Source organism: Heptranchias perlo, chromosome 7, assembly GCF_035084215.1.
Source record: "Heptranchias perlo isolate sHepPer1 chromosome 7, sHepPer1.hap1, whole genome shotgun sequence".
In the NCBI taxonomy this organism is placed as follows: Eukaryota; Metazoa; Chordata; class Chondrichthyes; order Hexanchiformes; family Hexanchidae; genus Heptranchias; species Heptranchias perlo.
In genome coordinates this window covers 48,895,027-48,965,186 of record NC_090331.1, presented here as the reverse complement: position 1 = coordinate 48,965,186, position 70,160 = coordinate 48,895,027, and the positions used below count along the sequence as shown (strand labels likewise).

Sequence of the window (70,160 nt, the reverse complement as noted above, 5' to 3'; positions counted from 1 at the left end):
ATCAAAGGTATTAAGGGATATGGGCCAAAGGCGGGTATATGGAGTTAGATCACAGATCAGCCATGATCTTGTGCCTGCTCCGCCATTTGATGAGGGGCTGAATGGCCTACTCCTGTTCCTATGTTCCTATGACCAGTGCCAACTCCAATCTCCCCTCCCCTGCACAAAACAGTCCTGCAACTACATATACATCCACTGTAAAGTGACCCATTGGGTGGCATCAAGTGTCGCTGTTCATGGTGAAGCACATGAAAGGGCGCTATCACAAAAGCCAGTCAAGAATGGGCAAGATGTGGCCGTAGTGGTGAGAATGATAACATTTAATGTGACTTTAACAGAAACCAAATATAAATGAAAAACATGACAGAGACATCACATTGGACCAGGAGTGGGGTGAGTGGTAGTGGTGGGGTCACAAATGGGGAGGTGAGGACTTGCTCAGGATGTACAGGTAAGTTAAGGATGAGCCTTAAGTGGGTGTGAGGAGTGATGTGATGGAGTAGTCTTGGCAGTGCAGAATGAGTTGGTGGGGGGGGGGGGGGGGAGTGTGATGTGCACCACGGAATGCAGGAGAATCAGTAAGTGTACTCACTTTTGCTGACCTAGTTAGGTCATTGAAACGCTTCCTGCACTGGACCCAAATGCGGAATATGTTGCTCCTGCTCGTGACCTCCTCTGCCACCTTGAGCCAGGCCTTCTGGGTGGCAGAGGCAGGGCGCTTCCTCCTGTTAACCGGGTAAAATAGTTCCCTCCTCCTTCTCACTCCGGCCAGTAGCAGTTGAAGTGAGGCATCACTGAATCTTGGAGCAGCCTTGCCCTTGTGCTGCTCCAGTGAGTCTTCTTGCTGTTTGCTCCAGCAAAATCCATTGGAGCAATGGCCCTTTAAATCCAGACACTCCAGGCAAACCCGGAAACAAGATTAATGGCCTCCAATTAAGTCGCGATCGCGTGGGGAACGATAAGTTTTTATTATTCGGGTTTGCCGCGTGCCCATTGACCCACCCCCCCCCCCCACCCTTCGCTGCCATCCCACCGTCCTTTTAAAATCGAGCCCATTGGGTCAGAATTTGCTGTCAAAATAACAGTAAGGCTAATGGCGCTCGCCATTATTTATGCGCAAATGCTACAGCAACTTCAGGCGAGGGCAAATAAGCAGTTAAAAGCGGATATCCAAAAGTTGCTGCCGAAGATGCGTTGCTCCGCTGTTAGCTTCCCAAAAACGGCATCTCGCTGTCTGCCTCACCATTGAAATGTATTGAACGGCGTGAAGTTCCTGTATTTGTGCCGTAGATACGAATTAGACTTGCCACAGAAAGTTTGTCCATGTCAGTCTAAGGACCCTTTTAACGACATGATAAGTGTTAATTACTTCCTTCAACCTCTCTGGCACTGAAAATTAACTATTACAAGTGTGGGATCTCATTCGTTCAGGTTTTAATTGTTGTTAAAAATGTCAATTTTTTTTTGCTTTTCCTTTCTGCCTCTTTTTTTCTCTATCTTAATCCAAACTTTCCTTCCCTCTCTTTCTGTACCTGATTTGACATTGAATTCACCCATTTTAACTTACACTTCTTTCTCAGTCCTTGCGCTGTTAATTTCACAATCTTTCAATCTGATTGGTTAAGGAGATACCCAGTTGCTTGTCCTGTTCACTCAGGTCCCAGATGCCCTGTTTCCCTCGCTACGACGTTATTGGCTTGCACTTTCAGTAACTTGCCGCGCAAAATATTTAAAAACCTAAATATGCGAGGGCATGTCTAATTAACGGCAGACGCCTGCAAATTATGGCCTATTGTATTTTCAGCACATTTGAATGAATGTCAAAACTATCAGTAGTATTTTTAAGGAAATTCAGGCCAGCACTGTTAGAAGCAGCAAAGTAATGTGCATAAACACTTTGTTTTGTTAAATTGTGTACCTGCCACACATGAAAACTCATCATCATATTTAAGAGTCTCTGAACAAAGCTATTGAAGAATCTGCTATACCTGTAGAATTTCCATTTGCCTAATACACTCTGTATTGGGCGAATGGATTGTATTGGGCACACTGTCTCTCCACTGGACCTATCCCACTTATCTAAGTCTAGAGAGTTTGAGCACAGGTTGGCAGAGCCAAGGTTTAGTGATCTTCAAATGTGAATAGGTAGTGCTGCTGTTATACCAGCTAAAGCCTCGCAGCTTACTAATTAAAAAGCACTGGTGAGCTTTATATTGCTTAAACAGCTAGCGCCATCCTACCTTTTAGGACATTGGCTTGCAGAGTTATCTGGAGCCAAGTGGGAAGAATCCCTGCCACCAGTAGCAAGTCTACCTCTGCAAGTTCCATTAGTGACCCAGATAGCTGGTCAATCATCCATAGTCTGCCATAGAAGGTTGACAGCATTGAATATTGACTGCCAGGCGAGTCATCTTGGAGGCTCTTTGACTACTGAAATAAAAAAGATGTGCATACTGGTTTGCCATATCTTTAGAAAGAGAAAATAATTTTTATTTTATTTTTAATAGATCTGTAAATGCCCTAATCTTTTAAATATTATGATCATATCATTTTACCAGACCATAAAGTAATGGCATATTAAGATTTGTTTTATTGATTATGAATAGGCATGTATATCCATTATACTTTGTTTATTTTATATTCTACATGTGATCACCTCAAAGATTTCTGTAATTACAAAGTTACCGCACTTCCCCCATTAGTTCTGTCTGATAGTTACAAAACTTCTCAACTCTCTGACACCCTCTTATTTATAATGATTATCAGCACTGATACCATTCTCTGTCAATTTTTGAAGCCCTTGTACAGGTAGACATTTTTTTAAAAAGTTATTTCCTTACTGAATTCAAACAATTCCGTACCCAAGGTAACAGTGGGCAGCAGGCTTGCCATATTCCGTTCAATAATTCTATTTGTTAAAAAGTAATCCTCAAATAGTAGCTTATACATGTAGGCTGTACTGTTCAAATAGTTCAACAAAAGTATTGAAAAGATTGTGGCAGACTTGCTTGCTATCGTTTTTGATGGCGGTGTTGCTATTGGTAACAGCTTAGGTTCCCCAGTGAGATCACAATGACCCTTTTCAGGACCATCTTAGATTAAACCCAATTTTGAAAGGAACACTCCAGGAAGCCTGTCGTGTAATTAGGTGACAATCACTAAAGCTATTATTGAGTTATTTTGACTTTCATAGACCAACATGACCACTGCTTTATCAACCTTTGTTCAAAGGAAGAAAATAACACTGATGGATTGTAAAGGACAAAAAGCCATGTTTTCAATTTAATTTTACTTTATTTTAGCCAGAGTCCACATTCTAGAAAATACAAAGAAAACTACAAGATACATATTTGTGATTAAAAACATATTCCACATTGCAACCAAAGTGGATTTGTTGTTAACTACAGTTACTGACATTTTGACTTCAGGGATAAATTCTTTACGGCTTGCCCGCCAACTGAGTTACTGGTATTGCTAAATTGTGTTTCTGATCATTTTAGGTCTGCTGAGAAAAGGGCCAAAATTCATATATTTTTTTTAAAAATGAAAAATGGGCGAGAGCTCTTTTTTATCAAAATGAACAAAGTGTGAATACATATATGTTGTATGTATTTATTATAGTAAATTTTCCATGGCTTTACTCATGGTGAGTTGAAGATTACACTGTTTTGTGTTATGTAATGCATAATAAATTATCAAGGCCAATGATTTTTGGTGATTACAAAGAGTTATGGGAATGTTAGTGGTACTTTCTGGTTCAAATATTGTGATTATGTGTACATCTTTATGGAAGTTGTAAATTAGTAGCTTTGATTATATGTTTGTATAGGTAGGTTCTTAATTTTATGTCTTACCTTTTTAAGTTCAGATTGAAAGGAAGATGGTAGGGAAGATGCTTCAGATTTAAATTTGGTAAGAGGTATGTTGAGGTACTGAGGGGGTGATGTGGATTTTGTAGCATTAGGAGGGTGATCAAAGATGTGAGAGTAGTAGAGGGATGTTGGTGTGTAGAAGTATTAGGGAAGGGATTCTGTGGGTATTGGAATGGTGGGGTGGGGGTTCCAGGTTTTTGGATTACTGGAGTAGTGCATTGAGAATGTGAAACAGATGGAAGGGGATGTTGTGGTGGGAGGATGGTCTTAGGGTATTAGAACACTGGGATGGTGGGAATGGAGTGTTGGAACAATGGGGAGAAAGGTTTCTTGCTCTAGAAGGTGGAACCTGGTCGGTGAGAACATTGTTTTTCCTCCTCTCTTCAGGATATCCTCCATGTCCATTTCTGGCACGCTGAGTGGATCTATGAACTGCTCCGAAGCCTGTGCCTATGGTTATACATTAAAATATTCTCCATGTCAAGCCTATTAAGCAGGTTTGAGTTGCAATAAAATACTTTTTGATTTGAGTGTACAGCACTTTGGGACATTTCTAAGAGATGTGATCAAGCGCTATATAAACACAAGTTATTTTTTTTAGCGCCTTAACAAGTAAAAGTCAGCTCTTTGTAAAACAAATTTTTTCACTAATGTTTATGAACCATCTTTAGAACAATGCTAAACACAGATGACAAGTCCTTTAGTGCTTTTTATTTTACATGAAAATAGTTTTTCTACTCACATCTATTTTTTTGCTAAAATTTGTGAAAGTAAGAATTCCAACCCCAAGTTAATTTAAAATTTGTACCTTTTGGATGAGAGTGAGATAGTAAACTGCACCTGTTCTGGAGCTTGGGTTTGACTCCTGTTCACAAGTATGGACAAAGTATCTTTTCTCTGCTGGTTGTAAATGTCTTACACAAAACTTTGGGTCAGTTGCAATCACGCTCTCAAGAGTTCCACTGCACAAGGCACAAATCTGGCAATCTGACTCGTATAGATTAATAAAAATGTGTAGGAAATGGGAAATTCATAATTGGTGCATTAGGGATGCCCTTATAAGATTGATGTTGTTACATTGTTACTTTACTCTGATTCTGAACCAAACTACCCAGTTCTGTCAACGTATCTTTCTTTTTCAGATGCTGATTGTCCTGCAGTTTCTACTTTTATTTCATATCTTCCACATTTGTTTTTATTTGTGTTACATCCAACAATGCTCGATCCTGATACTAGTAGCCAGAACTACAATCCCTCACCTTGATATGCTCAAAAATGGGATGGAAATTGGTTTAGCTCACTTGAAATTGGGCCTCTGGACTCATCAGCATATTATTGGTGAACTGCGAATTGCAATCGGGCGCCCAGGGGCCGCTTGCAATGACGAGGATGTAGTTGGGCCAGCTGCCTTGCTAGCAGTGGCCATAAGGTAATTCCTGGGAGGGGATGGGGAGGGGCAAGAGAATGGCAGGGGGGCAATCGTGGAGCTTTCAGGAGTGCTGTGGAGCCGGGAGAAGCACTTCTGCTCCCCGCGGCTCCACATAAAGGTTAGTTTAAAAAAATGTACTCACCTTGAGGCTGGATTAGGAACCAAGCAACTGTGCAGCGCATGGCGGAAGTTTGTTCCGCTCAGCGCCAACCAATTTAACTGAAAGGTGCTTAAACAGATGTTAGGCCCCTCATTAACATATTCAAGGAGTATGCCTGTTTACGGTAGCCACCTGAACCGCCTGAATATTGTCCAAGGCCAATGTATTTCAGATATTCTTGGGTTGCAGGACATAGCCCTTCGAAATTGGTCCATTTTGCCTGTGTTTTCTGCCGGGAAAATGGGTGCAACAAGGACCGATTTCTGCTCCAATATGTTTAAGGCTTGCCAATGGCCATGAGTTTATCAAATGAGTAGTTGAGCCAGACAGACCAGGAAGGTCCCAGATTCAATTTCCCCAGTCTGCGTTCAATTATTTGATCTGAGCCAGGTGACATTAGAGCGGTATAGTTGGCCTCAGTCCCTTGGTTATGGAGAGGAAAATTGGCCAGTCTTCCCCACTCCTGGTTAGTATCCAGCACCCATTGCTGGGAGTATGCATTTATGGACACAGAATGAGGACAGGATAAGATTCTCCTTCCCCACTCCCCCTCTTTGTCCCCCCCGGTGGCAAATAGCCTGCTGACACTCAGTCAAAACTCAACAAATGAATGATGGTTAACAGAGTGAGGTAGCAGAGGGCATCCGCTGTAGAACTTTAACATCTTCCAGGTGAGGAGGGAAGAAAAATATTTCAAACCTCTACCTAGTAAATTGTAAAGTTGTTAAGATAGAAGTTTGATGATTTAATTTTTTTTTAATCAATCAATAATTTGCTTTTTGGCCACTTTGCTGTGCAACCTCTTCACAGACTGCCATGAATAATTTTTTGTTTTCAGCACTCTCAATGCAAAGTTTCACATGCCAGGAGCATATATTAGGAATTCAGTCAGGTGCCTCCAGTTACTGTCTGTGCATAATGGATGCAAAATTATGGGAGGCACACACCCTCAATTCCCATTATGCATTCTCAACTTGTGAAATTCTGGATTGGGAGTATGAAGATAAAAAATTTACCTCATAAAGTAGTGATGAAGCAACAGAGTAGATTCTGCCCAATACAGATAAAAAGAAAAAACTTCTGGGAAGCAGAAGTTAAAACTTAACACTAATTTAACATATCCTTACTCTTTTCAGATGCTGTTAGATATGTCCAATGTTAGACTTAGGAAGTCTTCAACATTTAAACCATTCACATGTAGGTTAAAAAGGACAGAAACCAGCCCCATCTCATATCATTTACAACTTGAAAATACAGGTACCAAACCCCCATCAAATGTAACCAAAATGATTTTTTTTTCATAAATCTAACCAGGAAAAGTCTAAGCATAAATGTTCAAGTAGTAAATGGTTTTGTGAGGTCAAATTGCTTTCTAATTTCTGAAAGACGTGACAAGAACTAAAGAGTTATATTGTAAATTGAAATCCACTTCTTTTAGGAAAAAATACTGTGTTGTGTACTTAACTCCTTTCCAAAACTGAACTAGAACTCAGAAGTATTAAATAAATTACACCAGTGAAAGGGAAAAGATAGAATTTGATAACAAAATTAAAAAAATGTTCACACAGTTGAGAGATAACTCCTGCAAAAGTAATTGGACAAGAATTGTTCATGCTTGAAAGTCTATCTACAACTTAAAAATAAATTAGCTGGTACAACTAAAGCCTCAATGGATTTAGGCAAATAATGCATGTTAAAAAGCAAGGGCAAAAACCCCAGGAGTCTGCCATCTGTAAACTTAAACGTTCACTTGTCAGTCCATCTGGACCCATTCCCCTGGGAATTAACAGTTGGTAGACTGAAAACAAAACCATAAACTTCAGTCACTGTTACACTGCTGCGAGATAAATCACAAAAGCAAATCACTGCTGGACACCCAAGAGATTTCTTTGCACTTGTTCCTTGGAACATTGCCAAGTAGTGATTTGTAATACACTGCCCACTGATCGCAGATTGCATCTTCACCAACAGCCCGGCCATCATGAGTGAATAGCTGCTCATTTGAAGCCATTAGAAAATTGACTTTGTTCCAGAATTTCTTTGAATCCTCTTTCTGTTATAGCATTTGCAGTCAGTTATTTCTCATCGGGCAAGTAAAATGCTAGGCTGCATTAGTCCAGAATTTTCAGGAGAACAGCGTCCACGACACCACGCAACCCTGCCACGGTAACCTCTGCAAGACATGCCAGATCATCGACACAGATACCACCATCACACGAGAGGACACCACCCACCAGGTGCATGGTTCATACTCCTGTGACTCGGCCAACGTTGTCTACCTCATACGTTGCAGGAAAGGATGCCCCAAAGCATGGTACATTGGCGAGACCATGCAGACGCTGCGACAACGGATGAACGGACACCGCGCAACAATCGCCAGAAAGGAGGGTTCCCTCCCAGTCGGGGAACACTTCAGCAGTCAAGGACATTCAGCCACTGACCTTCGGGTAAGCGTACTCCAAGGCGGCCTTCAAGACACACGACAACGCAAAATCGTCGAGCAGAAATTGATAGCCAAGTGCCGCACCCATGAGGACGGCCTCAACCGGGATCTTGGGTTCATGTCATGCTACACGTAACCCCACCAGCGAACAAAAGTTAACTGTTTTTAATATAACGGGTCAATTGCTGTCTTTTCCTTCCGGATGTTTCTATGTTTCTGCCTCTCTCTGTTTTTTTTTGTTCTGGCTATTTGTATATTCGGTGGCCCTGTAGGTAACACCTATCTGTCTGAACACTTTGGTTGCCTTGGCAACGGGCAGTTGAAAAGACTATCTGTAATCACCAGGTATTGTTCTGTGATTTATAAATGCGAGAGGTTCGAGAATTTCTTGACATTCACCTGAGGAAGGAGGAAGCCTCCGAAAGCTTGTGAATTTTAAAATAAAATTGTTGGACTATAACTTGGCGTTGTAAAATTGTTTACAATTGTCAACTCCAGTCCATCACCGGCATCTCCACATCATTAGTCCAGAACAGCAGCCCTTAAATGTTTTTACTCCGTTTCCCACCCGGCAGCCGGTCAGATTTAGAGGCTGGCCAGCTGCCGGGTGGGAAAGCTTGAGGAACAAGGCAGCAGGCGGGGACTCCTGTGGACGGTCTCGGCAATTGAGAAGATCATGGATTGGTAGGGTGGGGCCTTGTGGAGGGGAGGGGAGTGAGGAGTAAGGGGCAGTGCATGGGAGGAGGAGGGAGGGGGGGGGGGGCCGCGGGTGAGGTTGGGAAGGAGGGGGGGCCGCGCGTGAGGTTGGGAAGGAGGGGGGCCGTGCAGGGGTGGGGGAGGAGGGAGGAAGCGGGGGGCCGCGTGCGGGGTGGGGGAGGAGGGAGGAAGCGGGGGGCCGCGTGCGGGGTGGGGGAGGAGGGAGGAAGCGGGGGGCCGCGTGCGGGGTGGGGGAGGAGGAGGGAAGCCCCGCGCGGAGGTGGCCGTGCGCGGTGGGGGGGGGGGGGGGAGGGAAGAGGGAGGAGGGGGGGGGCCGTGCGTGGTGGGGGGGCGGGAGGAGGGGGTGGGAAGGAGGGGGGGAAAGGGGGGCCACCGCAAGGGTGGGTGAGGGAGGGAGGTAGGAGGGGGGCCGCCGCGAGGGTGGAAGAGGGAGTGAGGGAGGAGGGGGGGCCGCACGCATTGGATGGGAGTTAGGGAGGGGCTGCATGCATGTGGGAGGAGGGGGGCCGCGCTTGAAGGTGGGAGGAGGGCAGCCCCACATAGGGTGAGAGGAAGGTGAGGACGAGTGGGACTACGCACGGGCGTGGGAGGCTGGGAGAGTATTTGGGAGGTCATGCGGGCGGGGTGGGGGAGGGGAGTACGAGGAGGGCCGCGTGTGGGCGTATGAAGCGGGGGGGGGGGAAGTTCGAGGGGGACCGCATGCAAGAGGGGGACGAAGGGGAGTACGAGGGGAGCTGTGCACGGGCGTGGGAGGCGGGGGGGGGGGGGGGGAAGTAAGTGGGGGATCGTGCGCAGACGTTGGAGATGGGGGTTGTGAACGCGCCCGGCGGAGCTCCGGGGGGGGAGGGGGAAGGAGAAGGGAGGTCGTAGGGACAGGGAGGAGGGGGGATCGCGCGTAAGGGGCAGGGAGGAGGGTCGTCGGGGCAGGGGAAAGTATGAGGGGGGGGTCGCGCGCTGCCATGAGAGGCATGAGGGGGAGGGGGGGAGCACCAGGGGGGCCGTGCCCGGTGGAGCACCAGGGTGGTCACGGGGGGGGGGGGGGGGGGAGCGAGGGAGTAGGGGGAAGCCACATGGCTTGGAGGGGGGAGGTAGGGGAGGGGAAGGAGAAGGGAGGTCATAGGGGCAGGGAGGAGGGTGATCGCGCACGAGGAGTAGGGAGGAAGGTTGTCGGGGGCGACCAAGCGGGGTGGGGAGGGGGTGGTCAGGGGGGCCAGCAGATCGCAAGGGCTGGGCTGTCAGACTGTGGGGGGTGATGGTGGCAGATCACAGCGGCTGGGCCGGCAGATTATGGATAGGGGATGGAGGGCAGCGACAGGTGATAGGCTGGGGAGGTGGCTGATCTTTGTCGGGGGGGGGGGGGGGGCAGATCTTAGGGGAATGGGGCAGCAGATTGCAGGGGGTTCGGCCGATTACGCGGGGTTGGGCGGCAGATCTTGGGGGTGTAGGTGCCAGCAGATCATTGTGGGTGTGGGCCAGCAGGTCATGGGAGGGAACCGTCTAATCGCTCTGGGAAACCCGGCCCGCAGCCATTAAATTCAAATGGCTGCAAAATTCTGGGAACGCAGCCTCATTAACATATAATGACTGACTCGCCTCTCCAAAGCACGTTAATTTGCCACCCCCTACCCACCATGGTAAAACCGGAAGTAGGCGTGTTTCATATTTTTAACAATGTAACCCCCCCAACCCCCGATCTACTACCGTCCGTCGTAGGGGATTAAAATCCACCCCCCGCCATGTCTTTGCTCATCTTAATTCGAGTTCTTTTTTCAATCAAAAACAAATGAGATAAATTTTTAAACTCAAATTATTACCTGTGTTTTGTTGATTGATAGTAATTAGAATATTCTTTTTTTTGCAGCGGAGAAAGCGAAAGAGAAAGGAGACAAAAAGATCCAGACAGATACATCTCCAGTGACCAATCACAAAATTCAAATTCAATATTTATAGAGCTCCCTTATAAAGTCAGAAATCAGTGCTCTCAGACATGAGACACCCCTATCCAGTGCTATTAGGCCCATGCCCTGTCCATTCCCTCCTTGCTGACAGATGCGTTCTACTTAGCCCTGGGACTCCGATCCCAGTTCTATTAAATTCCAGGACCATTCCTTAATGTTATCAAAGCCCAGGCCACTTCCAAGTGCAGCTAAACTCCCGTTACCTTTTAAATACTGCAAAATATCAGATATCTACCTCCATTTGGTGTATTGTACATAACATCTTGCTGTGTATTCTCAACTTTAAAAATGGTTAAGAGTTAAAAATTAACAGTTTTCACAGAATAATAAACAGAGTTGTTAAATTCAATCCCAAACCACCAAAGATCCTAGAATACCATCTCTCCAGATTCATCAGCCGCACTCACAAGAATGTCACCCGAGCACAACGCAACGCCATCAACGCTCTCAAGACCAACCGCAACATAGTCATCAAACCAGCGGACAAAGGAGGAGCCATCGTCATACAGAACAGAACGGACTATTGCAGAGAAGCATACCAACAACTGGACAACCAGGAACACTACAGACGGTTACCCACAGATTTGACCAAAGAACACACCCACCAGCTCAACAAACTGATCAAGACCTTCGATCCAGACCTTCAAAACATCCTACGCACTCTCATCCCACGTACTCCCCGCGTGGGAGACTTCTACTGCCTCCCAAAGATACACAAAGCCAACACACCCGGACGTCATATCGTATCAGGCAACGGAACCCTGTGTGAGAACCTCTCTGGATACGTCGAGGGCATCCTGAAACCCATCGTACAGGGAACCCCCAGCTTCTGTCGTGACATTACAAACTTCCTACAAAAACTCAGTACCCACGGATCAGTTGAACCAGGAACACTTCTCACCACGATGGACGTCTCGGCACTCTACACCAGTATCCCCCACGATGACGGCATCGCTGCGACAGCATCAATACTCAACACCAACAACAGCCAATCTCCAGACGCCATCCTACAACTCATCCGCTTCATCCTGGATCACAATGTCTTCACCTTCGATAACCAGTTCTTTATCCAAACACACGGAACAGCCATGGGGACCAAATTCGCACCCCAATACGCCAACATTTTCATGCACAAGTTCGAGCAGGACTTCTTCACTGCACAGGACCTCCAACCAACGCTATACACCAGATACATCGACGACATTTTCTTTCTATGGACCCACGGCGAAGAATCACTAAAGAGACTACACGATAACATCAACAAGTTCCATCCCACCATCAAGCTCACCATGGACTACTCCTCAGAATCAGTTTCTTTCTTGGACACACGAATCTCCATCAAAGACGGGCACCTCAGCACCTCACTCTACCGCAAGCCCACGGACAACCTCACGATGCTCCACTTTTCCAGCTTCCACCCTAACCACGTCAAAGAGGCCATCCCCTATGGACAGGCCCTGCGAATACACAGGATCTGCTCAGACGAGGAGGAACGCGATGGACACCTACAGACGCTGAAAGACGCCCTCGTAAGAACGGGATATGACGCTCGACTCGTCGATCGACAGTTCCGACAGGCCACAGCGAAAAATCGCATAAACCTCCTCAGAAGACTAACACGGGACGCAACCAACAGAGTACCCTTCGTCGTCCAGTACTTCCCCGGAGCGGAGAAACTACACCATGTTCGCCGCAGCCTTCAACATGTCATCGATGACGACGAACACCTCGATAAGGCCATCCCCACACCTCCACTACTCGCCTTCAAACAGCCACCCAACCTCAAACAGACCATTGTTCGCAGCAAATTTCCCCAGCTTTCAGGAGGACAGCGTCCACGACACCACACAACCCTGCCATGGCAACCTCTGCAAGACATGCCAGATCATCGACACAGATACCACCATCACACGAGAGGACACCACCCACCAGGTACATGGTTCATACTCCTGTGACTCGGCCAACATTGTCTACCTCATACGTTGCAGGAAAGGATGCCCCGGAGCACGGTACATTGGCGAGACCATGCAGACACTGCGACAACGGATGAACGGACACCGCGCAACAATCGCCAGACAGGAGGGTTCCCTCCCAGTCGGGGAACACTTCAGCATTCAAGGACATTCAGCCACCGATCTTCGGGTAAGCGTACTCCAAGGCGGCCTTCGAGACACACGACAACGCAAAATCGTCGAGCAGAAATTGATAGCCAAGTTCCACACCCATGAGGATGGCCTCAACCGGGATCTTGGGTTCATGTCACGCTACACGTAACCCCACCAGCGAATAAAAGTTATCTGTTTTTAATACAGCGGGTCATCTTCTGTCTTTCTCTTCCTTTTGGATGTTTCTCCCTCTCTCTCTCTGTTTTGTGTTCTGGCCGTTTGTATATTCGGTGGTCCTGTAGGTAACACCTCTCTGTCTGAACACTTTGATTGCCTTGACAACGGGCAGTTGGAAAGATTATCTGTAATCACCAGGTATTGTTCTCTGAATATAAATGCGAAACGTTCAAGGATTTCCTGACATTCACCTGATGAAGGAGGAAGCCTCCGAAAGCTTGTGATTTTTAAATAAAATTGTTGGACTATAATCTGGTGTTGTAAGATTGTTTACAACCATCTTAATAAACATGGAATTTGACTTATTCAGACACTGTAAGCAGATGTTGGGGGAAAAATTCGATAAGGGTCCATTTTGGGCAGTGGTAATGCGATGCGCTACTACCCCGCGTCCGACGCACCCTGCGCAGGCAAGACGCAAGTTTGGACCCATGGGAGCACTTACCTGCAATCGGCATTCCTTTCCAGACCTTGCACGTGGAATCAATGCAATTTGCACTTTCCACCACCAGAGGGAGCTCCATCTCTTAAATGGAGGATGTTTCTTTGAAATCTCTTAAAGGTAGCTGGTACCTGTCATTTGCTGACAATAACAGTCTACTATCTGCATGGAGTCTGAACAGAGATCAGACATCGCACACGTAAAATACAGATGCAGATCCCATCCCTATATTTACACACTGATGAGTTATGTTAAAACATTGAAAAAGGTTGCGCACTACTAAATCCCACATCCTCCGATCTGCACCCCAGACCTCACCAATCTGCCGATCTGAGTTGGTACCAGGCCTGCGAGAGTGCATGCACCAAGGTTCTCTGCTGATGCACTAGAGACCTTGGTGCAAGAGGTGGACAGAAGGAGGGACATCCTATATCCGCAGGGTGGGCAAGAGGCCCTTCAGACATATACTCAAAAGACAGTGGGAAGCAGCGGGGGATGAAGTCAGTGCCAGACATACAGCATCATGAACATGGATGCAGTGCAGGAAGAAGTTCAATGCTTTGACATGAGTGGTCAAGGTGAGTGAGGTGAACTGTCAAGTGGTGTCTCCTACCAACTACACCACACATTACACCCCCCATCACCCACATACCAATAAACTCTTTCCATCAGTACTCAACTCTTCCAGTCAGATGCTTCCTCTCAACCTTACACATTACCACTGTTTCAAGCCGCCCACCCACAACTGACTGGCCACACACACTGGTGGCTATTCAACCATGACAGGCACATCACCCAGACACATGTCCCGCTTTCTAGCAGAAGAAGGTGGCGCATATTAAGAGGCAGCAAGTGGCAGTGGCATTTAGCCCCTCGAGCCTGTTTCACCATTCAATGAAATCATGGTGGACCTGTGACCCTAACTCCATATACCCGTCTTAGCCCCATATCCCTTAATAGCCTTGGTTCACAGAAATCTATCAATCTCAGATTTAACATTCACAAGTGAGCTAGCAACAACTGCCGTCTGCAGAAAAGCATTCCGAACGTCTCCCACCCTTTGTGTGTAGAAGCATTTCCTCACTTCACTCCTGCATGTCCTGGCTCTAAATGTTAGGCTATGTCCCCACATCCTTGTATTGAAGTCTAGGAGACCTCCAGAAACAGTTACAAATGTCTCAGCAGCCAGAAGCAATAATCCAGCCACTAACCTGTAAATGCTGCATGGTCCTTTTAAATAGTACCGGAGGGGGGTCCTCCAGGCACTCTAAGACACGTTCAGATGGTCAGGGTTAAGACTGTGCGTTGAGTTGAGCGTTAAGTCACAAAATGGTGTCTATCACTTTAAATCAGCATTGCACACTGATTGAAGCCATTTTCTCCCTACTTTACATGATTCCAGCGTTCGTTATATGTGCTTATGCTAACTCCTATACCAAGATGGCGTCTGGCACACGTTAAGCAGGAAACGTGCGTGCATATCCAAGATGCGATCTTAGATGTCGGAGAGGCCGTGTAGCGCTGAAACAACGGGCGCTACACAGCCCAATTTAGTGCTTGTTGTCTCTTACATGGCGTGAACACACTCCAAGGTTACAAAATAATGAATCTTTTCACTCAACGTGAGCAATACCATGAGAGATCTACTAGTATATATTAAATATATATATATATATATAAAATATATTTACATATACATGTATGCATAGACACGCAAAATGTATTTTATTTTACTATAATATTTAGAGACCCTATGAGAGGCATATGGAATAGTAGACAAATTAAATGCAAAATTTTATGAATTAATTTAAAGTGAAGATGGAATGATTTATAGTTTTTCAAACAGTAAATGGAAAATAAACCATAAGCTTTTATATTTGAAATGGATTAATAAAAATTGTGAACTTCGTTTTTTATGGATGTACATAGAAGAAAACAAATGTCAAAAGATAAAAATAAAGAAAATAGAAACTTGTTCCAAGAAACAGTACTTTCTCTTGTTCCCTCTGTTCTTTTTTTGTATTTTCACTTATGACATGGACCTTTAATACGCTCCACTTTTCCGCCTTGTAATAGAAGAAAACTGAAATTACCATACTGCTGTAGTGCTAAGTCATGCAGATCCAAAGATCCCAAGCTCATTTCCCAATCTGCTGAATTAGCTGGCACTGGAATTGGGATGCTACAATTGGGAGCAGTGGCATATATTTAATATCAACGTGCACAAATTCAAAATGCTCTTGACAAGCTTGATCAATGAGTAGAGAAATGGCAGATGCAATTTAATAGATGTAAGGTTATGAGATTTGGCAGAGGGAAGGTTGATATGGACTATGTGCTATATGGGAATGTACTTGAGGTTTGAAGCAGGAGAGAGATCTTGGTGTATTAGTGGTCAGGTCAATAAAACCATCAGCACAATTGTTCCCAGACTGTTAAAAAAGCAAACAGAAAGTTGTGATGCATAGAAAGGAGAATAACATATAAACCCAGAGAAGTCATTTTAAAACTATATTTGGCTCTGGTGAAACCCACATCTGAAGTACTGCGTGTAGTTTTGGTCTCCTGATGCAAAAAGGATATTCAGTTATTGGAGGGGCTGCACGGTTGAACCCTGAACATAAGGGAATGACATGAGTAAAGATTGACTACCCTGGGATCTTTTCTCTCTTGAAAAGAGAAGACTGACAGAGGATATGATAGAAGTGTTTAAAATTATGGAAGGTTTGGACAAAATGAGTTGAAGTAAGCTTTTCTGCCATGTACAGAATTTAAGCACAAGGTGTCATATATTTACAAATTAAGGACAACAAAAGAAAATAGGACAAACACAGAATACTACATGACCCTGAGCTTCCGACAACTTGCCATTTTAATTCTCCGTCCCACTCCTACTCTGACCTCTCTGTCCTCGGCCTCGTACACTGTTCCAATGAAGCTCAACGGAAGCTCAAGGAACAGCACCTCATCTTTCGATTAGGCACTTTACAACCTTCCAGACTCAATAATGCTTTCAATAACTCCAGATCATAACCACCGCTCCCATTTTCTCGGACAGCAGGTACTGGTAATGGTTGTGTCGTTGTCATTTACACCTCCTCTAGGTCCATCTTTTGTTTCTTTACTTGTCCCATTATCACCCCCTTTTGCCTTGCACCATCATCCTTTTGTCACTTAATCACTCCTGCCCTCCACCCTTTTGTTCTTTCCTTTCCTCCCCCCACCTTTCCCTAGCTCTATACATGATTAATAACTATTAAATCTCAAACTTCCACCAGTTTTGACGAAAGGTCATCGACCTGAAACGTTTCTCTCTCCATAGATGCTGCCTGACTTGCTGTGTATTCCCAGCATTTTCTGTTTTCATTAAAAATAATTATAGGAAATGCAGGAGGAACTTTTTTACTAAAAGGTGGTAAGTATGTGGAATAGATTACTGGCACGGGTGCCAGAACAAGAAACCTTGATGGGGTTTCAAGCAGGAATTAGACTGGTTCTTGTCAACAAATGGGCTTCAGGGTTATAAGAAATGCCCCAAGGGAACATTGTGAATAGGTTGGCTTGATGAACTGAATATCTTCTCCTGCCTGAAACTATTATTATATTACAAGGGGATAAAATGCAACTTCAGCAGGGGTACAAAACAGGCAGTAGCAGATTGACTGCCTGTTATAGGCCAAGCCTGATTATCCTTTCTATTGAATTTGATCCCCTATATTATCCTTCCTAAAGTAGGATGCCCAAAACTGGACAACATATTCTAACTGCAGACTAACCATTCATTTGTATAGGTTTAGCATTAATCCTTTCCTTTTGTACTCTGTGCTTCTAGTTATAAAAATCATATGCTTTTTTAAAAACAAATAAAGCTTTATCAACTAGTACTCCAATTTTTAAAGGTTTGTGCATCTCAACCCCAAAGTCTCTCTGCTCTTCCACTCCTTTTAAAGTTCTACCATTTTTTTTTATTCATTCATGGAATGTGGGCGTCGCTGGCGAGGCCAGCATTTATTGCCCATCTCTAATTGCCCTTGAGAAGGTGGTGGTGACCCGCCTTCTTGAACCGCTGCAGTCCGTGTGGTGAAGGTTCTCCCACAGTGCTGTTAGGAAGGGAGTTCCAGGATTTTGACCCAGCATCGATGAAGGAATGGCGATATATTTCCAAGTCGGGATGGCGTGTGACTTGGAGGGGAACGTGCAGGTGGTGTTGTTCCCACGTGCCTGCTGCTCTCGTCCTTGTAGGTGGTGTCGAAGAAGCCTTGGCGAGTTGCTGCAGTGCATCCTGTGGATGGTACACACTGCAGCCACAGTGCGCCGGTGGTGAAGGGAGTAAGTGTTTAGGGTGGTGGATGGGGTGCCAATCAAGCGGGCTGCTTTGTCCTGGATGGTGTCGAGCTTCTTGAGTGTTGTTGGAGCTGCACTCATCCAGGCAAGTGGAGAGTATTCCATCACACTCCTAACTTGTGCCTTGTAGATGGTGGAAAGGCTTTGCGAGTCAGGAGGTGAGTTGCTTGCCGCAGAATACCCAGCCTCTGACTTGCTCTTATAGCCACAGTATTTATATGGCTGGTCCAGTTAAGTTTCTGGTCAATGGTGACCCCCAGGATGTTGATGGTGGGGGATTCTTCGATGGTAATGCCATTGAATGTCAAGGGGAGGTGGTTAGACACTCTCTTTTGGAGATAGTATATTTCCTCTCCTTATTCCTCCTCCCAAAATATATCACCTCACTTTTCTCTGCATTAAATGACAGCTATCTTCCCAATCTATAAGCTGTTTATGTGCTCCTAAAATCATTTACAGTCCACTTCATTTAAACAATATTCCCCATTTTTATCTCATCTGCAAATTTTGATACTGTGACCCCTACACCTAAGTCCAGATCATTTATATATATTTATTACACGGTTTTCGTGAGACTTCACCTAGAGTACTGCATACAGTTTTGGTCTCCTTATCTAAGGAAGGATCTACTTGCCTTGGAGGCAGTGCAATGAAGGTTCACTAGATTAATTCCTCAGATGAGAGGGCTGTCCTATGAAGAGAGGTTGAGTAGAATGGACCTATACTCTGCAGTTTAGAAGAATGAGAGGTGATCTCATTGAAACATGTAAGATTATGAGGGGGCTTGACAGGGTTGATGCTGAGAGATTGTTTCCCCTGGCTAGAGAGTCTAGAACTAGGGGCATAGTCACAGGATAAGGGGTCGGCCATTCAAGACTGAGATGAGGAGGAATTTCTTCATGCAGTTGGTTGTGAATCTTTAGAATTCTCTACCCCAGAGGATGTGGATGCGGAGTCATTGAATATATTCAAAACTGAGATGGACAGATTTTTGGACTCCAGGGGAATCAAGGGATATAGGGATCGGACAGAAAAGTGGAGTTGAGGTCAAAGATCAGCCATGATCTGATTGAATGGCAGAGCAGGCTCGAGGGGCCAGATGGCCTACGCCTGCTCCTATTTCTTATGTTCTTATGTTCTATTTCTTTCTTCCTCACGTGCTTATCTAGCTTCCCCTTCAATGTATCTATGCTATTTGCCTCAACTACTCCTTGTGGTAGTATGTTCCACATTCTTACCACTCTTTGGGTAAAGAAGTTTCTCCTGAATTCCCTGTTGGATTTATTAGCAACTCTTTTTGTTACTTCTTCTAGTTTTAGACTCTCCCTCTCTAGTCACGTATTTAACTCCCTTATTTTACTATTCCTATATTGACGAGCACATCACCAGAAACAATCCTGAGATTACTAATCTTGAGGTCCTATCCTTTAAACTTTCTCAAAACTCCCTTTGCAGGACCTAAATCCTAGTCCTTCATTTTTCATTGGTTCCAACTTGTAGCATGATTTCTGGTAGTTCTCCTTCCTGGTCCAAAATTTTTTGCACACACCATAGAACCATAGAAAAGATACAGCACAGAAGGGGGCCATTCAGCCCATCGTGTCTGCACCGGCTCAAAGAACAACCAGGTGCCCATTCTAATCCCACCTTCCAGCACCCGGTCCATTGCCCTGCAGCTTACAGCATTTTAGGTGCAGGTCCAGGTACTTTTTTTTAAAAAAAAGAGTTGAGGATCCCTGCCTCTATCACCAATTCGGGCAGCGAATTCCATACACCCACCATCCTCAGGGTAAAAATGTTTTTCCTCATGTCCCCTCTAATCCTTCCACCAATCAACTTAAATCTACGCCCTCTAGTTCTTGAACTCTCCGCTAGTGGAAACAGGTACTTCCTGTCTACTCTATCTAGGCCCCTCTTAATTTTGTATACCTCAATCAAGTCTCCCCTCAGCCTCCTCTGCTCCAAGGAAAACAATCCCAGCCTATCCAATCTCTCCTCGTAGCTGCAATTTTCAAGCCCTGGCAACATTCTTGTAAATCTTCTCTGCGCTCTCTCCAGAGCAATTATGTCCTTCCACACAGTTACATTCCTCACCCTGGCTCTGGGAAGAATTTATGATGCTTGGTTGTAGCTACAACGTGCCTGTTTATTTCCATGACAATGGAATCCCCTATTACTACTGTGTTTCTACAATTCAGAAGCCTCCCCGCTTTGGCAACCACTTGCTCCGTGGTTGCATCCTCCAAGTTATTGTCATCACAGGTGTTCAGTACTGAATAACTGTTTGTCAATTCAACGTTCTGGGGATCCTTGCACAGCCTCCTGTCTCCTCTTTCAACTCCAATGGATGGTCACTCACTTCTCTTCCACACTAACTCACTGTTCCTGCAGACTGACCACCTCCAGCAACATATATGCCAGGAGACCTTCAGCCTCTTCTATGTAATGGAATCTCCCCAGCTACTCAAACTCAGAAAACTTGAGATAGAACAAAAACAATTTGAGAAACTTCCTGCACATGTGGTCATCCCAGACACATGAAGCATCCCAGACTTCTCACACTGCAATGGTACCATGCATCATGAGCCTCCACTGTTCTCTTCCCCCTTTTAATAAATTAAACTGTTTTCTCTGAAAAGTTTAATAAAATCAAACAACTTAGTAATTTAAACCCTCAAATATACTTAATATAAAAATATAAACATAACATATAGCAAACTACTTGCAATATAATCTTAAGCAGAAAACTAAAGCTTGTGCAAAAATGTAAATTTAAAATCTATGCAGTGACAATTGAAATTTAAATCTAAACAACTAAGTGAGGTGGAGAAAGTCTCAAATTGTCCTTTATTATACCAGATATATCAGAAACTGGTGTTCCCATATCTTAACTGTACATTACTTTGTTACATTAACTTGTAATAGAGAGAAACTATTTCCGCTGGTTGCGGAATCTAGAACTAGGGGACATAGCCTAAAAATTAGAGCCAGGACTTTCAGGAGTGAAGTTAGAAAACACTTCTACAAGCAGAGAGTGGTAGGGGTTTAGAACTCTCTTCTGCAAACGGCAGTTGATGCACCTCAATTGTTAATTTTAAATCTGAGATTGATAGATTTTTGTTAACCAAAGGTAGAGTGGGATATGGGGCTACGGCAGGTATTTGGCGTTAGGTCATAGATGTTAAAACTGGATAGCCATGTGGTGAAGGACAGAATACGAGAGCCTGGTCTTCAGTTGCTTCCAAGCCTTTATTCATATAGATTCCCCATACACACGCACCACACCCTAGATAAGCTCTCCTATAAAAAGGATACAAGAGAGTCCCCAATTGATAATGGCCACATGGGTACAATTAACACACATTGATTTAAATCATATAATTAGTAGATTCTCTTCTCTCTAAATATAAAAAATTAAACATTTTATATACAATACAAACAAAAATTTCAAAAAAATCAAAACTTTCCATCTCTTTACAACTTATACTATTCACAGCATTACATTGTGAGGTGACCCTTCTCCAGGACCCCTAATAATTCCTTTGTAAATGTACCTCTTTTAGTAAAACAATCTGACAGTTGATGACTTGATTCCACCCATTTGATTTTGAGATTTCTTTTCTCTCCATCATTTGTTTCAAGCCAGCAAGGTCAATCTGTAATCTTTTCTCACTCACATTTTTCGTAGAGTGTACATTATCCCACAATGAATGACAGTATACCCATTGAATGTTATGTAGACAACCCTCAGTACTCCCATTGTATAGGATGTCACTCAATGTATATGCCAAATAGAATCCCATATCTACTGCATCGACAAGAGCCAGTGTTTCAGCAGCCAGAGTACTTTGAACAACCCTTTTTATTTTCTTAGCTTCCCAAGCTAAAAAGGACAACATTTCAAATTCTCACCCATAAGAAACACTATGAAACCAGCTACACAAGAATACCCATCAGGAAGGGTACGGTAGCATAGTGATTATGTTACTGGACTAATAATCCAGAGTCATGAGTTCAATCCCGCCACGGCAGCTGGGGAATTTAAATGTAATTAATTAAATAAAATCAGGAATTAAAATACTAGTATCAGTAATGGCGGCCATGAAACTACCGGATTGTCATCAGCAGCAGTACAATTGTATTCCAGCACAATCTGTAACCTCATGGCCTGGCATATTCCTTACTCTACCATTACCAACAAGCCAGGGGATCAACCCTGGTTCAATGAGGAGTGTAGCAGTAGTCCCAACACTGGCCACGGTTTACATCTCTCCAGTCCAAACCAGCATCCATTAATCACTACTCAGTTTGCATGAACTAATTTCCTATATATTCTGGCACGTTCCCTTCAATATCATGCACCTTAATTTTATGAATAAGCTTCCTATGCGATATCTAATCAAACACCTTTTGGAAATTCATCTACAGAATATCCACTACATTTCCTTTATTAATAAACTCTATTATTTCCAAAAAGAACTCTATCTTTCAAACACAACTTGCCTTTTATAAATCCAGTATCCGCAGCTTTTTGTTTTTACAAATCTGTACTAGCAGTCCTTAATTAACCCATTAATCTCATATTATGGCTCTAGAAGTTTACACAGCACTTATGCTAGGCTGACTGTTCTATTGTTACTAGGTTTATCCTATTTTTCAAGAGAAAAAGGGATAAACCAGGGTAACTTTAGCAAGCCTCCAATCCTCTGGCGCAACTTTCATATCCATGGTCAGAGCCTCTGCTACTTCCCTTCACTTCCTCAACATTCCAGAATGTGTACCATCGGACCTAAGGCCTTCTCACTTTTGAGTTCCACTAACTTTTTCAGTATTACTTCATATTTATAGTTATCCTGTCTGATTGCTCCAACTCCTCCTCTTGTACCATTTCGCTCCCACTATTATGCTCTTATGTGAAAACTAGAGTGAAGAATTAATTTACTATTGTTGCCATTCCTTCATTCTTCCTGAATGACATGGAATCTACAACATAGACACAGGCTATCGATCCAACTGATCTCTCCACACGAGCCTTCATCTAACCCTATCAGCACGTCTTTCTATTCCAGGAGCAGCACCAGGCGTATCTAAATGAGGTGCCAACCTGGTGAAGCTACAACTCAGGACTACATGCATGCTAAACAGCGGAAGCAACATGCTATAGACAGAGCTAAGCGATTCCACAACCAACGGATCGGATCAAAGCTCTGCATTCCTGCCACATCCTGTCGTGAATGGTAGTGGACAATTAAACAACTAAGGGGAGGAGGAGGCGGCTCTATAAATATCCCATCCTCAATGACGGCGGAGTCTAGCACGTGAGTGCAAAAGACAAGGCTGAAGCTTTTGCAAACATCTTCAGCCAGAAGTGCCGAGTGGATGATCCATCTCGGCCTCCTCCCGATATCCCCACCATCACAGAAGCCAGTCTTCAGCCAATTCGATTCACTCCACGTGATATCAAGAAACGGCTGGGTGCACTGGATATAGCAAAGGCTATGGGCCTCGACAACATCCCAGCTGTAGTGCTGAAGACTTGTGCTCCAGAACTAGCTGCGCCTCTAGCCAAGCTGTTCCAGTACAGCTACAACACTGGCATCTCCCCGACAATGTGGAAAATTGCCCAGGGATGTCCTGTCCACAAAAAGCAGGACAAATCCAATCCGACCAATTACCGCCCCATCAGTCTACTCTCAATCATCATAAGTGGCAAGTAACATTTGCACCAGACAAGTGCCAGGCAATGACCATCTCCAACAAGACAGTCTAATTACCTCCCCTTGACATTCAACAGCATGACCATCGCTGAATCCCCCGCCATCAACATCCTGGGGGTCACCATTGACCAGAAACTTAACTGGACCAGCCATATAAATACTGTGGCTACAAGAGCAGGTCAGAGGCTGGGTATTCTGTGGCGAGTGACTCACCTCCTGACTCCCCAAAGCCTTTCCACCATCTAGAAGGCACAAGTCAGGAGTGTGATGGAATACTCTCCACTTGCCTGGATGAGTGCAGCTCCAACAACACTCAAGAAGCTCGACACCATCCAGGACAAAGCAGCCCGCTTGATTGGCACCCCATCCACCACCCTAAACATTCACTCCCTTCACCACCGGCGCACTGTGGCTGCAGTGTGTACCATCCACAGGATGCACTACAGCAACTCGCCAAGGCTTCTTCGACAGCACCTCCAAAACCCGCGACCTCTACCACCTAGAAGGACAAGAGCAGCAGGCACATGGGAACAACACCACCTGCAAGTTCCACTCCAAGTCACAGACCACCCCGACTTGGAAATATATCACCGTTCCTTCATAGTCGCTGGGTCAAAATCCTGGAATTCCCTACCTAACAGCACTGTGGGAGAACCTTCACCTTCACGCAGCGGTTCAAGAAGGCGGCTCACCACCACCTTCTCAAGGGCAATTAGAGATGGGTAATACATGCTGGCCTTGCCAGCGACGCCCACATCCCATAAACGAATAAAAAAAAGGTACAGCAGGCAATTAGGAAAGCAAATGGCATGTTGGCCTTTATTGCAAGGGGGTTGGAGTACAACAGAAAGGAAGTCTTATTACAGTTGTACAGGGCTTTAGTGAGACCTCACCTGGAGTACTGCATACAGTTTTGGTCTCCTTATCTAAGGAAGGATATACTTGCCTTAGAGGCGGTCCAACGAAGGTTCACTAGATTAATTCCTGGAATGAGAGGGTTGTCCTATGAAGAGAGGTTGAGTAGAATGGGCCTATACTCTCGAGTTTAGAAGAATGAGAGATGATCTCTTTGAAACATATAAGATTATGAGGGGGCTTGACAGGGCAGATGCTGACAGATTGTCTCCCCTGGCTGGAGAGTCTAAAACTAGGGGGCATAGTCACAGGATATGGGGTTGGCCATTCAAGATTGAGATAAAGAGGAAATTTTTCATGCTGAGGGTTGTGAATTTTAGGAATTCTCTACCCCAGAGGGCTGTGATTGCTGAGTCATTGAATATATTCAAGGCTGAGATGGATAGATTTTTGGACTCCAGGGGAATCAATGGATATGGGGATTGGGTGGGAAAGTGGAGTTGAGGTCGAAGATCAGCCATGATCTGATTGAATGAAGGAGAAGGCTCGAGGGGCCATTGGCCTACTCCTATTTCTTATGTTCTTTTGTTCTTACTTAACTCCAATATAAGAAAACTAGCATCTGGTTTAGTCGAAGTGCACAGCCAGCTCAACTGACCAATCAAGCTTTATAATTGCTCTGTGTCTTTAGATGGAACATCACCTTTCTGTGATGACCTAGTACGATTCACCGGGATGGGAGAAACACTCTCTAAATAGGACTGTTGATTTAAAGTTAGAACAGATCCACTCTGCTTGATAGCTAAACCAATATATTTTAAAAGCCCCACAGGCCTGACTCCTAATTTTAAATTCTACTCTAATCTTATTAATGACAAATGCAGTACCACCCTATAAGAAATCATCAACATGCATCATGAAGGTGCCTGAAAGTTTTCCTTTATGGTACCAATAAAACATTGCACGATCTAATTTTAGTTCAACACAACCTATTTTCAACAAAACAGATCTCACTGAAAAATACCATACCCTTGAAGTATCATTTAGGTTACAGACAACATTTGTTTAGTTTCCATAGCTTTTCTTTTGCATCTGCTGCCTCTTTAAGCGGTTTCAGAAACACTTCTCTCTGAAAAGTATCGCCCCGCAGAAATGCGGCTTTTATGTCAATTGACCTACACTCCAATGAAAATGTTGCCAAAAGAGCCAAAAAGATTTTTGAGGTTACCTTTCCAGCAGTGGGAGAATCCACTCGAACATCTGTATCACCCAGTTTCTCTTCAAAACCCCCTAGCTACCAACCTCGCTTTAGCCTCATAAGTCCCATCTGCAAGGACTTTTTCAGTACAAATCCATCTATGCGACAAGGCTGGTTGACCCTTATCTGTTACCTCAGAATAAACTCCAAAATCTTTCCAACTATCTAACTCCCTTTGTTTTGCTTCTCTTTCTTGTTTATCCTCAAGTTTATTGGCAGCTACCAAAACTTCACGTTCATGAGGACTTCTGCTCCTAGTTCTGTTACATGGCTGTTCTGTGGTCTTTGTTTCATTATCTGACCGAGTCAATCTACGTCCTCTACTTCCACTTCTATGTCTGTAGGGACTGCGAGATCTCCCTCCTTCATCTCTAATTCATGATTGTTTTCTGACCTGAGATTCACTTCCAGACTCCCTATCACTACTCAGACTCCGCTTTCATACTCTCCACTCTTTTACTCCACAGACCTCACTTCATGGCCATCATTCTGAACATTCAACCAAAATTTAAACCTACTAGTAGCTTTGCCTGCACATCCCAAAATTGTTGCATCCCTCCATTCATTAGTCCCTTCTGGAACATATGTCACTCGTGTACCTACTTTGGGTAATTGTTTTTTGGATGTGATAGTTCTGTCATGTGTTTCTCGATCCAGTGTCCAACCCTTGACTTACCTCAGTCTGTACCTCAGGAACCTCATCAAAAAAATCATGAACATCGAAGGCACAGGGTGCCTCGTTTACTTCTATCAAGTGCTCAGAGTCCGAGATTTTACAGTTAATTCCAATTAATCGTGAGGAATGAACCTTAACAGTTTGATTGCCGTGTTGGACAGTTACTGTCTTACCATCACGATCTATTACCTTTCCATTCCCAATGACCCTCTCTTTTACAGTACACCAAATCTCCTCAATTGAACTCTGTCTCAGATGGTCTAATACGATGCCTCAGTGTTCTATGAATTTTCTCTGATACCTCAGCCTTGATAGAAGCCTGTCTCCCTGCATGCATAGCATTTAAATGCTCAGAAAAAATGGCACTAATTGTAGTACCTTCTGGAGCAGGAGGCTTATCACAAAGAACAGAAGGTAATTTGGGATTGCGCCCATAGACTAGTTGGTAAGGATTATATCCTTCAACCATCTGAAGAGAATTCTTTGCATGAACTGCCTATGCTAGGGCAGTTAACAATTTACACTCTGTTCGAACAGCCAAAATTTTATGCACCATGCTATAAATCACAGCATGATTCTTGTCACAAAGACCATTACTAAAAGGGCTCTCAGCTGCTGTATTCATGACAATTATAGTCATATTCTCACACATATCTCTGAACGCCATGTCAGCGAATTCACTGCCATTAACGGACAAAAACTTTGCTGGTGTCCCAAGTCCAGTCGCAATCCATTTTTCCATAATTTTATCTATAATAACCTTCTTCTCCTTACTACATATTAGTGTAGAAATACTAAATCTCGTAGCCTGGTCAATAAAATGTAAGATGAAAATATTTCTGTCTTTGTACCATACCTTTAGATCCATGGCAACTACTTCATTAAAGTCATGTGCTAATGGAACACTTACAATTGGACGTGGGGGCGTCCATCTATACTTCTTACAGATTTCACTAATCTCTTCTATGAGCCTTGTATATTCTTCATCAATTACACCTGCAACTTTTAGCAGGATCTTTAAATGTTTACAAGTAGGGTGGGCAAATTGTCTATGTAACTTTAAGACAATTTGTTGTTTTTTCTCTGTTATCCTTATCGCCAGATGTCATTAATAATTGCCTAACACGCTGATGAGAAACATCAGGTTTTATTAAGGGGATACAATAATGAACTGACTGGGTAAACTGCAAACCACCTGATTTTCCAAAAATGTTTGCCTCATCGTGTTCCATGTCAAGTTTTGCCTTTTTCGCGGAAAGTTACCCGAAAGCACAGGGCATCTCACTGGAGACTACATCTGTATTTATAAAATGGCTTATTCCAGCTATCTTACATGGAATTAACACTCTCTTGAGTGATCTCAAGATGTTGTCATCTCCAAACCTAAAACATGTAGTACTTTTGTATCCCTTAACCTTGCTGGAATTCATTCATCCATTATTACTGTCCCAATTTTGTCTTCTGTTGATATAACTGGATTTGCTGTACCTGCCTTCATCACCAATCTGGCTGTCTTTGATCCTTCCATCATATTGATGCCTGCCTCCGGTCTCTTGAAAATTTTGAAACCTGGACTGGCGCCTGTGTTTAATACCTGGAACATTTCGAAACCTGGTAACTATCGAATCTTCCATTCTTTGTGTTACAGAATAAGACCCCATTTGTTCCATGAAAGCTGAAAGGTATGACTGTTTCCCCAGGAATTTCTTTAAGGCAGCAGACATTTGATCCAACAGAGTCTCCTTTTCAGAGAACTGGACACCAGTTAGGACCAGTTACCTGTCCATATGAGACACCTTAGCACAATCCAGTAATTTAATCGCTAGTACTGATCATGGGATTCCCATTTTGAACTGTCAACCTTTTGTACAATTTGTTAAAGTCCATGATATACTCTTCCATTGAATGACCGTCTGTTTTCCGAAATCTATCAAATGCTGACCAAGCCTCATAAGCACTTAACAAGTCATCTTTCTTGTAAATTTGATCCAGAAATTCCATTAGAAAGGTAAAACCTTCATCATTATCCAAAAGATCTGCATCCATCTCAGAAAATACCTTACTTATGATTTTACTTTGTTCAGGAAGCGACAACACCTTGTTTTCTCATTGGCAGAATAGTGTCCCATGTCTACATATCAACCTCATTCTTCCACTGGACAAACGGTTCAAACTCTGAGAACATCGGAGGGAAATCGTACCTCATCGATTGAAACTTGCTTTCTGCCATTTTCCACAATAGGCTTTCAAGTTTTGCTTTGTATGTCCAAAAAAAAAATCAGTTTCCAACCTCCACCTTTAGGCAACCATTCTCTGCTACCATGTTAAAACTGGATAGGCATGTGGTGAAGGATAGAATACCAGAGCCTGGTATTTAGTTGCTTCCAAGCCTTTATTCACAGAGATTCCCCTTACACACACACCACACCCTAGATAAGCTCTCCTATAAAAAGGATACAATTGCTAACCACCACCTGGACACAATTAACACTTATTGATTTAAATCATACAATTAACAGATCAGCCATGATCTCACTGAATGGCGGAAAAGGCTTGAGGAGCTAAATGGCCTACTCCTGTTCCTATGTTACATTACAGTTACTTTTACAGGTGCTAAGTTGCAATTGTTCAACACCTCCACCCAACACCAATCCTTTGCTCTCCATATGCTGCATCATTTTCATCTGTGATAAGTCTGCCTCATTTTTACTCCTATTTTCACCTTATATTATGAACTAAAATTACTTATTTGTATTTATTTCTGTTTATAATTATGATATATAGGAAAACACTGATGACTTATTGGATAGGATAACAAAGAAACAAATAAATAAATAAAGTAACAAAACAATGAGAATATACAGAAATTATAGAAACAGTGACTCAGTGAATAGGAAGGACTTGCATTTTGGAACCCTTCACCAATTACTTTTGGAAAAAGCAGTAGCTAATTTTTGCACAGCAAGATCCCACAAACAGCAATTAAATGACCACTTAGTCTTTTTTTGGTGGTGTTGGTTGAGGACACAGATTGAACTCTCTGGTTTTCTTTGGCAGAAGTGCCATGGGATCCTTTAGGTCCACCCGAACAGTGGTCAGGGCCTTAGTTTAACATCTCTTCTGAAAGATGACAAATCCAAAATGCAGCACTTCCTCAGAACTGAAGTGTTGACCTAGATTATGTGCTCAAGTCCTGGAGTGGGGTTGGAACCCGCAAATTTCTGACTCAGAGGTGACGGTACTACCACTGAGCCAAGTTAGCCCTTTTAAAGGAGAATAAATGAGAAATCGTCAAAAATAAAATTGTTCTTTTTTCCCTTTATGTACATGAGATGGAAGATACAGGGACGAAGCAGAAAAATACTTGAACAAGATCACGCACAAAGTTTGTATTTAAATTGAGTGGCTTGTCTCCGTCCCCAAAAACCTGTTGTCAGCAAACTAACTGGTTGTTGCAACAATGTATTGAGTTAGGCTAGGATAGGATTTTTGTGAGTGAAGCTGGCTTTTAACCACTTATGTACTGTGGCAGAATTAAAAAGAACAATACCAAGCTAACTCTAAATGCTTCATTTTCATCACAGCAAGGTAATTAAATCTGCAAGTAACAAGCTAGGTGGCAGCTGGGGAGAAAATCTCTAGATTGGGGAAGACGTTTCAAGAAGGCTTGAATCTGGGCTAAACCTTTCAGCAAGAAGAAATGCAAAATACTGCTTATTAAAAGTAAGAATAGGGGGCATGACCATCAGTGGAAAGAGACATAGGGCTGTTACTTGATTCATCACTCTGACAGTGTGAGGCAACAATAAACAATGCAAATAGCTGGTTGTATTACCAAATTAGTTGAGTTCAAATACCCAGATGTCACGCTGAAACTGTCGAGTGCCATAGTAAGGGTGCATCTAGACATATGGGATCCATCCAGAAAAACAATGAGGCTAATCCTCAATGTTAAAAGGATAGACTATGAGGAACAACTTGATAAGCATCATTCATCCCATGATGTACCTGGACCTCAAGAAACCCTTGCTAAAGTCTCATAAAGACATCTACACAAATTAAGATAATTAAGTGGGTCTTTTGTTGCAGTAGGCCAGGGGAATTGTTAATAGACTGTTAGCTCAGACTAAAAATTACTCATTTGTATTTATTAAGCGGTAAGATTAAACAGAAGAACAATTCAGCAGATTAGATTACCATACTGCAAATAAAAAAAACTTGCATTATTATAGCACCTTTGATTAATTGTGCCAACACACTTCACAAATAGAAATATGATGTGGAGATGCCGGTGATGGACTGGGGTTGACAATTGTAAACAATTTTACAACACCAAGTTATAGTCCAACAATTTTATTTGAAATTCACAAGCTTTCGGAGGCTTCCTCCTCTCCACAACATTCACCTGAAGAAGGAGGAAGCCTCCGAAAGCTTGTGAATTTCAAATAAAATTGTTGGACTATAACTTGGTGTTGTAAAATTGTTTACAAATAGAAATAGATAGAGAACTGAACCATGCAGAGTAACCAAAGGCTTGGTCACAAAGATCATTTTCAGAAGCTTTTTAAAGGTAGAGAGAGAAATGGAGAGGTGAGGGGATTTATGTAAAAATACAGAGAATTTACAACAAAGAAACGGGCCATTTGGCCCAAACAGACCGTGTTGGCATTTACCCTTCATGCAGGTTTAGGTAGGGAGTTCCAGAGAAAAGGGCCAGGGTGACTGAAGGCTCTGCTCCCAATGGTGCAATGGAGAGGGTGGGGGGTGGGGAGATAAGGGAATGAACAATAGACTAGAGACAAAGCAAAGGGTGTAGGAGGGGATATAAGGATAGTGGAAGCTACAGACATAGAATGAGGTGAGGGGCTAGGGAGCAATCTAAAGATTAGGACAAAGATTTTAAATGTAATGCTTTGGGAGACTCAAACTGTGTAGGTCAGCAAGGCCGGGGGTGATGGCTGGCTAAACTTAGTGAGAGACAGAACAGGGAGGCTGAGTTCTGGAAGGTGGACGATGGGAGGCTGGCAAGCAGGACATTAGAATAATCAAGTCTAGAGATGACAAAAACATAAATAAGGATTTTAACAGCAAAAGGGCTGAGGTGGGCATTATTGCAACGGTGGAAATAATCTTGGTGATGGATAGGAGGTGGGTTTGGACCTCAGTTTTAGATCAAACAAGGTGCCTAAGTTTCATGTGGCTTGTTTCAGCCTGAGCATGTGGCCGGGAAAGGAATAGTCAGTGGCAAAAGAGAATAGAGTTGATGGTGATAATCAAAACAATGGCTTCAGTCTTCCTGATGTTCATTTGAAGGTATTTCTGACTTTTCCATGACTTGATGACAGCACAAAGTGCTGGATGAGAACGAGAACGGTGCCGGAGAGCTGGAGTTTGGCATCCCGGTATATTATGCTAGCTCACCCAGTGCATTTAGATGATAACTCTGAGCGTTAGCATGTAGAAGAGGAAGAGGAGCTGGCCAATGATAGATCTTTGGGGGATAATATGCCAATGGAGTGGGGGTGGGAAGAGCAGCCATTGCAGAAATTGTGCTGGTTGCATTTGATTGAGTAGGAGTTGACCTACCCAAGGGTATTCCCACTAAGGTGAACTTGCAGTATTTTTTTTATTTGTTCATGGAATGTGGGTATCACTGGCAAGGCCAGCATTTATTGCCCATCCCTAATTGGGCTGCCAATCAAGTGGGCTGCTTTGTCCTGGATGGCGTCGAGCTTCTTGAGAGTTGTTGGAGCTGCACTCATCTAGGCAAGTGGAGAGAATTCCATCACACTCCTGACTTGTGCCTTGTAGTTGGTGGAAAGGCATCTGTTCCAGAGTCCCAAAGCCCTACCTTCCTGTGACTTGGATTGCGGGAACAAGTTTTACATAGAATCGAATACTCAAACATTCAAATTGCCCCAAGTCATAAGTGAGACAGCAAAGTAGGAAAATATTGAAAAATAAAGGTTAGCAGCCTATGGTGACATGCCTCACTTCCTTTTAGCATCCAACTTAGTACAAAAGATAGAACAAAAGTATCGTCATAATTAATTAAAACTATGAAAAAAAATAGATTTGAAAAGTGTGAGGGTCACATCTCAGAATCTGGAATCCAGCAATTCATATTTTTTCAGGTAAAGTAAAACTGTCACAATGGATGCGTTTTGCTTGCAGGATTTCTGATGGGATAATCATTTTGGAGGGCAAAAGTAATAGCAAATACAACAGACTGCAAGTATGGACTATCAATAGCCTGGTGATAATACTAAACTGTTTCTATCACCTGAGTGTTTTTTGTAATCTCTAGCAACTGTTTAGCAATCAATATAAACTAAGGTCAGACATCTCCCCTCTGAAACATGCATCAACAATGTTAGACAGGAATGCAGATTCTTCGCCTTTCTTCCAAAAGAGAAATAAAAACAGCATGAAATCTTCCTGGAAGGAAGTCACAGAAGATATTTTAAAATTGTTACAATACTGGCATTGTTGCATTTTCCTACAAAGTATGTAATATAGAGATTCTTAGGACCTGAATGAGACTGGATCCTTTGGGTCTGTCACAAAAACAATTTCAGAACGGATATCAGAAAGCACTTCTTCACACAAAGAATGACTAATTCATGGAATGGTTGTCAGGGTAGGATAGTGGAGGCAAAGATTCTGGAATCAATCAAGAGGCAGCTGGATAATGTAATTGGGGATAGGAAGGCTATAGGTTTATATGGAATGGAGCAAGATGGGCCAAAAGGTCATCATCTGTACTTATCTTTGTGAAGTTAGGGTATTGCAACCTCAAAAACAGACATCTCAGTGGCTCAAGTACAGACAATACTTAAAAGGATAAAATAAACCTGAAACATTACTTTCAGATTCATAAGGGCACTTATGAAGGACAAATTTGGAACATATGTCAGGAAACATTTCTTTATAAAACTGGAATGGGTTACTAAGAAGGGTATTTGAGGTGAGGGTACTCACCTCATTTAAGAAAATAGCTTGATGCTGTAATGGGTAGATATGATGTGGAGATGCCGGTGATGGACTGGGGTTGACAATTGTAAACAATTTTACAACACCAAGTTATAGTCCAGCAATTTTATTTTAAATTCACAAGCTTCCGAAAGCTTGTGAATTTAAAATAAAATTTTATTTTAAACCAAGTTATAGTCCAGCAATTTTATTTTAAATTCACAAGCTTCCGAAAGCTTGTGAATTTAAAATAAAATTGCTGGACTATAACTTGGTGTTGTAAAATTGTTTACAGTAATGGGTAGATGGTAGATTAAGTATTCCGGAAGGAGATCATCAAATGAAATCAAGCGCCAATGAAAAGGGTCTTTATCTTGTCACATAAAAAGTATGAAAAGATGGGAACACTAGTGATTTATCATTTGGATTCCCCCACATAGTTCGTGAAGTCATAAAACAAGTTCAAAAAATAGTTTACATTTTAAAATGATATATATTTTAAGTTGTACAATGAGCAAAAAGCATTTTCATCCTGTTGTGCCATACATAACTCACTTCTTACTTTGTGACAAGTGATTTACCCAATCAAATGCAGGGGTAATATTTATTTTCCCTCATCCCACCCATCTCTTCATGTCTTTAAGGTGCTATCTCACTCTGGCGTCCGACTCGGCGGCTTTATAGCCTCCAGAAAACTGTGGAACTGAACACGTTTCGCAAACTTCTCCATTAGAACAGCTTAGAGGCATTCATAAAATCAATACCGTTATTTTATAAAATTTCTTGATTAACATTAAAATACTGAAAAAAGCTATCTTCGACAAACATGTTACTTATTTACTTAACTGAACCATAAACGTGGCAACTAATGAAATATTTCAGATGCTTTTGGGAGTGACTAATGCCACTCGCACATGCGCACGGTTATAAACAATGCTTTAAAAAAACTGGTTACTTTATTTGTCAAAAGTGACAAGTCTTAGTTATAAAACATGGCTTTTTTCTGGAAAAAAAACAATTCACGAAATGTGACGATTCAATTCGCAGCTGCTTCCAATTCAATGAACGGCTTAACTCCCATCCAAACGCTGCTATGAACCGTGCCCCACTCCTGAGCTCGCCTCTTACACAACTTCCCGCTGGACTTACTCCAAGTCAGAGCGGAGCGCTGCCCCCGTTGGACTCACTCCTGCAAGTCGGAGCGCTGCCCCGGTTGGACTCACTCCTGCAAGTCGGAGCGCTGCCCCGGTTGGACTCACTCCTGCAAGTCGGAGCGCTGCCCCGGTTGGACTCACTCCTGCAAGTCGGAGCGCTGCCCCCGTTGGACTCACTCCTGCAAGTTGGAGCGCTGCCCCCGTTGGACTTACTCCATCAAGTCAGAGTGCTGCCCCTGCTATCGTCCCCCTCAGAGCTGCGCCACTTTGGGAAGAGGCAGGCTTTAAGAAATGGAGAACTTCCGACAGTTTGTAGTGTTTCTGTTGGCAGCAGTATTGCTGGGAACTCTCTCTGTTGTGTTTGCGTTGACTTGGGTGCTTCATTGGAGAGGGGGACTGGCATGGGACCTGGGACTGCTTGAATTTAACTGGCACCCAGTCCTCAGCATCATCGGATTCATCCTTATTAATGGACTCGGTATGTATAAATCCCCAGTTGTGGGAGTTAGTGCTTGAGCTGTACCGTTAATATTTCTTTAACTTGTAGATAAATAGTGGGGCTGGGCTGAATATTGTAAACTGGGCAGCGGTAGTGAGGAGACGGTGGGGGTTAAATTGGATAACCCTGAAAACGGGTGCTGGGATTGCGGTGTGTAATTAACCTGGGCCCGTTCGTTGCGATACAGGCAGCAGGTAACATTCGATTTGGTGAGTGGCTCAAGCTTCTTAAAGGCAGCCTGCACCTCTTAAAGGGGAGGTGCACTGTGGCTGCAAGAAGTGGTGAAAGTCAATTGTGAAGTGAATCTGTGGTGCAATATATTAAGGAATGGCTGCATCTGCGAGACAGCACGCACCAAAGTTCTCTGAAGATGTACCAGAGGCCTTCGTACAAGAGGTGGAGAGAAGGATGGGCATCCTATATCCGCAGGGGGGCAAGAAACCCTTCAGATATATGCTCAAGAGGCAGTGGGAGGAAGTAGCGGATGAAGTAAATGCCAGGAGCATCGCTTCAAGAACATGGATGCAGTGCAGGAAGAAGTTCAATGATTTAACACGAGTGGTCAAGGTGAGTGAGTTCAAGTGGCAGATCATACCAAGTGCACCACCAGTGTTATCCACTGCTCAATGCACTACACCCCATCACCCACCTATCAACAATCTCTTTCTTTCAGTACTCAACCGTTCAAATCACATGCCCCCAATCCTGGCTCCTGCACACTTGTGTCCAGTGTCTCACCACGTGCCGATCCCACCCCTATCCTAGCCTCTAAAGTACGCGCAGTATCAGCCTCTGATCTGGTGGCTGCGAGTGTGAGATCGAATGATGATGTCTCTTTATCATCACTGTCTTCCTCTGCCTCCCCTGAATGGGCAGTTTCCAGTTCTTGGTTATCTGAAATGACAAAGGGACATGGGATGAGTTTTAGGACTCAACCGTTCAAATCACATGCTTCATCTCACTCTCACACATTACCACTGTTGTAAGCCGCACACCCATAACTCACAGGTCACACACGCTGGCAGCGATTCAACCATGATAGCCATATCACCCAAGCAGGACACTCACTAACACACTTCCTTCTTTCTTGCAGGAGAAGGTAGCACATAATTGTAGGCAATAAGAAAGAACTGGAGGAGGACAAGTGCCTGCTGTGTCCTAACTCCCATCGAGGAGACAGTGCTGGCCATCATTGGAAGGGCCATCGCTGAGGCCATGGTCATTGGCGGTGCTGGATGGATCGATGATGAGGGTCTCTGCATACATAATCCTTCTCGCTTCCTAATTCTCCCTCACAGTCTTTTCTGACTCGTGCTGCTGATGGTGTAAGCACGCACTCACGCACTTATTTTCTCCTCTCCACTCACCACAACTCAACCCGTGTCCCTTTGTCATTTCAGATAACCAAGAACTGGAACCTGCCCAGTCAGAGGAGGCACAGGAAGAACAGTGATGTTGAAGAGACAACGTCATTCGATCTCACACTCGCAGCCACCAGATCAGAGGCTGATACTGCGTGTACTTTAGAGGCTAGGATAGGGGTGGGATCGGCACGTGGTGAGACACTGGGCACGAGTGCGCAGGAGCCAGGATGGGGGGGAAAGGACACCGCAGGTGCTAGCTCGCCGGAGGGCGGGGTCACACACTAGTCCTGCTGCAGAGGAGTCAGACGGTGACTTCGATGGGCCAGGCTACAGAAGAAGGCTGATGGGTGTACACCACCAAATGGTTGGTACATTGTGCACAGGCTTTCTGGCAAGTTTTCCAATGTCAAGGAGCATGGAGGAGTCCAGCTCCAGCTTTGCGCAGAGCTTGGAGCCCATCCTTACCCACATGGAACGGGTGGTCACCTCTATCAGCACACCTGTGGAACCCGCCATGACGCAGTGTCTGATGACCATTGCAGTACAAACATCTGTCATCAAGATCTGACTGCTGCATTGGGAGCTCAGACTGCTGCCTTGGAAGCTCGCACTGCTGCTATCTTGGGTCTGGGTACCAGTGTTGAAAGGGGCTTCGTGGGCACACAGCAATCCAGCAATCTGTTCTCCACCAGATCATCAGGATTGCTGAGGCGCCACCCCGGGAGAGTGGCAGTGGCGCCATGGAAGACAAACCTGCTGTCCTCTCTCAGGATGACAGCATTCCTGCTCTCACCCGTGCCACTATGCCAGCATCCTTGCTGTTGCCTGTCAGCCAGCCGGCCCAGACTGCTGCAGCCCAGGCCGAGATGGCGCAGTCTGAAGCCAGGCCCTCTTGGCCCAAAGCTGCTCGAAGTCGTCCTCCACAGCCATCTGTAGTCTCCTCAATTGAAGGTCAGCAGCCTTCCACCACCCTTGTTCCAGCCACTGGCGATGCACCTCAAAGGAGTACGAGGAAAGGAAAAGGCATACTAAAGACAGGCACTAAGGGAATGCACAAGGGTGAATAGTCTAATTTTGTTTGCATAATTTCATGTATTAATTTATAAATGTGGATTTGAATTTGCATTTGGTGGTGGTTTTTATTTCTGCGATGAGCTGAGGAAGAAAGCAATGTGCAGTCATAAGGAGGACGATTTGATAGTCATGAGAGAGGAAAGGTAAGAAATGTGGCTCTGTTGGCGAATGTGGAGGTGTTGTTGTAGTTACTGATATTGTTCGTTAATAATCTGATCACGCAGTGACCTGGCAGACAGAGCCTGTCTACCTTGTTGCCTCCCTGCCTCTTCCTCCTTCTCTTGCTCAGGTTCTCGCCTGATAGGTGGCAAGGGCTGTTCCCTCATAATGGCCAGGTTGTGCAGCATGCAGCATACAATGACAAATCTTGATACCCGCTCAGCTGAGTACTGCAGGGCTCCTCCAGAGCGGCCCAGGCAGCAGAAGTGTTGCTTGGGGATGGCAATGGTGTACTCTGTGTTCCTTGTAGCAGCACGACTCTTGTAGGCCTGCTGTGCACGTGTGTGCGTTCCTGACTGGAGTCATGAGCCATTTCATGAGGGGATAACCCTTGTCATCCAGTAGCCAGCCTTTGACTTGCCATGCTGGTTGAAATATAGGTGGAATAGAAGACTGCTGCAGGATGAAGGAATCCTGACTGCTGCCAGGATAGCGGGCATTGACCTGCATGATGCGCTGTGGGTAGCCGCACACCAGCTGCATATTTAGGGAGTGGAATTCCTTTCTATTCATGAATACAGCTGAGTTCAGATGAGCACACATGGCAATATGTGTGCAGTCCATGGCACCCCACACCACGGGGAAGCCTGCAATGCAAGCAAAACCTTGTGCTCGCTCCTCCTGCTTGTCTCTGGCAAAATGGAATGAGATGAATCTGCTTCTCATTGCATAGAGAGCCTCAGTGACCTCCCTTATACAGCAGTGCACTGCAAACTGTGAGATGTTGCTTATATCTCCAGCAGCAGCCTGAAAGGAGCCAGAGCCATAAAAATTAACAGCTGCAGTCACCTTGACAGGCACAGGCAACGCTGTCCTTGCCCCGCTTTGAGGCTGCAGCAGTTGATAAATTTCACTCACAACCTCTTTGGTGAGCCGCAAATGTCTGATGCACTGGTCTTCGCTGAAGTTGAGGCAAGAGAATTGGTCCCTGAAGACCGTCTGTGGATATGGCCTCCTGCTGAGTGCTCTGCTCCTCCTCCTTCCTCTTTTAGCAGCTTCCTCTGCGTAGCCTCTCTTCATTCTCCCAGTCATGTTCAAGTCTCAAGCGGAAGCCCTACCAGCCAACCCATGTCTGGAAGCAACTTTTGTCAGCACTATATTTTAAATGTCACTAACAGTGCCGCAAGACCAGCGAGACCACTATCTATATAGAAGATTGAAACTTTAGCCAAGTATAGGAAACTTAATTCAATTAATTAAACAAGGTGAATAATTTGATTAACACTAAACTAATTAATGAAATAATGGAAGAACAGGAGATGTGTTGCTGTTGCAATATGTGGGAGCTTGTGGACATTTTTGTCTAGGGCGACTGTGTCTGCGGTTCGAGGAACTTTGGCTCCGAGTTGAGGAGCTGGAGTCTGAGCTGCGGACATTGCGAGACATCAGGGAGGGAGAAAGCTACCTGGACCTTTTGCTCCAGGAGGCAGCCACACCCCTTAGATTAAATACTTTAGAATTGACACGTGGTCAGGGACAGAAGGGTGTAACTGCGAGTGAGGCAGGTACGGGGATCCAGGAGGTAGTATTGCAGGACCCTCAGTCCCTGCACTTGTCCAATAGATTCAAGGTTCTTGCAACCCTTGCGGACAAGTGCGGGGACTGCGGGGAGGATCAGCAAACTGACCACGGCACCGTGGTACAGGAAGCTGTTCAAGTGTGGGGGGGGGGGGGGCATAAAAAGGAAGGCAGTTGTAGTAGGTGACAGTATAGTTAGGGGGATAGATACTGTTTTCTGCAGCCAGGAGCATGAGTCCCGAAGGCTATGTTGCCTACCCGGTGCCAGGGTTAAGGATATCTCCTCCGGGCTGGAGAAGAACTTGGAGTGGGAGGGGTAGGATCCAGTTGTCGTGGTCCACGTAGGTACCAACGACATAGGTAGGACTAAGAAAAAGGTTCTGCTGAGAGAGTTTGAGCATCTAGGGACTAAATTAAAAAGCAGAACCACAAAGCTAATAATCTCTGGATTATTACCTGAGCCACGAGTAAATTGGCATAGGGTCAAGAGGATCAAGGAGATGAATGCATGGCTCAAGATTGGTGTAGGAGAAGTGGGTTTCAATTTATGGGGCACTGGCACCAGTACTGGGGAAAGAGAGAGCTGTTCCATTGGGATGGACTACATCTGAACCATGCTGGGCCCAGAGTTCCAGCGAATCGAATAACTAGGGAAGTAGACAGGGCTTTAAACTAAATAAGAATGGGGGAGAAAAGAGTCCCAGTGGAGAGAAATCTAGAATGCTAAAGAGAAAAGACAAAGAAGCAGTGCAGGAAAGTGATTGGGGTATGGATAACCAGGTTGTCAGGAAGGGACAGAGCGTACAAACAAAAGAGTGCACTAACAAATAGGGTCTGGGTAAGAAAAAATGGTAATAAGACAAATAGGGCCATAGTACAAAAAAATGTTAAAAAGACAAATCTAAAGGCACTGCATCTGAATGCACGAAGCATTTGTAATAAGGTAGATGAATTAACAGCGCAAATAGATGTAAACGGATACGATATAATTGCAATTACGGAGACATGGCTGCAGGGTGACTAAGGCTGGGAGCTGAATATCCAAGGGAATTCGATATTTAGGAAGGACAGGCAAAAAAGAAAAGGAGGTGGGGTGGCATTGTTAGTAAAGGATGAAATCAGAGCAATAGTGAGAAAGGATATTGGCTCAGAAAATCAAGATGCAGAATCAGTCTGGGTGGAGTTAAGAAGCACCAAGGGGCAGAAAACACTGGTGGGAGTTGTCTATAGGCCTCCGAACAGCAGTGGTAATGTAGGGGACGGCATCAAACAGGAAATTAGAGATGCATGTAACAAGGGTACTACAGTCATCATGGGTGACTTTAATCCAAATATAGACTGGCCAAACAAATTAGCAATAATACTGTGGAGGAGGAATTCCTGGAGTGTGTACGAGATGGTTTTTTAGACCAGTACATTGAGGAGCCAATTAAGGAACCGGCTATCTTAGATTGGGTATTGTGCAATGAGAAGGGGTTAATTAATAATCTTGTTGTGCGGGGTCCTTTATGGAAGAGTGACCATAACATGATAGAATTCTTCATTAAGATGGAAAGTGAAGTAGTCCTATCCAAAACTAGGGTCTTAAATCTAAACGAAGGAAACTACGAAGGTATGAGGAGTGAGTTGAGTATGATACATTGGGGAGCTTCATTAAAAGGCATGACGGTGGATAAGCAATGGCTAACATTTAAGGAAAGAATGCATGAATTGCAACAATTATACATACCTTTCTGGCGCAAAAACACAAAAGAAAAAGCAGCCCAACCATGGCTAACAAAAGAAATTAAGGATAGTATTCGATCCAAAGAGGAGTCATATAAAGTTGCCAGAAAAAGTAGCAAGCCTGAAGATTGGGAACAGTTTAGAATTCAGCAAAAAAGGACCAAGAGTTTGATTAAGGGGAAAAATAGAGTATGAGAGTAAACTTGCAAGGAACATAAAAGTGGACTGTAAAAGCTTCTACAAGTATGTAAAAAGAAAAAGATTAGTGAAGACAAATGTAGGTCCCTTATAGTCAGAAACGGGAGAATTTATAATGGGGAACAAGGAAATGGCAGAGCAATTAAACAAATACTTTGGTTCTGTCTTCACGGAAGAGGACACAAATAACTTCCCAGAAATGCTTGGGAACCAAGGGCCTAGTGAGAAGGAGGAATTAAAGAAAATTAGTATTAGTAAAAAAAAAGTGCTGGAGAAATTAATGGGATTGAAAGCTGATAAATCCCCAGGGCCTAATAATCTACATCCCAGAGTACTAAAAGAGGTAGCCAAGGAAATAGTGGATGTATTGGTTGTCATCTTCCAAAATGCTATAGATTATGGAACAGTTCCTACAGATTGGAACGTGGCAAATATGACCCCACTATTTAAAAAAGGAGGGAGAGAAAACAGGGAACTACAAACCAGTTAGCCTAACATCAGTAGTAGGGAAAATACTAGGGTCTATTATAAAGGATGTGATAACAGGACACTTAGAAATCATTAACAGGATTAGACAAAGTCAGCATGGATTTATGAAAGGGAAATCGTGTTTGACAAACCTACTGGAGTTTTTTGTGGATGTAACTGGTAGAATAGATAAGGGAGAACCAGTGGATGTGGTTTATTTGGATTTTCAGAAGGCCCTTGATAAAGTCCCACATAAGAGGTTAGTGTGCAAAATTAAAGCACATGGGATTGGGGATAGTATACTGGCATGGATTGAAAATTGGTTAACAGACAGGAAACAGACCAGGAATAAAAGGGTCTTTTTCGGGGTGGCAGGCAGTGACTATTGGGGTACCACAGGGATCAGTGCTTGGGCCCCAGCTATTCACAATATATATCAATGATTTGGAAGAGGGAACCATATGTAATATTTCCAAGTTTGCTGACGACACAAAACTAGGTGGGATTGTGAGTTTTGAGGAGGATGCGAAGAGGCTTCAAGGCAATTTAGACAAGTTGAGTAAGTAGGCAAATACATGGTAGATGTAGTATAACCTGGACAAATGTGAAGTTATCCACTTCGGAAGGAAAAACAGAAAGGCAGAGTATTATTTAAATTGTGATAGATTGGGAAATGTTGATGTACAAAGGGACCTGGGTGTCCTTGTACACCAGTCACTGAAAGCAAACATGCAGGTGCAGCAAGCAGTTAGGAAGGCAAATGGGATGTTGGCCTTCATTGCAAGAGGATTTGAGTACAGGAGCAAGGATGTCTTACTGCAGTTATTCAGGGCCTTGGTGAGACGACACCTGGAGTATTGTGTGCAGTTTTGGTCTCTTTACCTAAGAAAGGATATACTTGCCATAGAGGGAGTGCAGCGAAGGTTCACCAGACCGATTCCTGGGATGGCAGGACTGTCTTATGAGGAGAGATTGGGTTGACTCGGCCTGTATTCACACGAGTTTAGAAGAATGAGAGGGGATCTCATTGAAATGTATAAAATTCTGACAGGCCTAGACAGACTGGATTCAGGGAGGATGTTTCCCCTGGCTGGGGGGTCTAGAACGAGGGGACACAGTCTCAGGATACAGGGTAGAACATTTAGGACTGAGATGAGAAATTTCTTCACTCAGAAGGTGGTGAACCTGTGGAATTCCCTACCACAGAAGGCTGCGGAGGCCAAGTCACTGAATATATTTAAGAAGGCGATAGATAGATAGATTTCTAGACACAGAAGGCATCAAGGGGTATGGGAAGTGAGCAGGAATATGGTATTGAGATAGAGGATCAGCCATGATCATACTGAATGACGGAGCAGGCCCGAAGGGCCTACTCCTGCTCCTATTTTCTATGTTTCCAAGTCCAAAAACACGTACAATTGCACCAACAGCCAGAAGAAATAATCCAGCAACTAACTGTAAGTACTTCATGATCCCTAAAATAGCGCTGGTGGGAGGGTCCTTCATACCGCTTAAGTCCTGTTCAGCTGTGCGAGGTTAAGACAGTGCGTTGGCTGAAGTGTGGCGTTCCAAAATTTCACCGGTTGCTTCAAATCAGCATTGCACATTGATTCGTGTCATCATCTCCCTCCTCTACGTGCTGCCGACGGTCGTTAGGTGCGCGCGCGCAAACCCCTTTACCAAGATGGCTTCCTGCACACTTCCCATCGTAAGTGTGCACATGCATCTGACGCCATTTTTGGGACTTAGGCGTCCGCGTAGCACTTACAAAACGTGTGCTAAATGGCCCAATTTCGCCCCCGTACTTCCTTAACACATCACAATAAAATTATGTATTTGCTGAACATAAGCAGTTAGACTCTAAGTATTGTAAAATGATCTAAACTTTGTTTTACATCATTAGAAATAATGATGTCACTTTAAAAATAGTAAAGTAGGCACAAAGTTAACTTATTGTAAATGAAAATTAATACTTCTCAGAAGGATGTATTCCGTTTACCTTTGCGTACGTAGTGACGTTCCACCAAATCAACCTTTCTGTATCAGAATTGAGCCCTGATAAATGCATAACTAAATTAACTCACTTTCTGGTGGGATAGGAGTCAGACATTTAACTGCTTCTACCTAAATCAATAACTTACTATACTTAATAAATAGATAGGATTTTGTACATTACAGTCTTCTGCTTTGATCAATACAGTTTCAGACCAATGCTGGCCAACTGCAGTAAAACTGATTTATCTCCAGATGTCAGCTCCTGTTAATAGACTGAAATCCTTCCAGGACCTGCCCTGATAATGACTTCAAGTACAGCTGAAAGCCTGCCTTTCCATTCCTACATGTTCAACCAAATAAATATGACTAAAAGTATTTCATAGAGGTCCATGACCAAGGAAATTTAATGTTACTGTGGAATTACAATGTTAATTTCCATACTGAAGTAAAAATATTTTCATTTCTTTCAGCTGTCATCATTTACAGGCTGCCCTGGACATGGAACGTCAGTAAGCCCCTTATGAAGTACATTCATGCTGGCCTGAATATTGCAGCCTTTGTTCTCATCGTCATTTCACTCGTGGCAGTTTTTGATTTTCATAACTCCAAGAGCATTCCTAATATGTACAGTTTACACAGCTGGATCGGGCTGGCTGCTGTTATTATGTATGCTCTACAGGCAAGTGATTTTTACAGCCTGAATGTATTCTGCATTGAAATAAAGCAACGTGCAGCTGTTGCGCAGTTTGATATTTAGTGAATAAACAAAGTGTGGAATTAAGTTAACTTTACAATCGAACCATAGACGTTTACGGCACAGAAGGAGGCCTGCCGACCTATCCTATCTACGTTGGGTCTTTGCTAGAACAATCTATAACTATTCCCATTACCTTGATCTCTCCTCTCGCTCTGTATCTTGTTGTTTCAAATATCTATCCAATTTTCTCTCTTAAAAATGAATGGTCTCTGCCTCAAATACTCCCTGTAGCAAAGCATTCCTTGTTCCAACAACTCTCTGTAAATAAATTTCTCCTAATCTCTCCTCAATCTCAGTGACAATATTAAATTGATAATGCCTTGGCACTAACTCCCTAATTAGAGATAAATAATCTTTCTATCAGCTTTATCAAAACTCTATTAAATGAGGTTTTGAAATGGTGGGACTGATTAGGGACCAAAAAGGAAATCTTCTTGTGGAGGCAGAGGGCATAGCTTAGGTACTAAATTAGTACTTAGCATCTATCTACATAAAAGAAAAGGATGCTGCCAATGTCACAGTAAAGGAGGAGGGGGTAGAGAAATTGGATAGGGTAGAAATAGATAAAGAGGATGTACGAAGTGGAGGATAGTAACAGACTTCAGGAGCACATAGACAGACTGATGAAATGAGTAGAAGCATGGCAGATGAAATTTAATGCAGAGAAGTGTGAAGTGATACATTTTGGTAAGAAGATTGAGGAGAGGCAATATAACCTAAATGGTACAATTTTAAAGGGGATGCAGGAACAGAGAGACCTGGGGGTGGACATATACAAATCCTTGAAGGTGGCAGGACAAGTTGAGAAGGTTGTTAAAAAAGCATATAGGATCCTGGGCTTTATTAATAGAGGCATAGAGTACAAAAGCAAGGAAGTTATGCTAAACATTTATAAAACACTAGTTAGGCCTCAGCTGGAGTATTGTGTTCAATTCTGGGCACCACATTTTAGGAAGGATGTCAAGGCCTTAGGAGAGGGCGCAGAAGAGATTTACTAGAATGGTACCAGGGATGAGGGATTTCAGTAATATGGAGAGATTGCAGAAGTTGGGGCTATTCGCCTTAGAACAGAGAAGGTTAGGGGAGATTTGATGGAGGTGTTCAAAATCACGAACAGTTTTGACAGAGTAAATAAGGAGAAACTGTTTCCAGTGGCAGAGGACACAGATTTAAGGTGATCGGCAAAAGAGCCAGAGGCGACATGAGGAAGCATTTTTTTTTATGGACTGAGTTGTAATGATCTGGAATGCATTGCCTGAAAAGAGTGGTGGGAGCAGATTCAATAGTAACTTTCAAAAGGGAATTAGATAAATACTTGAAGGGAAAAAAATTACAGGGCTATGGGGAAAGAGCAGGGGAATGGGACTAATTGGATAGCTCTTTCAAAGAGCTGGCACAGGCACAATGGGCCAAATAGCTGTACCTACCCATGTGCTGTACCTACTATGAGCGTTGCCAACCTTTTAAGTACCAAAGTAAAAAAGTCACCCCGTCCGGCTGGGGTGCATCCTAGTTTGCTGAGGGAAATAAGGGTGGAAATAGCGGAGACTCTGGCCACAATCTATCAATCCTCCTTGGATATGGGAGTGGTGCCAAACAGCAGGAGGACTGCAAATGTTACACCCCAGTTCAGAAAAAGGGGAGTGGGATAAACCCGGTAACTACATGCCAGTCAGTCTAACGTGGTGGTGGGGAAATGTCTAGAGACCATAATCTGGGACAAAATTAATTGTCTCTTGGAAAAACATGGGTTAATAAAGGACATTCAACATGGATTTTTAAAGGCAAATCGTGTCTGACAAACATGGCTGAGTTCTTTGATGAAATAACATAAGAGCGTGGATGAAGGTAGTGCAGCTTAATAGACTTGTTAGCAAAATTAAAGGCAACGGAATTAAAGGGGCAGTAGCATTGTGGATACGTAATTGGTTAAGAGTCAGAAAGCAGAGAGTAGTAGTAAACGGTTCTTTTTCAGACTGGAGGAAAGTGTACAGTGGTGTTCCCCAGGGATCAATATTTGGACCACTGTTCTTTTTGATATATATTAATGGCCTGGGCTGGTTATAGGCAGCATCATTTCAAAATTTTCAGATGACAAAATACTTGGAAATGTAGCAAACAGTGAAGAGGATAGTAGCAGACTTCAGGAGAACATAGGCAGACTGGTGAAATGGGAAAACACCTGGCAGATAAAATTTAATGCGGTGAAGTGTGAGGTGATGCATTTTGGAAGAATGAGGAGAGGCAATATAAGCTAAATGGTACAATTTTAAAGGGGGTTTACATACAGAAATCTTTGAAGGTGACAGGACAAGTTGATCAGACTGTTAAAAAAGCATACGCGATCCTTGGCTTTATAAATGGAGGCAGAGAGTACAAAAGCAAAGCAGTTATGTTAAACCTTTGTACATCACTGGTTAAGCTGGAGTATTGTGTCCAATTCTGGGCACCCACTTTAGGAAGGATGTCAAGGCCTTAGAGAGGATGCAGAAGAGATTTACTCGAATGGTACCAGGGATGAGGGACTTCAGTTACATGGAGAGACTGGAGAACCTGGAATTGTTCTCCTTAGAGCAGAGAAGGTGAGAGGGAGATGTAATAGATGTGCTCAAAATTATGAAGGGTTTTGATAGAGTAAATAAGGAGAAATTGTTTCCACTGGCAGGAGGGTTGGTAACCAGAGGACACAGATTTAAGATAATTGGCAAAGGAACCAGAGGGGAGTTAAGGAGACATTTTTTTTACGTAGTGGGTTGTTATGATCTAGAATGCACTGCCTGAAAGGATGGTGGAAGCAGATTCAATAGTAACTTTCAAAAGGGAAAAGTTTATATACTTTAAAAGGAAACACTTGCAGGGCTATGGGGAAAGAGCAGGGGAGTGGGACTAATTACATAACTCTTTCAAAGAGCAGGCACAGGCACGATGGACTGAATGGCCTCCTTCTGTGCTGTATGATTCTGTGAAATCTCATCTTAGCCTTCTCTGTTCCAGTGGAAGTAGTCTCATTAACTCAAGTTTGTCCTCATGACTGTAGTTTCCCATCCTTGGTGAATCTTCACTTTATGCTCTCTACTGTTTTAATGTTGTTTCTATAATGCAGCACCTAAAACTGTACACAGTACTTTAAATGTGGCCTAACTTCATTTAGCTTTGTAACTGATGGTGGTTAAACCAGTGTCAGTCTAGTCTCACTGGATTATAGCTTTTGGTTGAATCTTTGGAGGCTCAATTTTAACATCAATTCACATTTAACATCATTTGCAGTTTGGTTTTATTCATAGTCTTGGAAAAATACTAGGACTTTGGTGCCACTTCAGTTTTTATCAAGGGTTTTCATGTCACCACCACCTGACATGTGATAGTGTTTTGCTCTGCATCCATGTAGGATATAAATAACGCTGAAGGGCTCTCCATATAATTGGGAGCATTTCTTTAAGAAGTACTGCAGTGGATCATTGCGTGACCTTTTATCGGGAAGATTACAAATTTGTTCTGCAAATATGAACATTAGGATGTTGGAATAACCCTTAATTGGGATCCAAATAGAAACATGTACACCAGAACAGTTCCTTTTTTCTACTAACAAGCCGCGAACTAGTCTCAGTGGAGCAAGCTTTTGGCTTAGCCTGCGAATCCTTCCACTATTCTCCAAGGGAAGAGTGTGAAGATATGAAAACAACAACTAGCCTCAGTTATTCCTACCATCTTCAATTGCTGTGCGAACTAAGGTCCCTAGTACCCACTTTCATAGAATTATAGAAGGTGGCAATTCAGCCCTTTGTGTCTGTGTCGGTGCTAGCTCTTTCACTGGAACCATCTAATCCCAAAGGATCATTCAGGTATGATTTTGTGGCCAATTTAAAATCCTTTTTTTAAGGTTTTATTTTTAGTGTTATAAAAGGAGAAAATCAGTGAGAAAATAATATTTTTTTTAAGAGACTCATCATCGGAATTTCACTTAACCCCTTAATAGAAGATGTTGTGGCCCCAGCCACTTACTTGCCACTATGATGGTGGGATAATAAAAAAATTGTTGGAATTTATGCACTGGAGAACAGTTGTGATTTTGTTTGTAGTAAACCATGCCTTAGTGTGTGATTTCAGTCAGCCTTTGTCTTCAGGGGACTATCACTGTGCTAATTGTGTCAGTGCACTATTATCTATGCTTCACATCTAACTAGGAATGAAAGGCTGATATTTGCTACAGTATAATGAATATAGTCCTCTAGGTCTCCTTTAAAAAAAATCCAAACTGCATAATCTTTGTGTCTTTGTTCCTGAAAATCAGGTCCAGAGATGTGCGCTGATGCCACTGATTCTATGCACACGCATCTCCGGATCTGATTTTGCTAAGACTGGAACTTTAGTTTTTTTCCCCTCAAATTGAGAAGGAAATCAGTTTTTAATGATTCACCACCCAGAAAAATCTGAGAGTTCATTGCTGGAGATTAGTAAAAACTAATTTTAATGATCCCGACTAATCCTATTTCTCTGTGCTATCCCATAGAAGGAAATCATTTGGCCCATCGTGTCTGTGCTGATTCTATGCGAGAATCCAAAACAAATCCTACTGCCCCTACACTTGCCATTGCTGTCTATATGTCTTTGCTTCAAATGTTTATTTACACTTTCCTTTACAAAATGCAATGGTCTCTGCATCACTCTCTGGAGCATGGAATGCTTTCCCACAAAAACTCACTGCATAAATAAATTTCTCCTGAACTCTCGCTTCAGTCTCTTTGTGACAATTTTAAATTGATTACCTCTCGTCACTGACTCCCCAACCAGAAGAAATAAGCTTTCCCCATTCACCCTATAAAAGCCCATCAGAATTTTAAAAACCTTTATTAAATATCCTCTTAGGCGTCTCTGCTCCAGTGGGCAGTGTTTTATCCCAAGTCTCTCCTCATAACTACAGTTACTCAAACCCGATATAAGAACATAAGAAATAGGAGCAGGAGTAGGCCAATCGGCCCCTCGAGCCTGCTCCGCCATTCATTAAGATCATGGCTGATCTGATCCTAACCTCAAATCTAAATTCATGTCCAATTTCCTGCCCACTCCCCGTAACCCCTAATTCCCTTTACTTCTAGGAAACTGTCTGTTTCTGTTTTAAATTTATTTAATGATGTAGCTTCCACAGCTTCCTGGGGCAGCAAATTCCACAGACCTACTACCCTCTGAGTGAAGGAGTTTCTCCTCATCTCAGTTTTGAAAGAGCAACCCTTATTCTAAGATTATGCCCCCTAGTTCTAGTTTCACCCATTCTTGGGAACATCCTTACCGCATCCACCCGATCAAGCCCCTTATCAACCATATCATGGTTGTGAAACTACACTGTATGCTCTATGGTTTTAATGACCTTTCTATAATAGGATGCTCAAAACAGCACACACTGCTCTAACTGTGGCCCAACCATCACCGTGTACAAATTTATCATAACTTCTCTGCTTTTGTATTCTATGTCCCTATTTATAAAACCAAAAACACTATTGGCTTTTTAATGGCTTATCTACTTGCATTCACTATCAGGGAATTAGAAATTTGCATCTCGGTGTCTCTGCTCCTTCACACCCTTCAGCATATTTTCATTGAGTATAGAGTCCTTTTCCTCCCAAAATGCATAATGTCACACTTCTTTGCATTAAATTATATCAGCCACCTGTCTGTCCATTCCGCTAATGTGTATGTCCGCCGGAATTCTTTTACAGTCCTCTGCATTGTTTGCTAAACCCTCTTTTTGTCAACAAATTTCAAATATTCCTATGCTTGAGTCCAAACCATCTATATCAATATTGTATTAGAATGATACATTATTGAGAGGAAAAACAAAAGTGGAACTAGCACTGGCTCCTGGATGACACTACGTCCAATCTTTCTCCAATCCGAACAACACCCATTAACTCTAACCTTTTGTTTCCTGTTTGTTAATCAACTTTCTATCCATGTTATATTTCTAATACCATATGCCTGAATTTTTTGCAATAAGCTTCATGTGAAACACTTTATCAAATGCCTTCTGAAAATCTATATTCATTTATTGCATTCTCGTTATCTACAGAATCAGTCACTTAAAAAAAATTCTATTAAATTTCTCAATTGAACGTCCAGGCTGTTTGTTCTTGATTATCCTATGCCCTCTAAATGCTCACTAATTTTATTTGAATTGTGGATTCTAAGAGTTTTCGCACAATTTGGGCTCGATTTTCAAAGGGTGGCGGGATGGCAGCAGGAGGCGGTCAATGGATACACGGGTAACCTAAATAATAAAATCTTATGGTTTCCCACGCGATCACGAATTAATTGGTGGCCCTTAATTTGGCTTCTGGGTTTGCCGTCTGAAAATTGCGCAGTGGGCGGACTGCACACCCGCTTGACAGACTGTCAGCTGGAGCAGCTCCATTTAAAGGACCATTGTTCCAAAGGCTTTTGCTGCAGCAAACACCAAAAAGGCACAATGGAGCAGCACAGGGGCAAGACTGCTCCAAGGTTTAATGATGCCTCACTGCAGTAGCTACTGGCCGGGGTGAGGAGGAGGAAAGTGTTTTACCCCGCGGACAGAAGGAAGTGCCCTGCCTCTGCCACCAAGAAGGCCTGGCTCAAGGTGGCAGAGGAGGTCACCAGCAGCAGCAACATCTCACGCACCTGGGTCCAGTGCAGGAAGCACTTCAATTACCTAACTAGGTCAGCAAAAGTAAGTACACGTATTGATTCTCCTGCATTCAGTGTTCCACATCACCCCCTCTCCCACCCCACCGACTCATTCTGCACTGCCAAGAATATTCCATCACATCACTCCTCACACCCACTTAAGGCTCATCCTCAACTTACCTGCACTTCCTCAGCACTTCCTCACCTCCCGATTAGTCACCCCACCACTACCACTCACCCCAATCCTCATCCAATGTGATGGCTCTGTCTCATACTCACCCTCTGATGCATCTCTTTCACAGTCAGCCTCACCCAAAGCTGGGTGAGGCTGGCTACTTCACCATCACTCACTCACACCTCTGTACTTTGTCCCCTTCTAGAAGAGAGCGCAAAATGCATGTGAGAGGGCGATGACTGGAGGGGAGCCACACCAAATAGTGGTCCTCACAGTCGCAGAGCAAGATGCCCTGCAGATCAGCTGCACCCTCGAGTGCCTATCCAGCGGGGACGCCGAGATTGCACCCCGAAAACACAACTTTAACATTCATCACACACAACATGAATTGATGTTAACAATGCTTGCCATGTTGAACACCTCAGTATGCTCATCACAACATGACACATCTGTGATGATGTTTAACGTTGCCTCCGTTCTCTTATTGGCCCTTCAACGACCAGAGTGACGGCAGAGGGCGATTCCTCAGAGGAGCTCCCAGGATCTGAGGGTGCACTGTCACATCACAGCGAGCCATCCATCAGCGCAGATACTCACACCTCGGTGGGTCCTAGTAGTCAGTCAGTTGGGTTGGCATCTGGTGAGTCACCACACACAAGTGAGCACGAGCAGACACAGGTGGCAGGGGAGCTGCGGAGAGTCCGTGTCGGTGGGCACACTCCTCTCCAGGCTCTGTTCAGCTGGATGCAGATGCGTAACTCCTTTAAAAGGTGAATGTTCGAGGGACAGCAGCACATTTGCAAGGTACTGGAACAGGTACCACGCACACTCTCCACAATAGTGCAGAGGATAGAGGAGTCCAACTCCTGCATTAGTGGAATAGCGGCACAGGTAAGTTTTTTTTTATTCGTTCATGGGATGTGGGCGTTGCTGGCAACGCCAGCATTTATTGCCCATCCCTAATTGCCCTTGCAAAGGTGGTGGTGAGCCTCCGCCTTGTTGAACCGCTGCAGTCCGTGTGGTGAAGGTTCTCCCACAGTGCTGTTAGGAAGGGAGTTCCAGGATTTTGACCCAGCGACGATGAAGGAACGCCGATATATTTGCAAGTTGGGATGGAGTGTGACTTGGAGGGAAACGTGTAGGTGGTGTTGTTCCCATGTGCCGATGCCCTTGTCCTTCTAGGTGGTAGAGGTCGCAGGTTTTGGGGGGTGCTGTCGAAGAAGCCTTGATGAGTTGCTGCAGTGCATCCTGTGGATGGTACACACTGCAGCCACGGTGCGCCGGTGGTGAAGGGAGTGAATGTTTAGGGTGGTGGATGGGGTACCAATCAAGCGGGTTGCTTTGTCCTGGATGATGTCGAGCTTCTTGAGTGTTGTTGGAACTACACTCATCCAGGCAAGTGGAGAGTATTTCATCACACTCCTGACTTGTGCCTTGTAGATAGTGGAAAGGCTTTGGGGAGTCAGGAAGTGAGTCACTCACTGCAGAATACCCAGCCTCTGACCTGCTCTTGTAGCCACAGTATTTATGTGGCTGGTCCAGTTAAGTTTCTGGTCAACCCCCAGGTTGTTGATGGAGGGGGACTCGGCAATGGTAATGCCGTTGAATGTCAAGAGGAGGTGGTTAAACTCTTTCTTGTTGGAGATGGTCATTGCCTGGCACTTGTCTGGCGTGAATGTTACTTGCCACTTATCAGCCCAAGCCTGGATGCTGTCCAGGTCTTGCTGCATGCGGGCACGGACTGCTTCATTATCTGAGGGGTTGCGAATGGAACTGAGCACTGTGCAATAGTCAGCGAACATCCCCACTTCTGACCTTATGACGAAACAGCTGAAGATGGTTGGGCCAAGGACACTGCCCTGAGGAACTCCTGCAGCAATGTCCTGCGGCTGAGATGATTGGCCTCCAACAACCACTACCATCTTCCTTTGTGCTTGGTACGACTCCAGCCACTGGAGAGTTTTCCCCCCGATTCCCATTGACTTCAATTTTACTAGGGCTCCTTGGTGCCGCACTCGGTCAAATGCTGCCTTGATGTCAAAGGCAGTCACTCTCATCTCACCTCTGGAATTCAGCTCTTTTGTCCATGTTTGGAACAAGGCTGAAATGAGGTTTGGAGCTGAGTGGTCCTGGCGGAATCCAAACTGAACATGGGTGAGCAGGTTATTAATGAGTAAGTGCTGCATAATAGAACTGTCGACAACACCTTCCATCACTTTGCTGATGATTGAGAGTAGACTGATGGGGCGGTAATTGTCCGGATTGGATTTGTCCTGATTTTTGTAGATATGCAGGAATGTCTGCGATGGAGAGAATGGCAGCCTCCATTAAGCTCCAAGCACGGCTCACAAATGAGTGCTGTCAGGCCCTGACAATGGTCGTTCAGACTCAGGGTGAACAACATTCTGTTGCCTTAAACAGGCTGTCAGGTACACTAGCTCTGGCCTTACAAGCCATCACACATGTCCTCCAAATTGTTGTCCAGCACAGTGGTAGGAGTGATGTGGCCCTGGCCCTGGGGAGGGATGATGGCGAAAGGGGAGATGGAAGTGGGGATGTCACTCAAAGCACTCCCATGTCAGACCCGTTGCCCCCCTCTCAACTAGTATCCCCAGTGCTGCCTCCTCTCCAGGTGGCCAAGTCTGCCCCTGCACAGGTGCAGGTGGAGCAGTCTTTAGAGGGGCCCTCATGAGCTCCAAAACTCAGAGGGCGTAGGCCGAAAGCATCTAAGCAGTCAGGGCATGAACATGAGCAACTGCCACTATCTCTGCTGCAGCCACAGGGGATGCACCACGTAGAAGCAGTAGGAAGAGAAAGTCTAAGGATTTGTGAGTACGTAGGGTATGCACAAGGATGTCTGACAGACTGTCGTGTTTTCCATTTATATATGGTTTTTGTTATATTCACATTAAATGTTATCGTTCTCACCACTACTGCAACGTCTTACCCATTCTTGACTGGCTTTTGTGATAGGGCCCTTTCATGAGCTTCACCATGAACGGCGACACTTGATGCCACCCAGTGGGTTACTTTACAGTGGGTGTATGTGTAGTTGCAGAACTGTTTTGTGGAGGGTGGGGGCTGGTTTGGCGCTGCTCTTTCCAGGTGATCTGAGGACTGGACTCTTCACACTTTCTGATGTTAGGAGAACCTTTCACATATCAGTGACTCCCTAGCCTCACGAGCAGCCAGGTGAGCCGCTGCTCTGGCCATGGGTTCGTCCTCCTTCTCCTCCTCCTCAATGTGGGAGGCAGATGTGGATGGGGCCTCCTCAGGCGGTACCCCTCTCTGTTGTGCAGGACACAACACACTATGATGCGTCCCACTCTATTTGGTGCATATTGAAGCGTTCCCCCAGAACGATCAAGGCACCTAAATCGCATCTTGAGCAGGCCTATAGCATGCTCAATTGTAGACCTGGTGGCGAGGAGGCTGTCGTTGTATCGACGCTGTTGCTTAGTGATGGGGTTCCTCAGAGGTGTCATGAGCCATGTGTGCAGGTGGTATCCCTTGTCCCCGAGGAGCCAGCCCTTAAGGGTGTTTGGTGCGTGGAAGAGCCCCGGAATGTTGGATTCCCTCAGAATGAAGGAATTGTGGCAACTGCCAGGGAATCTGGCACACAGGTGAAGAAATATTTTGCGGTGGTCACAAATGAGCTGAGCATTGATGGAGTGATACTCATTTCTGATGATGAACAGTCCTGGCTCGTGTGGAAGTGCTCGGATTGCTATGGGTACAATCGATTGCACCCTGCACTTGTGGGAAGCCAGCCACAGAGTGGAATCCCACTGCCCTCTCCGTCTGGCTGACATCATCCGTGGGGAAGTTGACGTATTGTGAGGCCCTGCGAAACAAGCCATCGGTGATGTGCCTTATGCATTTGTGTGCAGACGACTGAGAGACCCCGGCGATGTCACCGGTGGCACCCTGGAATGATCCGGAGGCGAAGAAGTTGAGGGCAGTGGTGACTTTAACAGCGACGGGTAATGAGATGCGGCCAGGCCCAGCCGCGAGCAGCTCGGTATGAAGGAGGCTGTAAATGTCTGCAACCACCTCGCAACTCACTTTCAGTCTCCGTATGCACAGCTTCTCAAAGAGATCCATGAAGCTGAGCCTTGGTCTGTAGACCCTCTGGCAAGGGTAGTGCCTCCTGCTCCCTCTGTTATTACCCTCTGTGCTCTTGTGCAGGCCCCTGTCGCGCAGCACTGTGTTGTGGAGCTCCACGTGGCGAAAGTGCAAGTCGTGCCTGGCGAGAATGGTGATGTTGCTTGTCCTCGGATGTAATGGTGAATGCAGACATTGCAACCCCCATCCTGATGGCGTCAGTTTGAGGGGGTCCAAAAAGTTGTTAAATATGCGTAAGCAAAAGAATTCTGAGCGTAAACCAAAAATTTTCAGTCTAAACACAAAAATCTCCCAGCCAAAAGTTTGTCTGAGACACCTGAGTGCCCTGCTGCAATAACTTATATTTTATTCCCATCTGTCAAAGAGGAATTTAAATATCCAACTGGCTGCTGCCTGAAACACGTCTGCTTGAACATGGAGTGTTTCCCACAGCATGGGAACACGCTGAGGCTGAATTAAAATTGCACCCCTGCCTCAATCTCTACAAAATTAACGACTTAAACAAGATCAACGATGTCAATAAGTGGTTTAACTATCATCCTGCCAGCTTTAATTGCCAGCGGGACTTCCGGATTCGTGAAGCATGCGCGCATACAGGTGTGTCTGTGGCAACCCCGGAAGTAGGCGGATTGGAGCTGGCTTCCGAACCCGCTCAGGATTTTCCCGATTTTCGCAGCCCCCCGCCCCCGGCCCCGCAATTGCAAGTTAAAATCGGCCCCCTAATGTTAGACTAACTGGTCTGCAGTTACCAAGTTTATCTTTCTCTTCTTGAACAGAGCTGTTACATTAGCTACCCTCCAGCACAATTTGTGTATCTAAGGAGGATTGAAAAATTGTGGTCACAGCCTGTACTAACTCATTTCTGACTTCCTTCAATGACCGAGGGAGCATGCAGTCAGGGCTTGGTGACTCATCAGTCTTGAGTTATGCTAATATTTTCAAAACCAAATTCTTTTCTAAAATGATCAATGAAAATGTTTCTACATTCTCACTTCTACGATCATTTGTACATACCAATGCAAATTATTTATTTAATATCTCTGCCATACATTCATCCTCTTTAACCAGATTCTCCCCTTCAACAGTGATCTGTTGAATTATTTTTTTCCTTTTAATATGCCTATAAAAGTCCTTACAGTTTCCTTTTATATTATCTGCTTTCCTTTTTTCATATTCCCTTATAATCTTCCTTTTCATATTGTTGAAAACTTAATTACCCCTTATATACAATGCATTAACTCCAAACACTTATTTTCAGACAAGTAAGAATTTTAATTAAAAGAAACTTGAGCTCAAGGGAAGATCTGCTCTGACAATGGTCAGAACTACCACTTCCCTGGACAAAGGACACAGTTCACATTTATACAGTTCAATCAGCAATATCTGTCTATCATAGAATATGGGCATACATGTACATTCCCCATTAGTTCAAGTGGTTAGTCAATCAAGCAGGGAGCCTGCCTCCTCTGGACATCCATAGCTCATTCTCGTTTTGGCACGTAGTAGGCCTCGCAGGCCCGAGAACACCACCTCCCTAAATTCCAAAGCTGGTTAATCAGTAGGGCTGAAGTCAGAATCAAGGCCACATGGCCTCTCAAGAAACTGTATTCTCATTATGTTATAAGCCAGCAATACCCTTTTCTGCACGGGGGGAGGGGGGAGGCCAGATAGTACCAAGCACCTGGACAGCCAACTTAATTATCAACGTACCAAGGACAATTGTGTCTTTCTGTGTGTGTGTGTGAAATTGTAACTACCCTATGTATGGGAGTCAAGGAGTTAACATTGGTCAAATACCCATCATGCTTTTCTCTTTTTATGGTCAAGTAACTGTTCACGTATTTCTACATTAATGTGGTCTTTATGGTTTTCCACATTATCCCTAGTACACTATTATATTCCTCATGATTTTCTTGTGTATTGTTAGCCTGTATTTTATCATGTGTCTCTTTTAAAGATGCTTAATTTTGACCTTTTTTTAACTACGGAATTATCCTTTGATGCACCCCTTTTAGGAATACATCTATTTGAAGATTCCCCACTAATTCATTGTACTGTTAGCTAACTTATCTGCCCAGATCCAGATCCCTTCTTATCTCACTGAACATTGCCTTTATCTAGTCCTGCACTCTTATCTTGGACTCTTCATTTATTCTATTCTATTTTCACACTGAACCTAACTATGTTGTGGTTGCTATTTCTCAATTGTTCTGCTCCCTCATCTATATGTCCCACTTCATTTCTCAAAACGAAATCAAACAGTGCTACTTTCCTTGCTACACAAGAAACATACTGCTCCAGGAAGCAGTTTTGTAAAATTTTCTATTCTTTCTTTTTAAATACTTACCCAATTCTTTTAAAAATAATGTTACAGTCTCTGTCTCAATAGCCCCTTGTGGCAAAGTATTTCATATTGTAATAACCCTCTGCATGTAAAAAAAATCTAACTTCCCCTGTCATTCTTCTTAGTGACCATCCTGATACTATGCACCTTGTTACCAATTTACCAACCATTGCAATCATTCTTTTATTATCTTAATGGGGCTAGAACCCACAATTTCTAATTCAGAGCCAAGAGCGCTAACAACTAAGCCAAGTTGAAATTTGGGTCATAATCTCAAAATCAATGCAAAAGAAATGTTTTCCTGAAAAACTTTAGCTTAATGCTACATGATTGTTAGAATTCAACGAAGTCCATAATCTGAGCCACTTATCTGACATACTGTTGGCAGCACTTCTTTGTGTTTGCTTCCAACAAATTATCCTCAGTACCGTACCATATGTTTGTAAGATAGGGACATTTTAAATGGTTCCCTTTCCTTTGTGTTTAAATCTCTTCATTGCCTTGCACCTCCTTCTCTCTGTAACTTCCTCCTGCCCTATAACCCCCCCACCCCCCGCCCGCCCCCAGAACTTTCTGTACTTGTAGCTTGGGCCTCCTTTACATCTTTCCTAGCAATCCAACATTGCCGCCTGTGCCTTCAGCTGCCTAAGCCCCACACTGGAATTCCCTCCCACCCAATGCCTCGCCACCTCCCTTTCCTCCTTTAAGACTCTCCTTAAAACCTACCTCTTTGACCAAGCTTTTGGGGGTCACCCCTCCAAATATCTCCTCCTTTGGCTGGACATTCTTTTTTGTCTGATTATGCTTCTGTGAAGCACCTTGGGACATTTTCTATGTTAAAAGTGCTATATAAATGCAAGTTGTTTTTCTAAAGTAGAATGTAACTTTATGTGTTTAATTTATTCAGTTACTATAAATCAATGGCTCTGGTCTTTAGCCTATGTTCAAGGCTGTTTTTGAGTTTATTAGTTTTTTTGAGTTGTCAGCTTTTCTGAAAATGTGTCAGTATTTTTGAAACAGTTGGTCAGCTTTTGAGGTTTTCTATGAATGCCTGTGGGGGCTGTGTTTCCTAAGTGCATATATGTGGATATACTGCATATGTAAATAGTGATTATTTTGATACAGATCTCATTATTGTGTACATTGACGTTCAGGTTTGACACAAATCAAACCCACTAAACAAACTAATTTGCTATGGTGGAGTTCAGAAGTGTTCTAACGTTTACCATAAATGATTTAGACATCAAGCTAAATATTTATCAATCTTTAGCAAAGTCTCTCTTATTGTGGACCGTGCTTCAGCTATTACATTAACTTTAAAAACTCAAAACTGGATACATGTGAACAGTGCAATATCCTCACAGTGCATCATGTATGACCAGACCCAGTGTAGTTTCAGTTTCTTGGAATGTCTTTTTCCAAACAATAAAGGACTTCTATTTCTATTTGATTTAATTAATATTCACATAATAATTTTCTGCAGTTTTTGTTTAATTAAAAACACTGGTTAGGCCTCAGCTGGAGTATTGTGTTAAATTCTGGGCACCACACTTTAGGAAGGATGTCAAGGCAGGGTGCAGAAGAGATTTACTAGAATGGTACCAGGGATGAGGGACTTCAATTATGTGGAGAGGCTAGAGAAGCTGGGATTGTTGTCCTTAGAGCAGAGAAGGTTAAGGGGAGATTTGATAGAGGTGTTCGAAATCATGAACGGTTTTGATAGAGTAAATAAGGAGAAACTGTTTCCAGTGGCAGAAGGGTCGGTAATCAGAGGACACAGGTTTAAGGTGATTGTCAAAAGAACCAGAGGTGACATGAGGAAACATTTTTTTATAGAGTTGTTTTGATCTGGAATGCACTGCCTGAAAGGGCGGTGGAAGCAGATTCAATAATAATTTTCAAAAGGGAATTGGATAAATACTTGAAGGGAAAAAATTTACAGGGTTATGGGGAAAGAGCAGGGGAGTGGGACTAATTAGATAGCTCTTTCAAAGAGCCGGCATAGGCACAATGGGCCAAATGGCTTTCTTCTATGCTGTAACGTACTATGATACTTTGATTCATACAGTATTCTAATAGGCAACACTGAAGGAGCACTGATTTAGCTGCACAATATCTGTGAGCAATCATAGGTCTATGTTGTTACATAATCCCTAACTATTTAAAAATGGATTTTCAAAAGGTGGATCATTTTTGGTTTTTTTGTTTTTGCTTGTATATTAAGTCCCATTAAAAACCATCCAACGTCAATGTAATGTGTGTGAATACCATGTTGCAGTATTATGAGATCTTTTGGTTTTGCACATGATGTTCTTGAAAAGATTGAAATTCCCTGTGACGTTGTTGTACTTTGAAGAAAACATCAAAATGAACATCTTTAATAAATCCTTTCAGTGCTGAATATCTTTCACCAATTTTGTAACTGCACATTTCCCATTATGCATCTGCTAAAATTACTTTTTTAAATAACCAAACACAATTTAAGAAATGTGTAGAAATCTTAAATACTAAGGCCAATGAACTCATCACTCTCCACGTCAAATCCCCCACGCAATCTTATTGACGCTTTTTTGACCGCTGAATCACAAGACCACTTGGCTACTTTGCAGATCTTGATTACCAATAAGGAAGTCCATTTCCAACCATTTCCTCACCTACATCCTCCTACCTCCTCTAAAATTCACCACTCTCTTGTCCTATCCCTGGAAAAAAGTGCTCTCTTCCCAACTCCCCAGTAGCCTATCCAGATCCTGACTCCCGCTTCAAGTCTGGGTTGATATTGACACTTCTGCTAATCTGCTCCACAGCTGCCTTGCAACCATCTTTCTTGCCCTAATCTCCACTAGGGTACAAACAGTTTACCACTCCAAAGCTTTCCCCTGGTAAGTACACCAGCTATCTCCACAGTCTCACATCTGTGAGCTGTGGACAAGAGTGCATGTGGCATTTGACCAATCTGGCTATCTACTGCCAGATATGGCCAAATCCTCCTATTATTCCAGGATCATTCTGGAAGCCACAAATCATCCAAAACTTCTTCCTCAACCTCTAACCAGCTCCTCAGACCTCTCCAGCCACATAAGAACATAAGAAATAGGAGCAGGAGTAGGCCAATCGGCCCCTTGAGCCTGCTCCGCCATTCAATAAGATCATGGCTGATCTGATCCTAACCTCAAATCTAAAGAACACAAGAAGTAGGAGCAGGACCCGGCCACTCAGCCCCTGGGCCCGCTCCGCCACCCACAGAGCCTTGACCGATCTGAACTCAGCTTCATGTCCAATTTCCTGCCTGCTCCCCGTAACCCCTAATTCCCTTTACTTCTAGGAAACTGTCTATTTTTGTTTTAAATTTATTTAATGATGTAGCTTCCACAGCTTCCTGGAGCAGCAAATTCCACAGACCTACTACCCTCTGAGTGAAGAAGTTTCTCCTCATCTCAGTTTTGAAAGAGCATCCCCTTATTCTAAGATTATGTCCCCTAGTTCTAGTTTCACCCATCCTTGGGAACATCCTTACCGCATCCACAACCTCTGTCTTCACCTCACTTCTCCTGTGGAGAGCTCATGGACTACTTACTGCTGCTTCCTCACTACTCTTCCCTCCTTTCATTCTCCAGATTCTCCCCTAAAGTCGGTGAACTAATGTCCTCCATGAAATCTAGTATTTCCTTCATCTCCTTCCTCTTGGCCCCATGCTCACGAATGTTATCCACCTTCCCCTATCGTGTGATACTTTCTCTACCCTTTCAAAACTGTCGTTATTATACCAATCCAAAGAAAATATTTCCTAGACCCCTTTACTAACTCAAACCGTATCTCCAACCTGCTCTTTCTCTCCAACACCCTTGAACGCAACTCCCACCTCTCCTAAAACTCCCTTTTGAGTTACTCCAATCCGCGTACCAACCCATGTACAGCACCAAGACTGCTGTAGTCCATCACCAATGATATCTATGGCTGTAATTGCGGAGATTGTCCCTTCTTGCTCTTTACCTCTTTGCTACCTGCAACACTGTCAACCACTCGGTCCTCCTCTGCCATCTCTCCTTCGGGGTTCATCTTCAGGCACCGCTGTATCCTGGTTTCATTCCCAATTGTCCCAAAGCAGCCAATATATCTCCCTAGCACAGATGGTTACCTGTGATTTGCCCCCTCTTACTTACTATTTGCATGCTGTCCCTTAACTATTCTCAAGCACTAGGTCTTGAATTTTCATGTGTAAGCCAATACAAATCTCTACTTCTCTGCCACCACTGTTGACTTCTAAGATGTTGCTGCCCACACTCTTTGTTCTTCTAACTCCAGATTATTGTTTATCCCCCACATTAAACCAAACACTTGGTTTAGTAGTGCTTACTTTAGAAAATTAAATGGACAGTCAATCAGTATTCTTCAGTTAAATGAGAACCTCAAGATCGCTCAAGCTGTTACCTCATTTCTTTCTACTGTTTTAGTGCATTAAAAAATTGAGAAAAGGGCTTGGCCTCCTACACAGAAACCCTGTAAGAAAAAGATTTACTTCTCCAGAAAGCTGCTGATTTGTCTCTTAAACATTTGAAGGTTGTGGAAAGCATTGAACAGCTTGTCATACAACAATAGAATAACTTCTTTTACCTTACAGATAGTATTAGGGTTGTGTACCTTTCTGCTGCCCTTCACTCCTACGTATATCAAGGCGTTTTACATGTCAATCCATGTCTTCGCTGGTCTTTTCATCTTTGGAATGGCAATTGCTGCAGCTGAAATGGGAATCACTGAAAAACTTATTTTCACTCTGTAAGTATAAACTAGTGTTATCAAAGAATTGTTTAGAAAATGGCAGCAATAATTGTACATATAAAGAATGATCAAAATTACTGCACAAAAATAGGCCATTTGACCTATGGGGCATGTGCCATTGGAACAGATTTTCATTTCATCTCTTTTGCCCTCTGGCAAACCATTTCTAATCAAGTAAACTGTGGTTTAATTTTTCAGTTATTTAACAAACAACTAACAGATTTTACAGTAAATATATATCAATCAGCATTTTAAAGTATCAGCACAAACAACTCTATTTTATCTTATTTCTATACACTATTTGGAACTTCAAGTCATCACCGACATTAGTGTCTCCTGCAAAGCCTATCTGAACTGGTAATGCATTGGAACGATATCGATCACCTACAACATCAGGGGATGATCATGTTTCCTGTGATGCTTCTATTGTCTATTCAACATCCAGCCACACTGCTATGCTCAGCCATCCTTGAGCACAGGATAGCTGAAATTACCTTTTATGTTCTTTAGATTTTGTTAAAATCTAAAAAGTACAAAAATAATTTATTATTCAAAGTTTTTGAAATCTCAGTGTTTCATTGTTAATATTGTTAAAGCTGAAATATACTCCAATGTAAAGAAATAAATTAACTGCATTCATTAAAAAAAGTACTGATTCTGCAACAAAATCCTGAAAAACACCAGTTTGGAATAATTAACAAATATCTGAAGTTCTTCAATTTCAAACAATTTACATATTTTGAAATATAAAGTGACAAACGTGGTCACTAAGGCAAAATTTTCCTCTGCATGTGCAGAATATCCCACCTAGTTTTCTGTCATGAATTTAAATACAAAATTTGCATCCTTGCTGGTCCTTTGTGTGGGGGTGGAAGGGGGACAAGAGGGAGTATACTGCTAATCCTTAGCCTAGCGGTAAGAGCCTATCCATATTCACATGCTGGTCTTTCAATTCAGAAAAGGCTTTTCATGAACCTTATAAGGTAAAACGCAGTAAATTATTTTAGACATTATGATAGTATATACATTAAAAAAATTAAAATATTAGTTTGAAAAATCTGCGTTCCACCTTTTGAAACACCAACTATTGTGATGTCCGGGTGTTACAAATGAAAAGAAGCTAATTTTTAAAAAAAATTGAATTAGTAATACAATTCTTTATTTCTGCTTTTCTTTCTCCCCCTCCAGCACTACTTATTATTTGCTGACCTAGAGGGAAAGCATCTAATTTCCAACAGTTCCTTGTTTCAATTTATGAAGACATGATTCTGTCTCTTTGAAAGGCTCCGAATCTTGAATTTGGATTATGATATATCCAAATGTTTGTTTGAACATTTTTAGAGTATGAGCAGAAATACTTCTTCAGCTAGAAGAAGAGAATTGCCACTATTAGCTCTACATTTTTTCCATTTTCTTTTCCAGACGCTCAGGTAGCAATATCACACTATCATATTCCCGGTCACCTCCTGAGGCTATATTGGTCAATACTCTGGGAGTTTTCATTTTAGTCTTTGGAGGATGCATCTTGTGGATTGCCACACGTCCAGAGTGGAAGCGCCCTCCAGAACATATAAACAAAATCATAGGCAATGAAGAAGGATCTACCTTAAACGAAACAAATGTTTCTGCTGAAACCAATATGGAACGTGTACCTGAAGGCACAGCAAGAATGAGATACCTCAACTTGGAGGAGGCTTGTCAAAGATCAACATTCTAAGAAATGAATTATAATTTGCTCAAATGCTGATTTGGTTTTGAATACTTTGATTGTTAAACATTCATTCCATTTTTTTTCAGTGTTAAGTGGATATAGCTAACCAAAACATGACATTCTTAACTGGATGCTTGGGAGTTTGCTTTTCTGGAACAAAGAGGGAAAATACTGACCAAAAAGAAATGCTTTGTTGAGACACAAAAACTAAATATATTCTGTACTAAAAATCTTTAGACTCTCATTGTTACTTTATATTTGTTAATGTTCAGATTTGATTCTCAGAATGTAACTCTTTGTGGAGACAGTTGTGTAATTATGAAGGACCAAAATGTTGCTAAATCAATTACTGCCTATATTAAATTGCTATTTTTGTGTGTGTTTGTCTGTGTATATGTGTCTGAAATGTACAATGAAATAGATGATTTTCACACTTCATGATGGAAGTCAGAGTACATTTATCAGATGCATTTAGAGCAGAACATGCCATTAAACTATTGATGTATTCAATATTGATTATGGTACACTATAGACACTGATTCTATCTGTATATTTACATATAAATAAAAAATATTAGTACATCTCCTATGCTGTTACTCGTGTGAGTCAATTCCTTTACCTATGTATTTCATTTTTAAAGCTGAGAATACACAAGATAGACCAATTGGAGGTAGGTAGCTAGTAATTAGCAGTACTGTGGAAGGGGAATGGAGTTTAATAGTACTTGGCAGTCCTGCACTTTGGTTGCAATGGAAGCAAAGCTGGATTTTGGTAGCACTGAGAAATAATCCTGGAATTTGACAGGTTTGGGGTGGAAGTCCTTGAATTTGATAGTATTGCAGTGGGACTGCTAGAGTGTGTGCGTGTGGGGTGGACTGGCATTACTGTGGGGAGGAGCCTGGGGTTATTCAGAATCAAAGAGGGAAAACCTGAGATTTGGCACAAATGAGGTTGGAACCTGAGGTTTGTTCACTGTTTGTCAACTCTGTAAGCAAGCTCTCTGCAAACATTGAATTTAGTGATTGGTTCCTGAACATCTCCCTCTCTGTATGTCTCTGTCTCAGTCACACATCTAAGAAGATGTAAACATTGATTTTATTATCAACAAAACAAAGGAGATAATTGGAGCTTTCAAAATTAAATTCATTTTTTCACTTGGAAAAAAATTTCAAATCATGACGAGGAATGACACTGGGGGTGAAATTCGACCTTGTTGCACCCATTTTCTGGGTGGAAAATGGGGGCACAGAGATTCAATTTAGACGGCCAACCTCCTGCACCTGAACAGCATCAGAAACACATCCAACGCTATATTGGTTTGGGCCCTGTAGTGGGGGCCCTTGACTGTCCCTAAAATAGGCATCAGGCCCCTCAAATCTGCTAGTAAGGTGCCCAACACTGGTTTTAGGACACATCCTGGAAATTCGTTTGCCCTGAGTGGAGCAGCCATCAGTCCACATGCCGCCTAACCAGTGGTCCTTAAAGGGACCGCTGGAGGCTGCCACCAAAAAATTAAGTTTTAAAAAAATACCTTAATGTGGAACTAGGAGCAGCAGGGTGATGTGAAAAGCTAGAGGACAAATTTCAAAAAATGTATTCAAATAATTTTGAAAAATAACAGAACAAAAAAAAATCCAACAATTCAGTTCCTGAATGGTACTGATGCATGTGGGAAATTGAGCATACTGCACAATCCAAGTTTAGTTAACAGGGTCACTGCTCTGAGTAGGAAGTCTAAGCCCAGGCTTTTGAGAAATGTTGATTGTTTCAAGTAAAAACTTTAATGAAGGCACTAAAAGACAATTCACTGGATAAATATTATCACATTATTGTGAAATATGTAACTTTTTGAATTTTTTTTATTGTGCTTAAATTCTTACTTTGGACATAGAAATTTCAGTTAATGAGAAAAAATATGGAGTGAAAAATTTTCAGAAATCATTTTGAGATAGCTCAGCATCACCTGGTGGTCACTTTGTACAGTTACAAGGTAATGAGTTTACATAGGCTGTGTCCATTGTAAATGTGGACATTGGCATTTATAATGGAAAATGTTGATAGAAAATTGTGACAACAGGAAGTAAGATTTTCTTGGCAGGAAGTGTATCCAGACAGAAGATTTTTAATAATTGCAATTCCCACAGGAATGAATGAATCTTACTTCCATATACGTCTCGGGACCTAGTAACCTTGGATGCCTATTTATATGGGTAGTAATTTGAAGTGGCATGGACCCAGTGTAAACACAGGAAAATGTAGAAAGTATTACTGTGTCACATCTATATCATTATATCAATTGCAAACTCCCACCTGTAAGGTGGAAGCTTCCTACAACTGTCCGTTTGCCCTCTAGAAAAGTGCATCATGTACTGGAACACGTGAAGATAACAACAGGAAGATCAGCTCCAGAATGTTACTTATACAATTGTAGAGATTTCAAGAAGAACTAAGGCAGTGGAAGAAATGCTGAACAAATTACTACTTTCATAATGATTGATCATTGACACATGGAAAAAAGCCATTGAACATATTAAGTAAATCTTTTGTTGGCGACATACACATTAACAATGTTTTTTATCCATATAAATATATTATGTAGATAAGTATATTCAAACATCAAATTTAAATTTAAGTTCTATACATAGGTGCCTAATATGAGCAATTTTGTCCTGATGACTGTTACAGCAAATAATGGGAAAAGGAGCAATGACATAAGTTCAGTCTTAAGCTGCTATATGTTCTTCCACAATAATTGTTATTTAAAAAAAAAATTATATCACAACAGTAAACAATATTTTACTTTAAGCATTGTATTTTGATAATTCGTTATTATAAAGCTAAACTCTATCTTTCTATTTTCCCTATCCCATGTCTTTTCAGAATATTAGCAAAGTTGTTCTATATTAAGGCACTTTCCCAAATGCTTCATTTATATTGAGAATAAATTGAAGGTAAGTTTTTAAAAAGAAAATGCTAGAGTTCCTTAATATATGGACATTCAAACTATCAACCAATGTTAACCTGTATAAGGTGTGCAATACATTGAAAACATGTAATATTATCAGCCAATAATGAAACACCATGGATGAATAAAGAGATGAGGTTAAAATTGAAACTAAAGAAAAAGGCATGCTCTAAGTGCACAGATAATAGAGAGGATGACAAAAGGGAATTCAAAGAGGTTAGGAAAGAAGTCAAAAAAAATTAGGAAAGCAAAGAGGAACTACCAGATTAAATTATCAAGGAATATAAAAAGAAATTGTGAAATATTCAACAGACACGTGAATAATAAAAAAAAAAATCAGAATAGGGATTGGGCCACTATGGGATGCACAAGATAAACTCACAAGTAATAACAGAGAAACAGCAGAAATATTGAATAGTTACCTTGCCTCAGTATTTACCAGGGAAACTAACAAGATGGGCACGTCATTAGAAGAAGACATTAAAAAAGATATAAAAACATAAGATAGAAAGGGGGGATATAATTGATAAACTAATCAAACTTAGAGAGGATAAAACTCCTGGTACGAATGGATTGCATCCACGAATATTAAAAGAAGTTAGGGAGGAGATAGCAGAGGCACTAATATACATATATAAAAAATCATTCGAGAAGGGAATAATGCCAGAAGACTGGCGTACATCTAATGTTATTCCTATATTTAAAAAGGGAGATAGAACAAGTCGAGGGAACTATAGACCAGTTAGCTTAACATCTGTGGTAGGAAAGATAATGGAATCTTTACTCAAAGATGTAATAGAAAAACATCTAGAGAAAGAAAATATAATAAAGAATAGTCAGCATGGATTTCAAAAGGGAAAATCATGCTTGACCAACCTTATAGAATTCTTTGAAGAGGTAACAGAAAGAGTAGACAAGGGTAATGCATTCAATAAGGTATCACCTTGTAGATTCATGACTAAGATCAGGGCATGTGGAGTCAGGGGACAGGTAGCAGAATGGATAGCAAGACAGCTACAAAACAGAAAAGAGAGAGTAGGAGTTACGGGTAGCTACTTAGACTGGCAAAAGGTGGGAAGTGGTGTTCCACAGGGATTGGTGCTGGAACCACTGTTGTTCACAATTTACATTAACAATTTGGATTTGGGAATCGGAAGTACAATTTCAAAATTTGCAGTTGACACAACATTGGAGGGTATAGTTAATCAAAAAGGAAGAATGTCAAAATGCAAGAGGACATTAATAAACTTGCAGAATGGGCGTGTAATTGGCAAATTAATTTCAATATAGTTAAGTGAGAGGTGGTGTATTTTGGTAGGAAGAATAAGGAGGTTACATACTATTTGGATAATAAGTCTAAATGGGATAGAGGACCAAAGGGATCTAGGGGTATAGAGACACAAATCACTAAAAGTAGAGGCACGGGTTAATAAAGCCATAAAAAACACAAATCAAGCACTGGGGTTCATTTATAGAGGGATAGAATTGAAAAGCAGAGAAGTTATGAGAAAAGATTGGAACAAAGGAGGCTGAGGGGAGATTTAATTGAGGTATATAAAATTATGAGGGTCTAGATAGAGTGGATAGGGAGGACCTATTTCCCTTAGCAATGACCAGGGGGCTTAGATTTAAAGTAATTGCAAGATGGATTGGAGGGGAGCTGAGGAGACATGTTTTCACCCAGAGGGTGGGTGGGGGTCTGGAACTCACTGCCTGAAAGGGTGGTAGAGGCAGAAACCCTCAACTCATTAAAAAAGTACTTGGATGTGCACTTGAAGTGCCGTAACCTACAGGGCTACGGACCAAGTGCTGGAAAGCGGGATTAAGCTGGATAGCTCTTTTTCGGCTGGCACAGACACGATGGGCCGAATGGCCTCCTTCTGTGCTGTAACTTTCTATGATTCTATGAAGTTATGTTAAACTTGTAAGAAACCTTGGTTAGACCACACTTGGAGTACTGTGCATTATTCTGGTCTCCATATTATAGAAAGGATATAGAGGCATTGGAGATGGTGCAAAAAAGATTCACAAGGATGATACCAGAACTGAGACGATAAACTGATCAGGAAAGACTGAACAGGCTGGGGCTCTTTTCCCTAGAAAAGAGAAGGCTGAGGGGTGACCAGATAGAGGTCTTTAAAATAATGAAAGGGTTTGATAGGGTATACGTAGAAAACATGTTTCCACTTGTGTGGGTGTCCAAAACCAGAGGTCATCAATCATAGAATCATTACAGCAGAGGAGGCGGCTATTTGGCCCATCGAGCCCGTGCTGGCTCTTTGTAAGAGCATTCCAGTTAGTCCCATTCCCCTGCTCTTTCAATATAAAAAAGTCGCTAATAAATCCAATAGGGATTTCAGGAGAAACTTCTTTACCCAAAGAGCGGTAAGAATGTGGAACATGCTACCACAAGGTGCAGTTGAGACAAATAGCATAGATGCGTTTGAGGGAAAGCTAGATAAGCACACGAAGGAGAAAGGTATAGACGGGTATGCTGAAAGGGTGGACCAGGGTGTCGCAGAGGGAACGGTCCCTTTGGGATGCTAAAAGGGGAGAGGAAGGGAAATTGTGATTGGTGGTGGCATTGTGCTGGAGAATTTATTTGCAGCACTGTTACAGATCAAGAATTACCTGACCCGGAGAACACGTCTGTTCTAAATAACGTGACTAGCTGTCATATTTATAGTTAACTCTTGCCAATTCCATTCATGGTTCTCTGCTAAAGAATACCCTAGAGCCATTCCTGCATTCCTCTGCTATCTCAAGTTACTTACAATCTACCTATCCTTCAACAAAGAACATCTGTTTACATTCCAGTTAGCAACTTGTTAATACAGGCACAACCCAATTGAGAATGCTGGTGCCTATGCAATTAGACCATAACCTAATCTGATTAGCTCACATAAGCATGACTTAATTAAAACTGTTGGTGCCTGCAGTTGTAGTAAAAAGATCACTTATTGAGAGGATTCAGAAGAGGGCAACAAGAATGATGGAGAGGATGGAAGGATTGGGTGATGAGGAGCGATGACGTAAATTGGGTACATTCTCACTGGGAGATGGCCGACAGGTGATATGATTGCTGCTTTTAGGATGCTAAAGGGACTAGATAACGTAGACAATGACGAGCTGTTTCATCTTGTCTAGATAGTAGAACCAGACAACATGATTTGAGCTTGGGGGTGGGGGGGCGTTAAATTCAAAACTAAACTCTGGAAACATTGGTCCCGATATTTACGGGGAGGGTGCGG

General features: G+C 42.9%; 1 protein-coding gene across 1 annotated transcript; it reads left to right on the top strand.

Annotated features, from left to right (window-relative positions):
* The first annotated feature begins 34,224 nt into the window (after nt 1–34,224).
* Nucleotides 34,225–64,510, top strand: cybrd1 (cytochrome b reductase 1). Its single transcript, XM_067987474.1, has 4 exons — nt 34,225–34,817; nt 43,870–44,078; nt 62,076–62,230; nt 63,656–64,510. The coding sequence occupies exons 1-4, from the start codon at nt 34,631–34,633 to the stop codon at nt 63,948–63,950; spliced, it is 846 nt and encodes a 281-aa protein (XP_067843575.1). The 5' UTR covers nt 34,225–34,630; the 3' UTR covers nt 63,951–64,510.
* The last annotated feature ends 5,650 nt before the right edge of the window (nt 64,511–70,160 follow it).

Bases quoted from the DNA above. Each gene is read 5' to 3' on its own strand.
- cybrd1 (XM_067987474.1), top strand. From the start codon at position 34,631: ATGGAGAACTTCCGACAGTTTGTAGTGTTTCTGTTGGCAGCAGTATTG. The intron at 34,818-43,869 runs GTATGTATAAAT...CATTTCTTTCAG, and splicing joins CATCCTTATTAATGGACTCG to CTGTCATCATTTACAGGCTG. The intron at 44,079-62,075 runs GCAAGTGATTTT...TTTACCTTACAG, and splicing joins TTATTATGTATGCTCTACAG to ATAGTATTAGGGTTGTGTAC.